Source organism: Carettochelys insculpta, chromosome 3 (assembly GCF_033958435.1).
Source record: "Carettochelys insculpta isolate YL-2023 chromosome 3, ASM3395843v1, whole genome shotgun sequence".
NCBI lineage: Eukaryota > Metazoa > Chordata > Testudines > Carettochelyidae > Carettochelys > Carettochelys insculpta.
In genome coordinates, this window is record NC_134139.1 from 147,947,685 (window position 1) to 148,019,773 (window position 72,089).

Sequence of the window (72,089 nt, forward strand, 5' to 3'; positions counted from 1 at the left end):
ATAAAAAGTTTCCATTCCAGTCACTGAGACATGTGGACAGAACTTAGCCTAGGTCTCTCAGGTTACCCATATATTCGTACCGTGGGCTAGGATATTACTGTGAGAGGGGACAACATAGGGCTAGGGTTACTAAACTCACAGTTAAAAACATTTAACCACATGTACATGCTCATTTTGGGGTGAAGATATTATGTGCTTATGCTGTTTTAATGTTTTACCTTCTCAGGTGCAGTGTCCCTTTGTCATACTGCTGAGAGAAGGACTCCAAGTTCACAATAAGTTTCTCTCCCTTTGTTCCAAACTCCTGTAGCTGGTGGCCACTTGGTGAAGTCATTACTTGAATAAATCTTCCACTGATTTCACCTTTATATTTTGGCTTTCAAAATTGCCTCTCCTTTTGTTCTGAAAGATGATTGCAGGTGCCATTATCTGAATGTAACTGCAGAGAAATAACTAAATAACTGACTGTAGTGAGTCAGTATGGCCTCCTGCAGACCCGGAGGCAGGGGAAGCTATGCAGAGGCCCTGGTGGGCGGGGCCAGAGTCAGGAGACCAGAGGCCCGCCCCTCAGAGGGCGGGGCCAGGGGCTAGAAGAGCCAAAGGCGGGACTCAGGAACCATTCGGGGCTGGGCCTCCGGGCAGGGAGGACGTGCCTGCACGAGCTCCTCGGGGCCAAAGGGAGAGGGCCTGCGGCCGCCCGGCCAGGGCAGGGGAGCAGGCCCCCAGAGGCTCCACACAATCCCTGGTCCGTATGCCCCAAGGAGACTACCCGGACTTCCCGGACCTACCAGGACCTTCCCGGCGGCGGAGACCCCCAACCTTGGAAGAGGCCCCGGGAGCGAGCTGCCCCAGAGTCCCGGCGGATCCTTACAGCACTCAGACCCAGGACCGCCCTGCGTCTCCTGTATTGCCGCCGCCTGACTACCCTAACGACGTTGTTATGGATGATTGGCCGGAGCCCCCAAAGGTGGATGACCCAGAGGAGACCGACCTAGGAGGACCCCTCGACCAGGTGGACTGGGACCTGCCGCCAACAGAGGGTGAGGTAGGAAGTGGCCCGGGGAATGTCGCTCACGAACCAATGGGAGTGTGTTGCGGTCTGGATCCCCACTGCCGGGGTTGCATGTGAGCGACCCCCAGGGCCCCGGGCCGGGTCGCATTGGAGTGGGAGGGCCTGCGACCCCCTACCCCCACTCCTTGACAGGGCCAGCCCCCGCTGAGCCTGTCTGTTTAACCCTTGTGTTGCTGCCCTGCCCCAAACTGAGGGCTGGGCCGGTGTTTAACCCTTGTGTTGCTGCCCCGCCCCAAACTGAGGGCTGGGCCGGTGCTTAACCCTTGTGTTGCTGCCCTGCCCCAAACTGAGGGCTGGGCCGGTGCTTAACTCTTGTGAACTGCTGCCCCGCCCTCGACTGAGGGCCGGGCCCAGAACTTTATTATTAAGTGGGACTGCTGCCCTGCCCTGGACAGAGGGCTGGGCCCAGAACTATACAACTCTTGTGAACTGCTGCCCCGCCCTGGATTGAGGGCTGGGCCCGGAACTATACAACTCTTCTGAACTGCTGCCCCGCCCTAGACGGAGGGCTGGGGGCTTGTATGGTGGTAGCGGTGAGCCGCTGACTGCCTGAACTGAGTACGGGCTAGTGCCCTACCCGCCTTTTTGTTGCGACCCGCCCTAGACCAAGGGGCTGGGCGTCACGGGACGTGTTACACTGACCTAAGAAATAACTCTCTGTTGCTTGAAATATTGGCTCTCTCACCAACAGAAATTCATTCGATGAACAATATTACTTCATTTCTCTTGTTGCTCTAATGTCCTGGGATCAACACTGCAAACAAAGCATAAATAATGTCAATTAGGTGCCTAATTGTTCAATTACATCCTTTTCTCAAAAAGATACCTGTCATTAATGCCTACAATTAATATTGTATGAAAAATTGCATGTGCATTTATTTGTAACTGTAAAATGAAAAAAAAAGTCTGTAAAAGCCATCCTTTATTGGCTTTTTTTTTTGTTTGCTCCATCTCTTCACTTGCTTTCTTTAGGTGTGTTGAATTCTATCAGAAGCTTCTTTAAAACTGTGTTTTGCCCCTTCTTCAAAATATAATTGAAAGAAGAGAGTGAGTGTGTGTGTTTGCCTAACTTTAAGGCACTCTATCTCAGTTCCCAGACCTTCCTAACCCCACCACCTGCTTTTCTCTTCTTTTTTGTTTCTCCTGTTTACCATTTACTTTTTTTGTCAAAACAATTTTTCCAGACTGGAAAGGGGGCACATTAAGCTCCCAAACTACATTATGCCATTATCAGTTGGAATAAAAAATTGTGTTAGTAAATTACCCTTAAGAGAGGGATATCAGAATCATTACATACATTTAGTACATTAGTATTTAAGGGAGCACTCAGTTGCAATCTCTTTAGAAGGATTATGTTTCCCAAATCTCAAAAGACCAGGGAACTGCTATTAAAAGAACAGTTATTTCCCCCTATTTGTTATACCTTCTATTTAGCAGCTAGAGCAGCTCACATGTGAAGCACAGAGATCCTTGTTACACTTACAGGAACATTCACTTTCTAAACGAGATAAATGGTGGCATTAGTAATGCAAAAACTTGCACTATATTATTTAACGATGGACACTTCCAAAGTAAATTTCCTGTCTGACATGACACGCAGCATTTATTGTCAGAGGTTTAAAAACCATGAAAATATGTATTGTAGGACTTTAAAAAATAGCAGCCTATGGGAAAGGAAGGAGCAGATGTTTGCTGCTGAAATTTTCATAGAGAATTAATTGGAATGTTTCACTGCAAATATATATATATTTCCAGTTTAAGTCAAAACTACCCACTGGAAAGCTTTAATTATGTTTAATTTCTAGGTAACACTAACCTATTTAGCAGGGGATGGTAGGGTAGAATCAGTTTTGTGATGCAAAACCTCATCCCGAATGAACTCCTGAGAAAGCAAAAGATGTTCTGTTCAGTCTCCCTCCTACATACAGTCTGTGGCCATATATATGGAGATACACATTTCATAGAACTGGATAGGACCTCAGGAGGTCAAGGCCAGTCCACTGCCCCCTTGGCAGGACCAAGCACCATTCTTTAAAAAGGAAAAAAAAAGGTTACTTGTCCCAGATTCCTAAATAGCCCCCCTCAAGGGCTGAGCTCACAACCATAGGTTTAGTGAACCAATATTCAACCCACAGAGCTATCTCTCCCTGCATAGAGCACATGTAACTGCTACTATAGTGTAGCTGAATTATTATCTCCAGCAACTGCAGCAGCAGATGCTGTAAATTATGATGAATAGCTATGCAATTTTGTTTTACCATTTATTTAAATATCTTCATTATTACCCGCTTCATAGTAGGTATGGTTTCAAGTTATGCACCTGAAGTCGAGAGGCTTGTTTGAGACACTGGTCTTACTATCCTCAGCAGCAAAATTCCCAATTTTACCAGACAGGAAAAACTAGCAGGCAGCCAACAAAGTGGGTCATATAATGACTCCTTTGGTTAAAGAAATATTTTGTGGCTGCTACTTTACTCTCCTATTCCCTCCAACCACTCCCAGCTTTACATCTCTACAGCTACGGAAGCCTCACTAGCCTACAAATGAATATTGCACTGCTGATCAGCCCCTACGCCTCTCTCACTGCACCTTCAGGAGAGTGGACTTGATGACCTCTTGAGGTCCCTTGCAGTTCTGTTCTTCTATGAGTCTACAATTATCCCTCCTTGTAGTGTGGCAGTGGGGCATGGTGGAGGGAGCTTTACATCTTTCTGGGGTATCAAGGGAAAGAAAACATTTGGCCCCTTTACAGATTACACCCTCTTCTCCTTCTTTGTGGGTTCTTAAGGTTGGTTAGCACTAAAGCTGTGAGTCAACCTAAGTTATAAGTATCTGAGAGGTGGCTGAGTTAGTCTGTATCTTCAAAAACTACAAGAAGTCCTGTGGCACCTTATAGACTAATAGATATTTTGGCTAAGTGGCTCTTTGCCCATGAAAGTTTAGGCTCCAAAATATCTGTTAGTCTGTAAGGTTCCACATGACTTCTTGTTGAATTAAGTTATGCTACATTAGTTAAGTTACGTCCCTAGGGTCGACCCAACTTAAGTTGGCTTACAGTGGTGTCTCCACTGTGCTGTGTTCACAGGAGACACCCTCCCACTATCTTAGCTTCCTCTTCTCTGGAAGCGGGAGTACAGAAATTGACGGGTGAGCTGTCTCCCACTGACTTTGTGAGTCTACACCAGGCAGGCTAAGTCAATACCCCTCCATGGATCACAGCAGTGCCAGTGTACCCAGTAGTGTAGACCTGGCCTTAGTCTACAGAAGGGCCTGAGAAGAAGGGCTCTGTGACAAATCGCCAGAAGAGTGAAGCACACAGGTGCCCAGGGTGCAGGGAAGAAAAGCTTCTGTCAGCTAAATTCAGAGTAGAACTAGGTTTGGCCTTGTTGTTGTGGGGCTAATCACCTTTTTGTGTGTACGAAACACAGGCACTGGCTTTGCACTGTGCTGGGAGGTGCTCGACCTCTGGCTCTGCCCCAGGTTGCCACCAATCCTCTCCTTCCCCCAAGGTCCCACCTCAGCTCTGCCTCTTCCCACCTCCTTTCCTGCCCAGGTCTTCCCTCCCCGTTCTTCTCCCAAGCACCCTGCCCTCCCTCCACCCACTTCTTCGCAGCCTCCAGAATGCCATGGAACAGTTCACTGCGGTGAGCAGGAGGCACAGTGAGGGCAGGGGAGGGGCTGATCAGCAGGCCCTCTGGAAACCAAGAGGCACAGTGGAGGGTGCAGCTGGAGGGAAGCTGATGTGGGCTGACAATGTGTGCTCATCGCCCACCATTTTTTTCCCCTGGGGTGCTCTAGTCCTGGAGCACCCACAAAGTTGGGTTTTGTGCTATGCAGGATTTTTTCTCTCATGTCGAGATTGGCTCAGGCAACGTAAGACTATTTTATTTTCACCTCTGCAGCCCACAGGGCAGGTTAGGCTGTATAATTCATTTGTCAAAGCTTCGCGCATACCCAGTTCAGGTAATTGTTCCACAGGGCCCTGTTCCCTCATAAATCAGAACTGGAAATAAAGAAGGTACTGTGAGGGCGTACAGAGGATGGCAGTGGGCTCCCAACAAAGGTGGTGAGACCAGGTTAACAGGGCAGAGATAAATCTCATCACAGGTTCTGATGAAACAGTGTCTCAGAAACTAGTGATTAGTTCAACCTGAAACTACCCTGGGAGCATAGGGAGAGTGACAAACTTCAGATGAACCATAAATATCTTTCCTGGCTTCTTGCCGGCTCACGTGTTGGGCTACTGGATAACTGGGTTCTGGGTTTTCAGCTCCAGGGCACCCCACCATGTGGACTGTACTGAGACTGGAGTTGCAAAGGCTTCCAAACTGCTAGGCCCACCTGGATCTCAGGCCTGCTCTGCTCCTGAAGCTTGGTGAGCCACTGGCCTGAGGACACAGGCAGTCCTGGGAACCAACAAGCCTGGGATTCTGGAAGCTCTGGGTTACCTGTTCCTGGAGCAGATTACATGCTGAGGCTTCCAGGAACACACAGACTCTGGGACAAGAATCATGTCAAGTTCACTCAGTAGCTGCTAGGGCTTCCAAAGGAACAAACTTCATTTCAAATAAGCCACTTTTCTGGGTGTGTTTCCAAAACACATTTTTCATGGAATTTTTGGTTCCTGTGAGTTTTAGAAAAACTTGCATGCAGTCTAAATAGAGACAAAAGCTAATGTCATAATTTCTCACAGAAAAAATTCAAAGTTTTGCACAGCTCTGGGTGGAACCTGATATCAGCCTGCACTAGGTGGTACAGATCGAGGGAGAAAGAATCACCTGCACAGGGTAAGTTGTTACTGAAGTTACAGCCTAATTAATCCAGATCAGTCTCTGATCTCTGCTTTTTCTTTCTGTGATTCCTGGAACAATGGTTTTTGTTTTACCTTATGTAAAATGAAGTAGGTGGTGCCTTTCTTCTCCTTATGATATAGTCCAAAGGCAGAGAAGTGCAGTGAAAGCATGCCATGGCTGATGTGCTCTTTCAATCTCTAGCTAACAATAGTCTCATGACAGGATTTCGTTTTTGTTTTCCTTTCATCTAGGTCAGCTATTTCGCAGGGCTGTAAACCATGCTTCCACAAGTAAAATATGTTCCTCACAGCTGAGCCATCTATTCCAAACCTGTGCACCTGGTCTTTGTCCGGAGCACTCCTAATTGGATCCAACTAAGATCTGCAGGATTTGGCCCCATCAGGAAATGGCTTGCATTTGTTTCATGGAAGAACTCTTTTTCTCTCACATCTAATGTTCTCCTCCCACCTGTTCTTGCAGTAAAATCAAACTAATAAATTTGGGAGATTATATTTCATACCATTGCAACAAACTGATGTCTTAAGACACAGGATTTAAAAAAAAAGGCACTGTCTGTTGAAAGGAAAACATCCGTATTCACACACAAGCGTATTTAATTATTATAAGGGCTATGCTGACAATTGCAATAGCTTCTTGCATAAATGTCTGTCATTTCAGTTTAGTGCCAGCATGAAAAAAAATTCCCTCTTTTGTGCTGATGTCCCAGCCCTGGAGAATAAAAGCAGGCAATGAATGTCTAGGATTCTGTTGCTTTCCACTAGATATAATAACATTCTTTAAAAACTAATTTCTTCTCTTTGCTTTAAGTAGAAAAAAAACAAATATGCAATTTAATAAGTCTTTCACAGAAATGATAATATATGTGCAATATAGAGATTGGAACATCTCATTGACCGTGTCTACAGTAGCCAAAATCTTCGAAATGGCCATGCAAATGGCCATTTCAAAGTTTACTAATGAAGCACTGAAATACATATTCAGCGCCTCATTAGCATGCGGGCAGCTGCGGCACTTCGAAATTGACGCAGCTTGCCGCCGTGTGGCTTGTCCAGACGGGGCTTCTTTTCGAAAGGACCCCGGATAATTCGAAGTCCCCTTATTCCCATCTGCTCATAGGAATAAGAGGACTTCGAAGTAGCCGGAGTCCTTTCGAAAAGGAGCCACGTCTGGACGAACCGCATAGTGGTGAGCTATGTCAATTTTAAAGTGCCGCGGCTGCCCGCATGCGAATGAGGCACTGAATATGTATTTCAGCGCTTCATTAGTAAACTTCAAAATGGCCATTTGCATGGCCATTTTGAAGTTTTTGGCTGGTGTAGATGTAGCCATTGTGAGCCATTCTGGTCAGTCACAAACTATATCATTAGTCAGTTTAAACTCACACATGCTCTAAATGACAGTTGTTAAAGTCCCTTTTCAGTAGAACACAAACTTTCAGGTCTTTAAGAGAACGGTCCACTCCATTAAAGTGCTGGCTGACAGGTTTGTGTATTTGGTGATTTTGTTGTCTGTACTATGTCCATTCATTCTTTGTCAAAGAGTGTTTGCAGTCCTTCCTATGTACAAGGTATGTGGGCATTGTTGGCACGTGATGGTATCTATGATGTTAGTTGAACAGGAGAATGTGCCCATGATTCTGTAATTAATGTGGTTAGGTCCAGTGATGGTATCTCCAGAATAGATATGTGGACAAAGTTGGCAATGGGGCATGTTGCAAGGAAAAGTTCCAGGATTAGTATTATTGTGGTTTAACCTGTGGCTGCTAGTGAGAATCCTCATAAGGTTGAGAGGTTGTCTATAGGAAAGAATAAGCCTGTCCCCCAGGGCCTTCTGGAGCATGGCATAGTGATTTGGGATAGGTTGTAGGTGTTTAATGATGCATTGCAGTGGTTTGAGTTGGGGGCTGTAGGTAACGACAAGTGGTGTTCTGTTATTGGCTTTTTTGGGCCTATTTTGGAGTAGTTGGTTTCTGGCTATTTGTCTGGTCCTGTCAATTTTTTTTTTTTTTTTTACTTCTCCTGGTGGGTAATTTAGATTTATGAATGTTTGGCAAAGCGCTTGCAGTTTTTGGTCTCTGTCAGTAGGATCGGAGCAGATGCAATTGTATCTCAGGGCTTAAATGATGGATTGGACGGCACGTGCAGGATGGAAGCTAGAAGCATTTAGATAAATGTAGCAGTAGTGGGTTTCTGGTAGACAGTGGTATCGATCAGGCCATCAGTGATTTGTACGATAGTGTCCAGGAAATGTATCTCTCGTAGAGTGGTCAAGGCACAAGTTGATGGTGGGGTCCAGAATGTTCAACTCTCTGTAGAATTCTTCTAGATTCTCTTTACCATGGGTCCAAATGACAAAGATGTCATTGATGTATCATAGGTAAAGGAGGGGTAATAAGGGACAAGAGCTGAGGAATCGTTCCACGTCAGTCATAAATATATTAACATATTATGGGGCCATGTCGGTGCCCATAGCAGTGCCACTGATCTGGAGGTGTAAATTGTCCCCAAATTGGAAATAATTGTGGGTGAGAACAAAGTTACAGAGGTGAGGCACCCGATTAGCTGTGGTAATGTCAGGGATAGTATTCCTGTTCTCTTGTAGTCCATCTTCATGTGGAATGTTAGTGTACAGAGCCTCTACATCCATGGTGGCAAGGATGGTGTTATCAGGAAGTTTTCCAATGTTTTTTAATTTCCTCAGGAAGTCAGTGGTATCTCAGAGATAGCTGGGAGTGTTAGTGGCATAGGGTTTGAGGAGGGAGTTTACCTAACTGAATAGTCTGGTAGTAAGGGTGCCAATACCCGAAAAGATAGGGCATCTGGGGTTTCCAGGTTTGTGTATTTTGGGAACTAAATAGAATAATCCAGGTTGGGGCTCAGATGGTGTGTCTGAGTGAACAAGTTCCTGAGTAGAAGCAGGTAGTTCCTTAAGTAGATGGTGTAGTTTTCTTTGGACTTCCAAAGTTGGATCAGAGGAGAAAGGTCTGTAAAATATGGTATTGGAGAGTTGTCTGACTTATTCATGATGACAACAGCACCCCCTTTGTCAGCTGGTTTGAGTATAACGTCTGGGTTATTTTTGAGACTCTGGACAGCATAATGTTCAGCATAGTTGAGATTGTGTCTCATTTGGTGTTTTTTGTGCATAATTTCAGTCTCTCCACAGTTGCAGAAGCACTGAATGTAGAAATCCAGACTTTCACTACGTCCATTGGGGGAAGTCTACATAGAGTTCTTCTTGTTTTGGTGTTGGTAGTCAGAGGTCGAGTGAGTCAGATTGATGTTCATAGGTGTGTTGGAAGAATTCCTTTAGATGGAGACAGTGAAAGAAGGCTTTAAGGTCACCACGTAACTGTGTTAAGTTAATGGAGGATGTGGGGCAGAAAGAAAGACCCCGGGATAAGAGAGACTCTTCTGCTGGGCTGAGTTTGTAGCTGGAAAGGTTAACAATATTGTTCATTGAGCTGTGGTTGTTGTAGTTGTAGTATCCTGAAGTATGAAGTAATTAGATAGTTTGTTGTCCTTCCTTTTTTTGTAGGGAGTAGAAGTGTGTTTTATAGGTTTCTTGAATAGTATAGGTAAAGTCTCATTCTCTGGGATCTTGCATGGATGCCTGATTACTGATGAGAGTTTCAAGTTCAGAGAGTTCATTCTTAATCTTCTTTTGTTTATTGTAAAGGATTTTGACCAAGTGGTTCCTCAGTTTCTTAGAGAGTGTTTGGCATAGATTTTCGCTGTAGCTGGTGTAGTATGTCGATTGTAATGGGTTTTTCGCTGTCAGTCCCTTGGGTACAATGTGCTACATGACTACTTTTTTGTTTTGATATAATACAGACTAACATGACTATCTCTCTATTACTATTCAACTTCTCTGATATATTTATTTTAGTGGAAGTCTTATATTAAAAAGGGGTCTTTACAGTGCCATTAAGCATAATGAGTTCCAAAAAATGGCACTGAGACAAACAGTGGCTATGTTTAGGCAATTAGCAGTAAGTTACTTGTAATTCTTTTTATATACAGTCCATCACTGGGATATAGCTGAAAGGTATTTCTAGATCTCGCACCGTTGTGCTTGCACAGTTTATTTTAAAAGATTTCTTGTGATGCATTATGACCTCAGGATCAAATTTTTTAAATGACTACCTCTGGTCTATTTTATGAATAGGCTATATCAATGGTTCTCAAACAGAACCATGGGGTTTCATGGGGTCCATGAAGATCTCATGGGGTTCAGGAAGCAAGGCCAGCATCAGACTTGCTGGGGTCCAGGGCAGAAAACTGAATTCCTAGTGCCTGGGGCTGAAGCCCTGGCCTCAAGCCCTACCACCTGGAGCTGAAGCAGCAGCCTGAGCAACTCAGCTTCATGGGTTGCCCTGTGGTTTGGGGCTCCAGGTAGTTGTACTGCTTCCTACCTTCTTAGGCTGGTCCTGATTTTTGTGCAGAAAAACAGTTGTGGCAGAAGTGTCCAAGGAAGTCTGTTATTATAACATGTGGAGATCGAAGGGTTCAGAAAAAAAAAAGTTGAACAACCCTAGACAATACAATATCTTAAACATCAAAGGCTTTCAAAAGTGGCTATGTTTTAAATTTTGGGGATGTCCAATATAAAGCGGATGAGTACTCAATTCATTCTGAAAGCAAGTCTCTTTAAAGTTATCTCAAAGCTGACCACCCAAAAGTCAGTGATCTTTTAAAAATCTTGGCCTATATAATTACATAATACCCCTCTTACTGCATAGCACGTAATGCGCTATACCTTAGCCATTTTGCTCCCAGTGTTTATAATGTCCACTCAAAACCCCTCCTTTGATCGCTCCGAAGTTAAGGCAATATGTATGAGGGGTGATGTGATAGAAGCCTTCAACTTCCTGAAGTGGGGCTCTACAGGGACTGGAGAGAGGCTGTTCTCAGTAGTGTCAGATGGCAGAACAAAGAGCAATGGTCTCATGTTAAAGAGCAGAAGTTGTAGGTTGGATATTTGGAAAAACTATTTCACCAGGGGGATGGTGAAGCACTGGAATGCGTTACCTAGAGAGGTGGTGGACTCTCCATCTCTAAAGGTTTTTAAGTCCCGGTTTGACATGGTCCTTGCTGGGGAGATTTAGTTAGGGTTGATCCTGCTTTAGGCAGGGGGTTGTACTCAATGATCTCCTGAGGTCCCTTCCAGCCCTAGGATTCTACTAGGATTATGATTCTATAATTTTCATATCATACAGCTTGCTTGTTCATGAGTGGATGTAAATCAAATTAAATGTATTCATATTTGTACTGTAGCACCTGCCCATCCAAAATCCCCACTATGTTGAGTACTGTGTAATAACCTAGTGATTGAGACAGTTCCTGGGAAGATCTTCAAGGATACTTTCCCTCAAATATCTAAAACAGGCAAAGAATAAAGGAGTGAACAAAGGTACAGAAAGAGGAAGTTACACAGCACGTCAGATGCCAAACTGAGAAATGAACCCAGGCTGGCTTAACACCCAGTCCTCTTTCATGTTTGTTATATCAAACAGCCTTCTAATTTATTGGCAATAGACACAACAGTTTTGCTGTGGTACATTTTTTTTGCATATATTAGACTAGCTGATATTATGCTGTCCTGTAGTGATGTAATAAAACTTTCCTGATGATTCTTATTTATTCTGAAAACCTTAATTTTAAAAATTCTCATTGGCTTAAACGTGAACTTTGTCTGAAAAAGGAGTTCCAGAGTGGACCCTGTAGCAGAGGTAAACAAGAAATGCTGACGGTGATTTGTCTGTTAAAACTTGTTCATTATAGCAACTCCATCAGTTTAGCTGTCACAAGACAGGTGATGTGTTTGATCCCAGAATCAGAACTGAAGAGACATCAGGTCTTGTACCAGGCAGAACACAAATGAAAGTGACCTAGGGAAGTGCTGTTTTTTGAAGCCTGAAGAGACTTGAAGAGAGTGGGGGAGAACTGGCAGACAATACAGCAGAAGAGAGCTTTAAGAAAGCATTTTCAAGAGTAGCATAGTTAAGTAACGAAAGTGCAGAGAGATTTTGTCTATTGAGCTTATCTGCAAACAAGCAGAATAAAGGATAACTAATTCTGAACTATAAATTTATCCTATTTTAAAGGTGTTAGAACACTGCAAAAGTAGTTTGTAAGTAATGAGAAAATAAAGCATAACCAGGACAACTTGGTCATGATTAACACACTTATAAAACCTCTTTTTTAGTCCTGGCTCTGTATTCAGTGTCCTTGTTAGACACTTAGCGGTTACATATTATTTCATTTTCACTACGCTAGCCAATGAGCTGGAAAGTCATCTATACAGGTCGAATCTCTCTTGTCTGGCACTCTCTGGTCTGGCAACATCCATGGTCTGGCATGCTTTTAATTAGCCCTATGGCCACTTATCATCAGTGTGGCTATGGGATTAGCACCATCCCATAAAGTTTGTTTACAGCCACCAGTCCTGGCTTTCAGTGTTCTGTGCTGTTATTTAGCTGTAATTGACCTCTAAGAGTCTAGTAAGCAGTGGAAGTGTTGGGAATGTGCTAGGCAATATTGACCTCCTGTGGTTCAGCAAATTCCCTGGTTTGGCAATCCGTCAGGTCCTGAGAATGCCAGAGTAGCAAGTTTCAACTTGTAGTGGGGTTTTCGCTCCTTTGCTGATTGTCCAGTACTATTGTCCTAACAAACAAAGCTATGTACTGACCTCATTGATGTCACTACAGAAAGACCACTAAAATGAATTTCCTGCCCTCTCTTCAGCTATGTCTGCACTATGAGGAACGTTGAATTTATTAAAGTGGACTTTTTAAGACTAGGTTTTATAAAGTCAAAGTTGAGCATCTGCATCTCCCCACAAAGCTGACTTAGCGCATCCCCACTAAATCGCCAAAGCTCAACTGTGGCAGCAGTGCACTGTGGGACCCTATCCCACGGTTCCTCCACCCCATTACATTCTGGGATTCTTTGCTCATGTTCCAAGGGAAAAAATGCCCCACAAGTTGTGGTGGGTGTGTGATGTCAGCTTCCCACACTGAATTGCCCTCATTCTCCTCTCTTTGGAAACAAACAGCTATTTTTCAGAAGTCCCTTTCCCCCAAGAGAGAAATTGTTTGACTTGTCCACATTACGGACTTTTAAACCAAATGTGTCCTGAGGGCACCCACTTTCATCTTCCCAGACTGCATTGCCCTCATCCCCATCCTGTTAAAAGCAAATGGCCATTTTTCAGAAGGAAAGAAGGAAAAGTAGTGAATCCAAGGAGAAAGAAAACCATGACTGAACCATGTTAACAGGTCGCTCAGTTAGTTCTCCCCCGGAGAAAGAACACCAAACACTGGATCCATGTGAATAGGGAAAGACTTAATATTATTCACAAAGAAGGAAAGTAGGGAATCCCAAGGGAAATAAAGCCAAACAGGTGATGGGCTTCCGAAGCTGAAGCACTCTTAAAAATGTGTTCTGGAAGCATACCACTGACCGTACCATGTCACCAGGTACCTCAGTTGTCCCCTGATGAAAGGATAACTTTCCCCAGGCAGCACATCAGGGGACTGTCAATTCCACATACAATGGTGTATGTGCTCCAGCTGACTGTGCCATGTCAACAAGTCCCTCAGTTTTACCCTGGTGAAAGAACACCTTTCACAAGGCAGGGAACCTTCAAGCCCACTTTTTTGTGATAACAGTGGGTTAAAACCAGACCACATGCACAAAAGTAGGGAGGGAATCATGTCAAAAGGTACCTTAGTGTTCCTCCGGTAACAATGCAGCAGGCAGGCCGGCCACTGCTGAGGCTATTGCTCTCCCAAACCACATGCTTTGGGAAGGGAGAGTTCTGAAGCAGTGGACCTAGGTGGGCCAGCCCAGAAAATTTACGCTGCCCTCTGTGGAGCCAGTCTCCCTGACCCCTGTATTGTGTGCCTGGGTTGGGGGGCCAGCCCCAACAACAGGAGTGACTGGGGGCTGCCCCCCAACAACATAAGCAGGGGACAGCTAAGTCTTCTGTTGACATGGTGCAGTCACCTGGTTTCTAATGAGCCATCCCCCTCCGGAGTGTGTTGCCTTACAGGGGCCAGTCACCCCCCAAATTCTTTACCATGTGGGGGGGGAACCAGCCACCCAGAACTCAGTGAGCCCCAGAAGATATGTAACATAGAAACCTTCACCTTGTGCAGGCCAGGACTTGCTGCTGTCTGGAAGCATGATCCGCACTGCACAGCTAGAATCTGGTGTGGTGGGGCAGGGGCTAGCCATGTGTCATGGTGGGGCGAAGGCTAGCCTGTCAACCTCATGGTGCATGTGGGGGAGACAGGCTACCCTGAATAAATACGCAGCACAGAAAAGAAATTTCTCGGCCTCTCCTAAAAGCACAACCCACACAGCACAGCTGCCATGTGGTATGGTGAGGCGGAGGTTAGCCTGCAAGCCGCATGGCACCTGTTGAGGAGGAGGGCTACTTCGTACAAATGTGCAGCACAGAAAGTAAGTTTCTCCTTCTGTCCTACAAGCACAACCCTCAGAGCCAATTGCCACATGGTGTGGTGGGACAGGGACTAGCCCGGTAGCTGAACTGAAACCTGGCTCTCCTGGCGGCTCCATGCTGGGGATCTCTAAAGTGGCTAGATGCGATCACCACACTGATCATAAAGAAATAAATTCAAAAAGTCAGGCTTCCTGTTTCCTACTTCCTGTACACCTGGAGAGCATGGGAAGTGAAATTAGACAGAACATACACCTGTGGGGCATTGTGGGACAACTCTGGTGGCCAATACAATCAGTTTCAAGTAATGGTCTTTTCTCACTGGTTTTAACCTGATATTTTAAATTCGAACTTGGCGTTACACCAACTCACAAGGTGGATGTAAGAATGTTGATCTTAGTACTCCCTAAAATTGACCTAGTGGTATTTGCTGTGAAGACAGTGAGGCTATGTCTACCTACAAAAATAACTTCGAAGTTGCTTACTTCAAAGTACAACTTTGAAGTAAGCAACTTCAAAGCTGAGTGTCTACATACATCCTACTTCAAAGTTAAACTTCAAAGTAGGGCACAACTCCATTCCTGGGAATGGAGTAAGGACTTCAAAGTTGGGCTCCCTATTATGAAGTTAAATTCAAAGTAAGGGAAAATGTGTGTAGACTGTCTGATGGCTACTTTGATGTAGTGCCTAACTTCAAAGTTAACTTCAAAGTTAGGTCCTAGTGTAGACACACGCTGACATTGTAAAATTGAGCTAACTGCCTTAAAATTGACTTTATGTTGTAGTGTAGACATAGGCTTCCTCTGGAGCGTGCAGGAGTCAGTGCAAGTGGGAGAGGGCTTGAGAACGTATAAATCTGAATGTCAGTATTAAGCTACACTGCAGTGCTATGAGTGGGGAAAAGGAAAGGCACATAGGTATGTAGCAACTGACTGTAACTCTGCTTTGCAGCTTTAAAAAATGTTCAAAATAATATGTGACTAGACCCCTGAGACATACTCTGGCTCTCTATTCTGATCAGAAGGGAAATTTCAAATACCACATATCTGGCAGCCCTTTCCCATTACAGCATGTTGTGCGAGGAGGGCAGAATGATATTCTGATATGCTTAAAATGCATTGTTGCAAGATATACAGTGAATATACTGCTCAGGGGCCAGATTTTGTCAGGCAGTCTGTCCTCCTGGCATTTGCCTCCCTCCCATTCCTATTAATAGGAGTATTGCGCTCGCATCGCAGAGAAAGCAACTATATAGAAAAATATTACCAAGCAGTTAGGAGAGGAGAAAATTTCTCTAATACACAGTGTACCATATGTCCTAGGATTACAGTTACATTGGCTGAAGGTGTGCTGTGCTGCTCCATTGTGACAGACTACTGTAAGGTAAAGAAAAAGAAAAAAATCAGTTCTTCTATAAGTATAATTTTTAATAGTCCCTATATTATTCATGTTATTTCCACAACAAAGGAAAATCTAAAATGGTTGTTATGAAACACAAATTGCTTTTATTTCATATACAAGGAAAATTGCCATCAAAGTGAGCCAGCAGAGGCGCCGTCAGCCCCAGGGTAAATTTCCCTACACATTTCTGTAATGTCATTCCAACCTGACCCCCATTACTCTCATTATTACAGTCTGAGGCTTCTATTGAGCAGAAATGATCAATAATGCTGAAATGTGTTTGGATTGCAGTGTTCTTAAAATGTGTCCAACGTAAGTCAAAAAACTAATTTCCCCTTGAACTCAGATCTCCAGAGATAAAAGACTGGTTGCATTGAACTACTACTGTACTTTCAACTCCTGACTACTAAGAGTGTTTGTTTAGTCTCTGATTTTCTACCTACTATTCATGGCTGTCCATTATAATTTAACCTCTTAAAAGTGTATATAAACCAAGCAAACCTTATTACTATATTGCAGTTTATCCTAAGGATCATCTAATAACTCAGGCTTCATTTGCATCTACAAGTTTCAACATCTTCCTATACAGTTTTAAATTTAACCATCGAAAATACACTTTTATGCCATTTTGTTAGAGCTTTAACTGGAATATTTCTTTATTGCATTGTGTATGTGAGGTAAAAAAAGGATCAGCCTATGCTTTAGATTATTTAGCCAAATGTTAAAGATGTAATTCACAAAGGCTATGTCTACATTAGCACCCCCCTTCCGAAAGGGGGATGCTAATGAGACACTTCAGGATATGCTAATGAGGTGCTGCAATACACCTCATTAACATAATGGTGGCTGCAGCACTCTGAAAGTGCTGCTTTCAATTGCATGCAGCTCATCTACACAGGGTCTTTTTCGAAAGGACCCCACACGCTTCGAAATCTCCTTATTCCTCTTTGGTTAGTGTGCAGGGTCCTTTCGAAAATGACCCCATGTAGATGAGCGGCAGGTGATCGAAAACAGCACATTTGAAATGCCACAGCTGCCATTATGCTAATGAGGTGCATGTTCATTATGCATGTTCATTGCAGCACCTCATTGGCATATCCTGAAGTGCCTCATTATCATCCCTCTTTCGAAAGGGGGGGTGCTTGTGTAGACATAGCCAAATTGAACAACCTGTCTTTATCCCTTATAGCCAGAATTAATCAAACATAAAGCTGCTTAATCAAAAAAATGGCACTCTGCATATAGACATCAACTCACTCTGTGGTTCCTGCCACTAAAAGACTATAAGCGTGAGCTAGTGTGTATAGTAGTTCATGCCAAAGTAAACTGGAGAAATCAGATGAAAACTGTAAAACATTTCAACTTATTTTTAAATAAACCAGTTCAAATGAACCGAAAAGCAAATTGTGTGGGTTTCCAGTGCAATTCTGATTTTCAGTCAAGCATGAAACAAATGGATTGAAACATACAATTATTGGATAATTATATACAGTGATGTGATATTTCTCACTACCGTAGATTCAAAGTTATGATAAATGTGCTGTGGTTGGACACAGTCACAAACACTAATTCTGCAAGCTACTTTATTCAACATGACTTCTACAAGGTTGCGTTTTAAATAAGAAGGACTTCAGTGGCACTGTTTCCAAGACCAGATTTACTCATGGGCATTTCTGTCGGCAAGTCTCCAAGATGCCTGTTTAAGACAATGTGCTGTTTAAAAAATGAGTAGCTTATCAAGAAGCCTATGACTGCATTCCCATAATATTTTCTTGCCAAGTATGAGTGAAGAGAATATTTTTGCCCCAGAAGCTCAACAAAATTCATCCTGAGGGAAATCCCTTGCAAGGTGTGAGAAATTCTGAGCGTCAAGATGATATCTGGCACTTTTTCAGTTTTATTGTTCACTGCTGCTGAAGGACAGCAAATACAGGTTGAACCTGTCTAGTCTTGCATTTTCTGGTCAAGCAACATCTGTGGTCTGGCATGATTTTAGTTAGCCAGATGTCCACTAATCATTGTTGTGGCCAAGTTTCCCATGGTCCTATAATTTTTTTACAGCCACCAGTCCAAGCTCTCACTGTTTTGATCTGTTATTTAGCTCTAATTTATCCCTAATTATCTTCTAAGAACCCAGTAAGCAGTGGACATGTTGGTAACGCTGCTAGACAATGTTGCCCTCCTATGGTTCAGCAAATTCTGTGGTTTGCATATGGTCAGGTCCTGAAGTTACCGGACTAGAGAGGTTCAGCCTGAACAAACTTTTGCGTTACCCCATGAAACTCAAGAATTAGGGTCCAAAATTGCAAGGATTTCACACACAAAATTCCTATTCAAGTAATTAGGAGTTCCACATATAAAGGTTATGTAGGATCAGGCCATTGATGCTAAGAAACCCAATTCTGCAACTCATTGTGGCACGCTTACTAAATTTTAGTTTTGTAAATGGTCAGTTTAGGTCTGAGAACAGTCAAGTTATTACAGGGTTCTCAGACCGGGGATCACAAGCTTATGTCAGAGTCATGAGTACGTGCCCCTCAGCTAGCTAACAAGTTAGCTGTGAAAACTGATATCTGTATGTTAATATAATTTTTCACAGCCTCCCAGCTAGCTAGCAAATTCATGGTGAAGTCTGCATTGGTAAGTCTGCTGTGAAATATGTTATTAATAGGCATACAATAAACATTTTAAATAGTGTTAAATGAAAATATGAGTTCAAGTTATAAGAGGAAATCTACTCAAAGGCTTTCTATGTGAAAGGGGTCACCAGTACAAAAACTTTCAGAACCTCTGGGCTATAATATACTGGTCTGTGACAAACAGTTCTAAGTATATTCTTATACTAAAATGCCTTGGAAGAGCATTTAAAGTAATTTAGTGTGGCTTCTTCTATCTTTTATTCTCCTCTGTATAGGGTTGCCAACTTTCCCAGACTGAAAGGTCTGCATGCCATTTGCGGCAATGGTGTCTTCTCTGATTGAGTTGGCAACCCTGCTTCTGTAACATACAGTATCAAGAATCAGTAAGACGTCTTAATTTAATATTTGTCAAATAACTAATGTATTTTATTAATCAACTCATTAAACTACTTTTACTGTGTTAGATATGCTATCGTAGCCTACTTTTCTTGCGAGCTTTGTAATTGCCTATTCTTATTACTAATTATGTTAGTAGAGATTTTTAATCTCTGGAGTACCATTCCGGTACACTGGGAGCCCTTAACGAAGAGAGAATTAATTGACTGTATTTTATTGTAAATATGCATATAGCACTGTGATTGCATATACCTGGCCTTTGGGACTCTCCATGAGGCCTCCCATTCCTGCTACATCCCCACCGCAAGTAACAGAGCAGGGACAGGAAAGGAGCATTGAAGTTGAGTCTTCCAGGCCTTCCTAGAGAAGCCTCATGGAAGCATCTTATCAGAAGCCAGCACAGACAAAAAGAGATACAGAGGTCTACTTAGTTCCTGGCTGGGGCCAGAGGGGAAGGAGCCTGGCAGGGTGGGTCAGGGTTAAGCTTGTCTCTTCTATGGGCAAAGTAGCTTGAGGGATAGCCAGAATTTATTTCTGACAGTTTTTGCTTAAACTATGTTTGCAGGGAAGAAAAGAGAGGACTTAAGAACCCTTAGCTAAGGGTGAAGCTGAAAGGTTCCAGCTAGGAAGAAGTCCAGAAAAGGAGAAGCAATAAACTGAAATTGAGTAGTATGTGTATTGGGGCTGTGATTGGGAACCTGGAGTGAGTGGGACACAGTGCAGCTAATCTCTAAAAGAAGACAGGGATAATATCAGAGCCTGAACAAGTCTTGAATGTAAGGGGCCCAGAGCTTGTTCTGAAGACCCTAGTAAGATCAGTGGGGTTATTCAGGTATTAGACTCTTGTTTACATTGGAAGGTTTTTCTTTTAATTTTGTGGCCTGGTCAGACAGTCGCAGAAAACCCATTAAGGTTGGCTGACTGGCTGCTTTCATGGAGCATAGGAGTCAAGCAAAGGTTTGCAGTATGATGAGTGCCCCCATTATAAGACTCCATAGGTCTCCTTGGTGAGTCACACAGATATAATAAGATAGGTCCTTGTGAAAAAGCGATGATACTGAGACTAAGGCTCGTGTGAGTATCCCTGTCCAGAAGATTTGCCAATCTTGGTAGAAAACAAAATGAGAAAGGTGGTCTGCTGTGATCTCTGTTTGCAGAGAACAACAGCTGAAGATAAGAAAATATGTTTTAATTGACTGTGTTTTATTCATAACTTGCTCAATGGACTTAATGAAGCTTATGAATGGAGATTTGAAAATGGCTCACTTTTCAGAAGCGTTGCTTGAGGATTTCCAAGTGTGCAGGGTAAAGGGAGAACTAAAAGGGGAAACAGATTTTAGTGGTGACATTGTCACTGATTCTGCATAGATGTACAAAAAGAGGTGCCTCTTCCTCAGCTGTCTGCATAGCAGTACCTGTATAAGAGGCAGCCACTCCCTCAGTCATTGAATCCTTGGAATAAATGAGCAAATTATCACACAGCCAGCACTAGTACATCTTTAACGTTTGCAGAGCCGGGCTATAGATCTGGCTCTATGTGGCACCAGCTGGCTGACTCAACCTGGCATAGGCCAGGCACCCTTTAGAAGTGTGTCAAATTTACCAACTGAGTGTTTACTTCCCTGTTGGGCTTCAGGCATACAGGCTACTCTTGACAACCTTGTAACTTGCTGCATATATCTCCATGGCGTATTAAAGCCACAAGACAGTTCCACATGCATTTCCCTCCAACAGCCATGGTGTCTATAGGCTGCCAAACCACCTTTTAACTGAGGATTTTTTTTTAAATTGTTTTCAGACCTGGATTAACTCCCACTGTGTAAGGTCATTGTAGATCTGTTTACACTAGAGCCGTGGTCCCTTAACTTTTCTGTTCATGCCCCACTTTCCTTGATCTGCACCATGGCCAGAGGCTGTAGCTGGGGATCAGAGCCAGGATTAAATCTGGGAGCCAGGCGCCAACACCACAGCCAGAGCTGTGGCTGGAATCAAAGTGGAGCTTGGTAGCACTTATTCCCCACACTCCCATGTGGTCTGGCCCAGGCCCCAGAGCAACCCTCTGAGTGCTCCTCCTAGCTTGGAATCTAGAGGGGAATGCTCCTCCTCTGAATCTAGAGGGAACATGCAGTGTAATAAATGCATGGTTTGAAAATCAAATGTTTCTAAACTATCCATATTTATTAACTGTCCCATCTAAGTTCTTGGAGGCCCTGTTATCTGTCATATGTTGTTCAGACATGGTATGGGAAACTGGTACCAGAAAAAAAAGTTAAATTATCCTGCTAAAAACATAACACAGCAACTGTTGTCTTGTTAACAATCACTCTTTTTTCTAACTGAGCAAGGAAGCATTTATTCCCTGATGAAGCTATCCAACACACTGCACCTGTTCATACTTTGGTATGAGTGATTCAATCAAAACTCTCCAGGCTTTCCTCTCTCTGAATTGCTGGTCATTTTGGCTAAGGATATAAACACCTTTGTTCATATTATTTAAAGCATAAATGTTGGCTGGAACCCCAGGACTACAAAGGGAAAGAAGGCAAAATATTTTCTCCATTTCTTTCTCTTTTTTCTCCATTACTTACTGGAGCTAATTCTCCCCTGAGGGTTTCATCATTTCAGTTTGAAAGACTGGCCTTAATTTTTCTTATCAAATAACTTGTACCCTCTCTACAAGCTTCTGGGAAAGGATTTCAGAGAATTGACTCATCCTGCCCCTTCCCTGTGTTTTAAGCACTCTAATTAGTTATGCAGGCAGTGCTGATTATTTTCTCCCAAGTGGTCAAGTATTAGTAGTAACTTATGTTTAATTAACCCTGCCTGACCATATTAATTTCTCTTTCAACTAACTCATAAATATAAACAATGCTTATTCTGCTTCTCTTTACAGTTTTGCAAAGTCTAAATTAATTCCAAACATTCTGAGTGGAAGTTGAGGATGTTCATTATCTGGCAGGTGGCACCCACTTCTTTGCAGGATTGAACCCTAGTAGATTTTTCAGTAAATGGATGAAACAAAACTAGCACATCTCAGTAGAGTTTTCTGTGCTGGATCCAAAGTGCACTCAGATCAATGGGTGTCCTTTTTGCTGATTTCAGTGAGATTTGGCTCAGGACCTGAGTTAAGAGTTAGGCAGGCTTGTCTACATTCACCTTCATATTATTTATGCCAGTGGATATATACCTATAGATATAGATATATTTAAATATGCCTATATGGATCCAGAAAGTCAGACAACTAAGACTAGAAAATAAAAACAGTTAAGCCAGGGACATGATATAGCTCAGGGTGCTGCTCACATTCTTACTTTCTCTAGCTGATCCAGTTATGTGCATTCCAAATTTGCTTAGTTTACATACAAATTTTTGGCAAATTCTGGTGTTGAAATCAACTATGACAAAATAGAGGCCTTTGCTATCTATATCTCCATCTCTTAAAATGTTTTAGCAGATTCATTTCCCCTTCAATCGCTATTCTCCTATAAAACGCTCATATAAATGAAAGATTAAATCTCTACCAATTGGCTTTCATTATTACAAAATATTAATGAAAATCTAGAGAGATGGAAACTCTCATTTTTTCCCCATGGACTGAAAGACTAAATTTCTAAAAATAAATTCATTTGCTAGTTTTAATTAACTTTTTCAGGTTTTATGTTGCCTGGACCCTCATTAAAAGCTGACCCCAAATATATTTGGTCTAACAAATGCCCTGAAATCAGCAGAGTGCCTGTATCATATGCAGGCAAATGGTAGCATTATTCTCTAGATTTTAAACTTCATTGCTTTTTAACTCAAATAAGAACTCTGCTAGATAAGCAGCTCTCAACAAAATTGAATTGTAAGCACTTTCTGGTTTAATTCACTTATTCCAAAGGGAGGCTGAGAATTATTTTCTCCCACTTAGGCTGTGTCTACACTAGCAAGTTCTTTAGAAACAAACAGGCCTTTTTCAATAGAACTTGTGGAGCATCTACACACAAAATGTGCTCTTTTGATCTGAAATCAAAAGAACGCAGCAATTTTTGTGGTGACCCTCATCCTGTCCCAGATGAGGAAGAGCACTTTTTACTGAAAGATTCTTTTGGAAAATAATGTCAATGTCTATACTAGCACCCCCCCTTTCGAAGGGGGATGCTAATGAGACACTTTGTGATATGCCAATAAGGTGCTGCAATGAATATGCAGTGCCTTATTAGTGTAATGCCGGCCACAGCACTTGGAAAGTGCCGCTTTTGATCGCGTGCAGCTTGTCTACATGGGGTCCTTTTCAAAAGGACCCCACAGACGTCAAAATTCCCTTATTCCTATAACCAAATAGGAATAAAGGGACTTTGATGTCTGCAGGGTCCTTTTGAAAAGGACCCTGTATAGACAAACCACATGCGATCAAAACAAGAGCCGCGTTTGCCATTGTGCTAATAAGGCACTTCATATTCATTACAGCACCTCATTGGCATATCCTGATGTGTCTCAATAGCATCCCCCTTTCAAAAGGGGGGTGCTAGTGTAGACACGGTTAATGTGTGTCAATGCCCCAGGGGCTCTTGTTTTCTAAAGAGCAGACCTCATTACACCCGATATTTTAATCCCTGAGCCATTCTTTCAAAAGAGTGGGTGGCTGTGTGGACGCTCTCTATCGAAAGAGTGGATCCATTTTTTGATCTGCTTTTTTGTGTGTGGATGAGCTCTTTTGAAAGAGTTGTTTTCAGAAGAGAAGTTCTGGAAGAACTTCTTTCAAAAGAGAGCTGTGGTCTGGACGTAGCCTTAGTGACCAACCCTTATACCTATCGTCCATTTTGCAAGGACCAAAAAGCGTCTGCTGTCTCCCGATGCCTTCCTCATTTATCTCTTGCTTCTCCTGTATACGGTGTGTGCATTTTTGTTTTGGTTTTGTTTTTGTCCAGGTGTCTTCAGAGGACTTCATTACTGGTTAAATTCTGGCATAAGCGCCATCATTTTATTAGTTCTGGCAGGTAATTTCATGATCCAGTTGCAGGACTAGTGTTTGTTAATATTTATAGGAACAACTAACACAAATTGTTTGAAGTATCAGGATAGGCAAATACATCATTATAGTCCCAAGACTGTCCTCATTTATCAACTAAAACCCCTTTTAACATGTGTTTGAGTTAACCATTCAAATAAAATTGATAAAAATGACCATGCCTCTTGCACTCAATTCTATCTGCTAATATGATTAATCTTGGTGTCATACTGTTTCAAAGAAGAATTTCTCTGCTTTCACCTTACCTAGTCTGTGGATGCTAATCACTAGAGCCGCGTCTACACGTGCATGCTATTTCGAAGTAGCAGCGGCAACTTCGAAATAGCACCCGTCACGTCTACACGTGTTGGGCGCTATTTCGAAGTTGAAATCGACGTTAGGTGGCGAGACGTTGAAGTCGCTAACCCCATGAGGGGGTGGGAATAGCACCCTACTTCGACGTTGAACGTCGAAGTAGGGAACGTGTAGACGATCCGCATCCCGCAACATCGAAATAGCAGGGTCCTCCATGGCGGCCATCAGCTGGGGGCGTTGAGAGACGCTCTCTCTCCAGCCCTTGAGGGGCTCTATGGTCACCATGTGCAGCAGCCCATAGCCCAGGGCTTCTGGCTGCTGCTGCTGCAGCTAGGGATCCATGCTGCATGCACAGGGTTTGCAACTAGTTGTCGGCTCTGTGGATCTTGTGCTGTTTAGTGCGTGTGTGTCTGGGAGGGGCCCTTTAAGGGAGCAACTTGCTGTTGAGTCCACCCTGTGACCCTGTCTGCAGCTATGCCTGGCACCCTTATTTCGATGTGTGCTACTTTGGCGTGTAGATGTTCCCTCGCAGCGCCTATTTCGATGTGGTGCTGCCCAACGTCGAAGTTCAACGTTGACGTTGCCAGCCCTGGAGGACGTGTAGACGCTATTCATCGAAATAAGCTATTTCGATGTAGTGTGCACATGTAGACGTAGCCCAGATGTGAAAGAGAAAGGTGGGCTAACCCCACCTTGCTTTATTGGCAATCAATGCCAGGCATGCAGGGAGGAGAAAAAGAAGGCACCTGACCTAGCTTGGGGCTGACTAACAAGAGCTGTGTCTACATGTGCATGCTACTTCGAAGTAGCGGCACTAACTTCGAAATAGCGCCCGTCATGGCTACACGTGTTGGGCGCTATTTCGACGTTGACATCGACATTAGGCGGCGAGACGTCGAAGCCGCTAACCCCATGAGGGGATGGGAATAACGCCCTACTTCGAAGTTGAACGTCGAAGTAGGGCACGTGTAGATGATCCGCGTCCCGCAACATCGAAATAGCAGGGTCCGCCATGGTGGCCATCAGCTGAGGGGTTGAGAGACGCTCTCTCTCCAGCCCCGGCGGGGCTCTATGGTCACCGTGTGCAGCATCCCTTAGCCCAGGGCTTCTGGCTGCTGCTGCTGCAGCTGGGGATCCATGCTGCATGCACAGGGTCTGCAACCAGTTGTCGGCTCTGTGGATCTTGTGTTGTTTAGTGCAACTGGGTCTGGGAGGGGCCCTTTAAGGGAGCGGCTTGCTGTTGAGTCCGCCCTGTGACCTTGTCTGCAGCTGTGCCTGGCACCCTTATTTCGATGTGTGCTACTTTGGCATGTAGACGTTCCCTTGCAGCTCCATATTTCGATGTGGTGCTGCGCAACGTTGATGTTGAACGTTGATGTTGCCAGCCCTGGAGGACGTGTAGACGTTATTCATCGAAATAGCCTATTTTGATGTCTCCACATCGAAATAGGCTACTTCAAAGTAGGCTTCATGTGTAGACGTAGCTAAGGAGAGAGAAGCTTGTCTCAGCAGTCTAAGGAGACAAATCAGAGCCTGTTTGCTCATCAGCCATGAGAGCAAGTCTCCACTGCTATCTCTTTGGGAAAGGAAGGAACCTACTGCGAAACACAAGCTAAAGGGAAATCTGGACTTCTGGGGCCATGCTCCATACTTCAGGATTTGACTAGTGAGTGGTTTGGAGTTCCTCAGCCAGGAGCACAGTGGGGCAGAGAGCCAGCCTCCAATTTTCTTCTGCCTGCTGACTAAGCAGTCCAGCCAGTAAGCTACTCAGCTGCTAGGGACCTGGCCACACTAGTAATTAAACTGAATATGATTATTATAGGTGGTGGTGGAGGGGGTTAGCAGGTGTCAAATACACAAGTAGCTCTCTATTCAAATATTGCATTAGCCATTCAGAGTTAAGACAGTGCAGATTGTGCAGTTTAGGAACAGATGCATTACACTGAGGATGTATGGAATGCTGGAGAAGGGGGGAAGCGTTGACTGGCAAATAGTGATGCCATTATTTATTTTAAAAGAAAAAGTTTTAAATCTCCCACTGTGGCTGCCGTGGGAGCTGGGCTAATCAGCTGGGTCGCACCTGAACCTCTCCTGAGCAGCTGCCCAATCACTCCACTTACAGGGGACAGTACATAGGAGTCACTGCACTTGAGAAGGTCCCCGACCCCAGCTGTCATGGAGTTACAGCATGCTTCCCCAATACAGTTGATGTTTGACGGATGGGTGAGATGTTGGGTGGAATTGTATGCCTAGGAGCTATAGCAGGGTGGGAGTTCCCCGCCTCTACCTCTCAACAGCTCTCTGTCGTGTTCTGACAGGTATTGGATAAACTTTGTGATTTTCAGTTTTTTTAATATGTGCCTAGAGACTAGATGGGTGCAGATGTAAATAAATATGCAAAAATTAAGGCTTCTAAGGGTCTACAAGACAAAGATTCAACAAGAAAAAAAATACCTTAGTGCTTATGTAACCCTTCTGCTGGAAGGAGTTGGCAGCAACCAGGGCCGGGTTCAACATCTAGGGGTTCCTTTCCATCCATCTCACACAGAACCGGCTCAAGCCCCCACCCAGTTGCCTGGGAAATTCACACACCCCTGGGCACCTCAGAGAGGCAATGCTTCCCCACTCACAAGTACAGAGTCTGAGTGTAGAAAGGAAACTTTTAATGAAACAGGCAGAAAAGTCAATTGGCATAAGCTTGAAAAAATACCACACCCAGAGTTCATAACCAACCCTCAAGTAACTGTCCAAGCTCAAATGGCTTGAGCAGTGTCCTTTGCCTCTCAGGCTCATCAGTCCAATATTGTAAGGCTGCAATCCACACACCCAACCTTTCTCCATACCCTGCTTCAAATGCCCCCTTACAACTCTGTCTACTCTGTGCAGGCCCTGTGACATCACCCTGATGCATTCCCTCATTGAGCCTCAGGCAATGCCACTTTTGTGCTGCTTGAGTGTTCTGTTTGCCCTTGCCCCACCAGTCGCTCCTGTTGGCTGCCTACTGCTTCTCCTACCAACCGCCTGCTCCTGCCAGCTGCCTCTCTCACCAGCCGCTCGCTACTGACAGCTGCCTGGCCATGTGCTCTGCTGGCCATTTGCCCGCTGTCTTGTGATTCCAGCTGTCTGTGGCTTCAGCTACCAGTGATTTCAGCTCAAAGAGATTTCAGCTCAGGGCCTAGCCACAGCATCTCAGTATACACCAAGGAGGATTCTCACAAAATAACTATAGACCCAGCTTTAGATCTATCTTTGAACAGTTGGGAGCAAACTAGTCAAACCAGTCTTATAGCTGTATGGCCACAAGACTCCCAGCCCCTCATTCAACCACTATCCCTCCCCCTTTTATCTCACAATGTTTAGATGGAGGGAGGCCTGTGGGATCCATATCTTACACAGCTGTGATGACTGCCCTGTACTCACTCCCATAACAGCTTCAAGCATTGGTGGGACTTCACAATTCTTACACTGGGTGATAGCATAAATTGTGACTTTACAACAACATGTTGTTTACAATAGATGAAATTTCATTGCTTCACCTGCTACCCATCAGGGTTTGTTTACAAGGCGTTACATTGGCATACTTTTGCATTTTCATCCAAATGATCTCTAAAGCACACATTCCCCAAATCCTTCATTAGTATTGAGTTCCTGCTGGCACATTCCTTATGCTTATATGTTTCTTTAGGCACCTGGCAACACAGACATCTGTTGCCTGAAGAGAAATAGATGGATAAATGTTTGCTCATATGTGTAAGGCACAGAATGCTGTCTTTTTTAGAATTCCCCTTCTATGAATTTTAATGGGCTTTTATTAGGGTGACCGTATTTCCGTAGGCCAAATGTGGGACACCTTGAGGTGGGGGGATAACTCTTCTTCTGCTGAGCAAGTGCAGCTCCCTGGCTGCCCCCATGCTATAGGGCACCAGAACAGGGCTGCCACCGCACAGAGTAGCTCCCCGGTTGCAGGGGCGGTTGCCCTGAAGGTGGGTGGGGAGGGTTGCCAGATGACCCATGGTACTGGGCACTGGGAATGGGGCTGCTGCCCTGTGGGGGACATCCTCGGCTGTCTCACACCTCCATGTGTCTGGAAAAGGGCTGCAGGCCAGTGGGTGAGGCTTCCAGCTTCTTCCCATGCCACAGGGAGCCAGAACAGGGCTATGGGCCCAGGGTTGTGGCTCCGAGATGCCCCAAGCTTCAGGGAGCTGGAATGGGGCTGCAGCCCTGCCTGGGTGGGGTCCTCCCTGGTTGGCTGGGTGGCTGCCCAGAGCTCCAGTTCCCATTAAAATCTTAAAAGGGACTGGGGAGACACACTACCGCCACTACCCCAACATACCCTGCTTGCTAACCAATGGCACAGCCCCTCCTGGCTCACTGTCCTGCTGCTGCCTGTACATGTGGCCATTGAGGAATATGGGACAATTAGCTCCTTTGTTAAATTGTCAGAACTCCTTCCTGGTGCCTGAAAGACAGGACTGTCCTGGCCAAAGCAGGACAGATGGTCACCCTAGCTTTGATCAAAATAAAACAAACTGTAACATTCACGTAAGATCTGAGCCGCCAGTGTCTGAACGTTGTGTAAAGTGCCTAGGGTAGAAGAGAGGTAATTTCCATATAAAATCTGAGAAGTGTTTGCAGGTTTGTCTGTTTGGTTTAGCTCCCCATCCCTGTGTGTGACAGAGAGTCTGGGATCTGTCAGTAAATGAGATTTAATATGGAGCAGAATTAGGCCAAGAATGCTTTGCATAAATCTATAATGAGATGTTGAATTGCTTTCACCTGGCATGCCAGAAGCTGTCTGCTTACAGGAGACAGTTAATCAGTTTAAAAGACGTTAATTAGCATCCCTAAACACCTTCTTTGTAACAATAGACACTCATTCTGAAGATCCAGAATGTTTACAGAAACCTATTAGGAACCTGTCAATAAAGACCTATGTGCATGTGGGGAGAAGAGATATTGGGAGACAGTACAGAAAAGCAATTGGGGAATCACATTTGTGAAGAATGTGTAGGCAGATGAGTCAGCCATGTCAAAAGAACTTGATGAGTCAGCCATGTCAAAAGAACCATCTGATAATGGTTTTGAATTGGTAAGGAATTGAATGGCAGAAAGGAGGAGTGTCTGTATTTCTGACCAAAATGGCCAGAGGGGAATGCAGCGTTCTAGGGTCGTAGCAGCCCTTTGTTTTTTCACTGTATCTAAAGCAACGTAAACCTACTTTTGCTGATCTTAGCATACACGCCAAAATTTCTTTTGCTCTAGGGTGGTGCTGATGGGGTTTTCTTTATTTAATCTAATTTTTATAAGATTATATGACTGTAGAATTTTTACATGGATAACTTCATGCAGACCACACCACAAGAGAGCAAGGCCTTTGGCCTCACAGCAGAAAGATAGCCAAGGCAAAGGAAACCTGGAATGTTAGCCACAGATCTGGATCAAAGGGGTCCTATCCAAGAGGGTATGTCACATACAGAGCTGAAAGCATGAGAACACAAGGCCTACAGACTAAGGAAGGGGCATGAGTAGGAAGCGATGCAGGGAACAGTCTGCATGACAACTTTTCTGACATTGGTTGAAATCTTTTGAAACAGGCGTCAAGCTGCATCAAACTGTTCTGTAGCCCGAGGGTAGGACAGAGAAATAAATGTGTTGTAGGAATTGTTGGTCACCCCCGTCAGTAGCTTCTACATCAGATTTCTGTTAGATTACTCACCTATTAAGCAGTAGTTTTTTATTCTGCCAGTCACTTTTACTGAAGATTCACAGCACTTTCCAATTCCTGCTTTCTTAAACACCACTAATCCTTTCCGAGTTTCTCTTAGCATGACTGTCTTCCACTTGATGAGAGGGAATGGGAGGATAAAGGAGTGCAACAAGGAGTGGAGAGTCTAATCGTAAATCTACAGTATTATTGTGATGTCAATGATACAAAAGTATTGCCAGAAATGTGATTCCCTGTTACTGAACCCCAGGTATGTCACTGCAAATACAAGAATTATGTATCAGTCTACTAAGGATTTTATTATCCTTTCAAAACCAAAGAACTCATTAATAACTTAGCATCTGAGTTTTCTTCAATCTGAGAAATGTTTTCTGCTCCCTCTAGAAATAATTTATACTATCAGTTATTGATTAAGCAAGCTCTTCTTTTTTAGTGTGTTAAAGAAATGCTGCTTGAACTGCTTAAACTATGCATTCATCCTCTTCTCAGCATCAGGCCAGGACTTCTTGCTTTTGATCCAGCAACCCATTTAGTTTTGTTTTCTTTACCTTTCTGTACATTGCAGCTTTCTGTGATCCTTCCACACCTTAATTTCTAATTATTAGGAGCTGTCTGCCTTCTCTTCAACTTTTATTTCCTAAACTTGAAATCTCTTAGGTTGTCATTGCTGAAGGTGGACAGTCAGGAAGAATGTAATCAAACCTACGCACAACAGTCCTCTGAACAGCCTTTCATTAGTGACGCATAAAATGCCAGACTGACTATAAGTGATGTGTGAAATATATCATTTCAATATTTTCTGTTCTAGTAGTGGAAAAAATGCAGACAATATCTGTGTTTCTGCTTTCAAACTATGACTAGGTAAATCACATGGCTCTGGGTCATTGACTAGGAGAACCTGCCTCATATGGTAGCATTGATGTCCTCATTTTCTTAATTTTCCTTAAGAGAAATGGCTGCATTTTTGTGGGGGTTTTGTGTGATTGGAGGGATGAGGATGGGAGGGGGAACTCTTTGCATCAGAAAACGGGACAGTGTCTTGTTCCTGGTTATACATACACATCACCCTGAAAGACTGTGCTGTGTTCAGGGGTTCAGTGGTTTTGCTTATGGCCTCCTGATACCAGAAGGAGAATAATCCATCCACCAAAGACTTAACGGGACATTGGTTCTTCCCTTCTAGAAGACAACTCCACACATTTTGGGAGAGGTTCTCTTCCAGCCAGTACTTAATTTTGTGCCAGGCTTAGCTTCTAATCCTCTAGGCTTGACCATTTATAGCTCTGGCACATCCAGGATTGCGCATCAGTTATAAACGTGCAAAAATTGCTTGAGCCCCAGACTTCTTTCATTAGAAATTAAGGTCTGCTTCCAGGGCAGGTTAGATGGAGAGTGGTCTTCTCAGAGGGACCTCTCAGGGCAGAGGATTACATAGCCTGGAAAGGTCCTCCTATGGATCTGAACAAAGAAACAAACAGGACATTTGGGATTCCTTCATTATTAGGTACACAGTTTTGCAATGAGGAGAGTGGTTTATAGTGTGATCCTTCATTGCACATCCCCATCCTCAATATTTGCCCTCTACGCAGCTGGGACCAGATAACTCTTTCTACAAGTATTCACATATGCTCCCCAGTCTCCTCATTCTTCAGGCTGAGGGTATAGGGGATAATTCTGTCATATCAGTTAGTTTTCCCCACTCATCGTCTGTGATAGAACTACCTCTTATCTGTCCCCTTTCTATTTTGCCAGATATGCAATTGGTGTATCCACTGTTCCATATGAACAACATCCTATTTTTGAACTATTCTGCAATGGTTCAGCTTTCTTTTTCCGGTGAGAAGATACCAATAGCTAAGCAACTACTAGCAAATGAGACTAATTCTTTATTTCCTTTTGAGTGATCATTTCCACCCAGAGAATTTCCAAACAATCATTTGGTAGCAAATATTGAGGCACTTGTGATATCAGGCTTGTGACTGTATTCAAATGTGCAATGACTGAAGATGAGGATAGGACAAGAAGCAATGGGCTTAATTGCAGCAAGGTCAGATTCCTAGGGTGGTTGTGGAATCTCCATCACTGGAGATGTCTAAGAACAGGTTAGATAAAAATCTTTCAAGGATTATCTAGATGGTGCTTGTTCCTGCAATGAATGCCAGGGACTGGATTTTCTGAGGTCCCTTCCAGCTGTTGTGTTCTATGAGTCTGTCAACCATGAATGCAGAAAATCCCGTTACACCATAATTTCTCCCCATTCAACATTTATGCCCATTCAGCCTGTCTTTTTCTCTGTTAACCTGACTGGTGTGAGGTACCATTTAAAAAGTATTTTTAAAGAGGCTTCCTTGTATTTCTGCAACAGACTGAGGTTGCTGGCCCTTTGTTCCAGATCAAACCTCATCCCTTTAGGGGTAACTTGCCTATCCATATCCTCTTCCCCAGTGTGTCACACATGGACACCTTTGAACACAACATCTGTCTTCAAACATTAATAGGAAATAAAAAAGGTTGATTTTATAATTGACTTCATGGCATCACTTTTATTATATTTGGCTTTCTGTGTAAAGTAGCATTTCTAGCCAACTGAAGAAGTTTGTGCCTGTCTGTACAGATACCAGGAGAGAGTGGGCCAGTTAAAGTTAGTTTTGATCCCTAGCTAAGATAAAAAAAGTCTCGTTACTGTATAGCTGGCCAACCAGGTGTATTCCATGGCTCTGCCAGTCTTTGAAGCTCTCTGGCTTGCGTTTTGCATTACCTTGATTACTTGCAATGAATGTCACTGAGGAGAGTGGGCTACACTGATGACATCTTCATCATCAGGACCCCTGGGAAGGAGGCTCTTGAAGTGTTCCACTGTGATTTCAACAGTTTCCACACCGCCATTAACCTCAGCTTGGACCAGTCCACACAAGAGACCTATTTTCTGGACACTATAGTGCAAATAAGCAGTGGTAACATAAACACGACCCTATACCGGCAACCCACAGACCTCTATACTTACCTACTTGCCTCCAGCTTCAATCCAGGGTACACCACATGATCCATCGTCTGCAACTAAGTACTACGGTACAGCTGCATTTGCTCCAATCCTTCAGACAGAGGCAAACACCTACAAGACCTTCACTAAGCTGTCCTGACACTACAATACCCTTCTAAGGAAGTGAAGAAACAGGTTGACAGAGCCAGACATGTACCCAGAAGCCACCTGCTACAACACAGGCCTCACAAGGAAGACAAGAGAACACCACTGGCCATCACATAGAGCCCCCAGCTAAAGCCTCTTCAGGGCATCATCAGTGATCTACAACCCATCCTGGACAATGACCCCTCACTCTCACAGACCTTGGGAGGCAGGCCTGCCCTCACTTGCAGACAGCCCACCAACCTGAAACAAATTCTCACCTGCAACTATAGACCACAACACAGTAACTCTAAACCAGGAACCAATCCCTGCAATAAACCTTGGTGCCAACTCTGCTCACGTAGCTACACCAGCAACACCATCACAGGATCTAACCATGTCAACCACACCATCTGGGGCTCATACACCTGCACATCTCCTAATTTAATATGTGTCACCATGTGCCACCTATGCCCCTCTGCCATATACATTGGACAAACTGGACAGTCTCTGTGCAAAAGAATAAATGGGCACAAATCAGATATCATGAAGGGTAACATACAAAAATCTGTAGGAGAACACTGCAGTCTCCCTGTACGCTCAGTAACAGATTTAAAAGTAGTCACCCTGCAACCAGAAGACTTCAAAAACAGACTCCGAAGAGAAACTTCAGAGCTACAGTTCATTTGCAAATTTGACACCATCAGTAAAGGATTGAACAGAGACAGGGAGTGGCTGGCAAATTACAAAAGCAGTTTCTCCTCTCTTGGTGTTCACACCTCCACATCAGCTGCTGGAAGAGGGCCACATCCTCACTAACTGAAAAGACTTCGTCAACTCTGGCCGTCCTCTTGACTGGGACTCCCTTCTTTTCATGAGCTTGTATATTTAAGAGTTGCCTCTGGAATCTCCACTACATTCATCTGATGAAGTAGGTCTTTGCCCATGGAAGCTCATGCTCTAAAAAAATCTGTTAGTCTATAAGGTGCCACAGGACTGCTCTTTGTTTTTGAGGGTACAGACTAACACAGCTACCCCTCTGCTACTTCAGGAGACATCGAAACTGAGCTTATCTCTCATTGGCTACGTCTACACGTGAAGCCTACATCGAAGTAGTCTATTTCGATGTTGCGACATCGAAATAGGCTATTTTGATGAATAGCATCTACACGTCCTCCAGGGCCGGCAACGTCGATGTTCAACTTCGACGTTGCACAGCCCAACATCGAAATAGGCGCAGCGAGGGAACGTCTACACGCCAAAGTAGCACACATCGAAATAGGGCTGCCAGGCACAGCTGCACACAGGGTCACAGGGCGGACTAGCACTTCCGGGGCAACAGCTAGCCGCTCCCTTAAAGGGCCCCTCCCAGACACACTCAGCCTGCACAGCACGCGGTCTGAGGAGCCATAGGCACACAGACCCCGGGCGCCGCAGTCATGGACCCCCAGCAGCAGCAGCAGCAGCAGCAGCAGCAGCTAGAGGTCCACCCAGCCCTCCCGGCAGGAGCAGGGCTTGCCCTGACCCATGCCATGTGGGAGGCAGCTGAGCACCTCCTTGCCCCAGGGGAGGAGATGCCCCCAGGGCAGCAGGGCTCAACCCCTACCCCTGCAGCACCCCGCTCCACCCCCCGCCTCACACGCCGGCGGCTGTGGAGCTACCCCACCAGCACCGACTGGTGGGAGCGGCTGGTGCTTGGGGAGTGGGCCGACGACCACTGGCTCAGGAACTTCAGGATGACCCGGCAGACATTCCTGGAGCTGTGCCAGTGGCTCACCCCCGCACTCAGGCACCAGGACACTGCCATGCGGCGTGCCCTCCCTGTGGAGAAACGGGTCGGCATCGCTGTCTGGAAGCTGGCCACTCCGGACAGCTACCGATCCATGGGACAGCAGTTTGGTGTCGGCAAGGCCACCGTCGGGGCTGTCTTCATGGAGGTAAGCGAACGCACGGGGGGAGGGCAGGGAAGGGCAGGGGGGCCAGAGCAGGGCAGGGCAGGGCAAGGGGGCCAGGGCAGGGGGGCCAGAGCAGGGCAGGGCAGGGCAGGGCAGGGCCACACACACACTGCTCACCCCTCATTGGGGCTGTCCCATGTGCTTTCTCTGCAGGTTGTGCGTGCCATCAACGCCATGCTCCTGCACAGGCTCGTGAGGCTGGGGGACCCAGATGCCACCATCGCCGCCTTTCCCACCCTGGGCTTCCCCAACTGCTTCAGGGCTCTGGATGGGACTCACATCCCCATCCGCGCCCCGCATCACAGTGGCGGACGATACCTGAATTGCAAGGGCTACCATTCTGTCGTCCTGCAGGCCTTGGTGGACAGCCGGGGACGTTTCCAGGACATTTACGTGGGCTGGCCTGGCAGCACCCACGACGCCCGGGTTTTCCGGAACTCGGGCCTGTGCCGCCGGCTGGAGGCGGGGACCTACATCCCCCAGCGGGAGATCCCTCTGGGGGACACCACCATGCCCTTCTGCGTCATCGCAGATACGGCCTACCCCCTCTGACCGTGGCTCATGCACCCCTACACGGGCCATCTCTCCGCTAGCCAGGAGCGCTTCAACGACCGCCTGAACCGTACGCGCCAGGTGGTGGAGCGCTCATTTGGCCGCCTGAAGGGACGCTGGAGATGTCTCCTGACCCGCCTGGATGCGGGCCCCAACAACATCCCCCGATTGTGGGTGCCTGCTGCGCCCTGCACAATTTGGTCGAGAGCAAGGGGGAGACCTTTCTGCAGGGCTGGGCTGCGGAGGCCGGCAGGGCACACGTCCAGCCACCTGCTGCCCGCACTCGGCAGGTGGACCCTGAGGGGACCCGGGTCCGGGAGGCCCTGTGGGCCCACTTCGATGAACAGGCCGCAGGGTGAACTCTGCCCAGGCCCCCTACTGCCCGCCCCTTCCTCCCCCACACTCCTGCCCCAACGCCCACACCATGGAGCACCCCACCGCCCCCCCCCCCCACTTGTCCTGGAGAAATGACAGCATGCAATTGTGGCTCAACGTAAATTTTTTTTTCTTTCCGAACCTTTTTTTTTTTGGATGTAAATAAATATGTGAACCACAAACAGAAAACTAGGTACAAACGTTCAACAAAAGCAATATGTACAAAAATAAAACAATCCAAAGAAACAACTGTGTGCCATAAATAATAAAAAGAAAACCAGGGAGGAGAAAGGGGAGAACTATTTACATGGGGGGGAAGGGGCAAACGGGGGGACCAAAAAAACAGGGTCCAACTATATACAAGGGGGGGGCCACGTCCCGGGCCCCTCGCCCCTATAGCCCAGCACTGGGCGTGGCCGGCCGGGAGCCCCGCCGCGCTCGCAGCCTGGTCCGTGGCTGGGTGGGAGTGGGCTGGACCGGAAGGTATGGGGGCCGGTGAGTGTCAGGTGGCTCCAGGGGTCCCTCGGCGCTCTGGCCCTCGCGGGTGGGTGGCGGGGCGACGGCGGACTAGCCGGCGACGGGCGGAGCAGCTGGTGGTGGGGCTATAGGAGCGGGCAGGGCGGGCGATGGGTCGGCCGGCGCGGCACGGGGGGCCAGGTAGTCCACCAGGCGGTTAAATGTCTGCATATAGGCCCCCCATGCCTGCTGGCTCCAGGCCAGCGCCCGCTCCTGCAGCTGGAGGTGCTGCTCCGCGACCTCCAGCTGCTGACGGAGGATGGCCAGCAGCTGGGGGTCTGTCGCCGGCGGCGGTTGGAGGCGCGGGGTCCGCCGTCTAGCCCGCCGTGGGGCCGGTTGGTCCTCGGCCGAGGGGCTGCCCTGGAGCAATGGTCCCGGAGGGCTCTCCGGGACAACTGACGCCTCGCCGGCACTCTCTTCCGGTCCTTCTGATGGTGCAGGTGCAGGACACAGGAGAGGAGGGGGGGAAGAAGAATGGAGACAGGCGTTAGTGTGCGCCCCGAGCCGGTGCCTTTGTCCCCCCAGCCCTGTGCTGCAGGTTCCCCATCCCCGTCCCCGGGAGATGCTGCTGTGATGGATGGGGTTCAGGGGTCCCCCTGCCCTGCACCCCGTCCCCTGGTGGGAGTGACTCTCACTTCACCCCGCAGGGTCTGACAGCAGGAGAGGTTTCTTAGGCCACAGATGGCCAGTTTCTGCCAGGAGTGACAGCACCAGCTGTCGGAAGAGACAGTCCTTCCAACCCGTCGTGGGGAGAAGACCCCAAGGGGGGCCCCTCTGGGATGCAGCTTTCCCCCTCCTCAGGCTGGCTGCCTACCAGCTCTCCCTTCCCCTAGCCTCTACCTGTGGCCCCTGCCCTCGCCCCCCAATTCCAAGCCAGCTCGGCTCCTCCCTCCTCTTTGTTCAGGTCAGAGGTGTCACCTGCCAGCTGTAGCGCCAGGATCCTCCTTTGGCCCTGGGAGCTCTTCGGCTCTTGTGGCTCATATGTAGCCTGAGTCTCCCTTTTGCACTCCCCCCACTCCATCACATGCTGCTGCTGCGGGGTGTCCCACCCCCTCCTCCCGGGGGCCCCTCGAGGTTCCGCTCCCCCCTGGCCCGGGGATGGGGCATGGCACTGTCATGCGGGGTGGGGGGGGGCAGGGGCTGATAGCTGCAGTGCTGTGAGGGCCATCGCCCTGGTGTCCTTGGGGCCATGACCATGTGAGCATGTGGGGGGCCCTGGACACATATCTCTTACCCCCGCCCCTCAAGCCCAGGGGTGTCCACCAGAGAGGGGTACCTACCTGTGGGTCCGCTCCCACGGTCCGGAGATCCCCGGGGGTCAGAGGCCCTGCTGCTGCTCCGGGATGGCAGGAGGAGGATCTGCAGGCTGGATTCTGCGGAGGAGGAGCCCCCCTCCTCCTCCTCCTCCTCCTCCTCCTCCTGCCGCGATGTCCTGGGGATGGCCTCCGGGGGGGGCCCCCGGGGTGCGGGGCTAGCCTCCGGGGCGGACTCCGGCTGCAGGGCCTGCTGGGGCTCATCAGCCAGGGTGTCAAGGGTGGCCGGAGGGGAGGAGGTGTGCCGGGAGCCCAGGATGTCCCTGAGCTCCCTGTAAAAGGGGCAAGTGACGGGGGCGGCCCCAGATCGGCTGGCCGCATCCCGGGCCCGGGAGTAACCCTGTCGCAGCTCCTTCACCTTACTCCTAACGTAGTCAGGAGTGCGGGCAGGGTGACCCCGGGCAGCCAGGCCGTCGGCCAGCCGAGCGAACGCATCTGCGTTCCGCCTCTTGCTCCCCGTTACCTGGAGCACCTCCTCCTCGCTCCAGAGCCCCAGCAGGTCCCGCAGCTCGGCCTCCATCCAGGAGGGGCCCCGCTGCCGCTTCCCAGCCTGGCTGGCCCTCTGGCTGGGCTGGCTGCCCTGGCTCCCCTTGGGGGGGTCCCCTGGGGGCGCTGGGGTGGCTGCCGTGCGGCCATCACAGCTCTCAGGGGCTGAGGGTGGTGCAGGCTGGCCGCGTGTACAGGCTGCAGCCTGCACGTTCCCTCAGCTTCCTGCAGAGGCAGGGAGGGGGAGGGGACCTTTAAGGGGCCGCTCCACGTGGCCACCAGTGAGCTGAGTGGCTGGAGAGAGCGTCTCTCAACCCCCCAGCTGATGGCCGCCATGGAGGACCCGGCAATTTCGACGTTGCGGGACGCGGATTGTCTACACTGTCCCTACTTCGACGTTGAACGTCGAAGTAGGGCGCTATTTCTATCCCCTCATGGGGTTAGCGACTTCGACGTCTCGCCGCCTTACGTCGAAGTTAACTTCGAAATAGCGCCTGACGCGTGTAGCCGCAACGGGCGCTATTTCGAAGTTAGTGCCGCTACTTCGAAGTAGCGTGCACGTGTAGACACAGCTATTGTATCCCAAAGCTTCAGTGAAGCCTTTTCTAAAGGATAGGTGTAAATTTCTGCCAGGGATGAGGGGTTTTATTAATCTGTAGTATTTTAGTGGTGTCACAATTTTCTTCTTCCATAAAGACCCAGTGTATAGCTAGATTTGAGTGCTACTACCTGCTTTGAGCTTGCTGGCCTGATCGTGCCACAGCCTAGTTGGAACATGTTGCTGATATAGACACCGCTGACTGTGTATTTGCTCTCACTGTTGGCCTCTTCTAATTCCATATAAAAGTGAACATCCTCTGTATCGCAGCTTGAGTTGCATCTGGGATAATCTCAAAAGAGTTTCAAATGAGATCCTTGTCAGAAAAATCTTCACCCCCCACACCCCCAGCACTCCAGCTCCTTTTTCATTTGCTGAAGTAGTGATTTAAATGTTTAAATCATAGGCTGTGTCTACTCACCCCCTCCCTTTTGTAGATGGTGTGAAAATCCATGGGATCAAAATTGCAAATGAGGTGGGGATTTAAATATCCTGTGATTCATCTGCGTATTCCCACGAGATACGGCCTTTAAAGTGGGATCATTTTGAAAGTGAAAATGCCAAATTGAGAATAAGAATTTTGAAGTCAGGGTTTCCTTTTGAAGTGGTGGCATCTACACAGCACTTTCACCTTTGAAATGACCCCACTTCAAAGGCCGCATCTTGTGGTAATATGCAAATGAGGTGCAGGATATTTAAATCCCCTCCTCATTTACAATTTCAATCCCGTGGATTTACATGCCCCACTCCAAAAGGGAGGAGGTTTGTAGACACAGCCGTGGAGGGCTTCTAGGTTGGTTGAGATTTGAATGCCAGGTATTTCATGGAATTTGTTGCCCATTTGTACCCAAATATTTTCCAGAATAGTGACTTTCCAGAGGGTGGCAAATAAATAGCTAACACTTTAGCTTTGGCACAATTTTATATCCAAATGAGAAGTATGGGGAATAATCCCGAAGAACTTGAATGCTAGTGAATAAATACAACTATGACATAGTTATTACCACATAAACTTGGTGAAATAATAATCATGACTGGAATATTGGTATGGAAGAGTACTATTTGCTCAGGCAGTATAGTCATGGGTGAGAAAGGGAGATGTTGCCTTTATATGTAAAATATATATGCCATTGGACTGCTCCAGAATCTCAAGAAGTGGGTCTTTCCTGCAAAAGCCCATTACCTAATAAATAAAATTATTAGTCTTTTGGGTGCTGCAGGACTGCTTGCTTTGTTTTGAGTACATACACTGAGCAAGCTCAGCATGAAAGCTATAGTGACCATGTCCTCCAAGGTGAAGTGGCATGTTGAAGGACCCTGAGGATTCTTCCACACCCAGGAAGATGATAGTTCAAGATGTCCCTAAAAAGCTCAGGAGCCCACATGGCCAATTACTTGGCACAAAGTGCTTGGACTCCTCGGGCTTGGGCAACACTAGAAAATTATGTTAGTTTAGCCATGTCAGTCAGGAGTGTGGGAAAAATCCACATCCCTGGGCAGCATAGTTAGGTTGGCTTCAGTTCTTGTGTTGACAGTGCTGGGTCAGTGTACCTAGTCGCCACTTCTCAATGGCTACATGTACACTACAGCCATTTGTCGACAGGCCTTACTGTTGGAAGATCTCTTCTGACAAAACCTCTGTTGACAGAGAGTGCCCACGCATGAAAGCACCTTGCTCTGTTGATAGAGCAGCTACACACTCCAGCTGTGTTCTTGACAGACCAGATCCTGGCAAAGCAGAAGACAGGCTCACATGTGTGGCAAGCCCTTCCCAGAGCCCTGGCCCAGCACAACCTTAAAGTCCCACTCACCGGACCCATGTTCCCTGCCGATAGTGAGGCTTGCATACCTCTTGGAGGGACAGCAAAGCTAGTGCTGGGCTCCCATGCTTGCTGAGAGTTCCGTCTGTCCAGTGAGCAATGCTGCCAAAGTAGCCCCCGGGCATGTGCTGGCAGCACACAGAGGTTCTGCAGCTTCTGCTGAACCTTATCACAGCTCTTCTCCTCCTTCTCCTCCCGAGGGGTGAGCCTGACACCACTGACAAGGAGTACACCAGTGGAGCCCACCCCCTCAGGTGCTCAGGTGTGTCTGGAGATATACTACCCGTGCTGACTGGTGGGACTGGCTTGTCCCAAGGCAGTGGGACGACCAGCAGTTGCTTCAGAACTACCGCATGAGGAAGGAGACCTTCCTGGAGCTCTGCACCTGGCTTGCCCTTGCCCTCTGTTGACAGGACAGTCACCTGCAGCCCACCATCCCGGTGGAGAAGAGGGTCAGTATCACCCTATGGAAGCTCACCACCCCGAACACTACCACTCCATGGGGAACCAGTTTGGCATGGGCAGGTCCACCGCTGGTGCCTGCACAGGGGGAGTGGGTGTGGCCTGCCCAAGGGGGACCAGAGGATGTGAGAGGGCCAGGGGGGTGAGGGAGCATTTTCCCTGGGGGCCATACTATCCCACCCCTGCACAGACCTGCCACTGAGGTCCGCCTCCAGAGGGGAAAAGGAGGGGGACTAGGAACCCCTCAGGGCCAAGGGCTTAATTCTCCCACTTCCTCACTTGATCCTGTTGTGAAGGGTTGTCTGTTTGGCTGCCATTGATGCAGCCATGGCTAGATTTGATGCCCTGGGGTTCCCCAACTGTTTCAGGGCCATGAAAGGGACCCACATTCCCATCTGTTCCATAGACTACAGTGCAGCATGATTCATCAAGAAGTGGTATCACTCCACCATGCTGCAGACCCTGGTCGCACCAGGGACACTTCATACAAATCTGTGTTGGGTGGGCAGGCTGGGCACATGACATCTGCATGTTCCACAACTCCAGCCTGTTCCAGAACATAAAAGCAAGCAGTTTTGTCTCCCCACCAGGAGCTGGCCATCAGGGCCATGGACATGCCACTCTGCATTGTGGGGGATGCCGCCTACCCCCTGCAGCCCTGGTTCATGCGGCCCTACATCAGATACCTGGACCCTGCCCAGGAACTCTTTAAAGTGTGCGTCAATCGGGCATGAAACCAGGTGGAGTGCACCTTCAGGTATCTGAAGGCACATTTTTGGTGTCTCCTGACCCCGCTGGACGTGGCTGAGCACAAAGTCCCCTAGATAGTGGAGGCATGCTGCACCTTCCACAGCTTTGTGGAGGGAAAAGATGTGGCCTTCCTCCTGGTGTGGGGGCCAGCCCCCACTGGCCATGCTTGTGAACAGTCAGGCATGGCCCTCACCTGCCAGGCCCATCAGGATGGGCTGTGGATCTGAGAGGCCCTGAGGGAGAGATTCTCCCAGGGACCCCAATAACCCCTCCTCAGGGCACCTCCATTGAGGGCCAAGTGCCTACAGCCCCACCCCATCCACTCCTGTCACCCACTTACCCCTCCTCAGCCCCTCCCCAATAACGAAAGGCTAGAAGTGTGGTGTGAAAATAAAATCTTTAGTAACCAAAATGGAAAAACATGCAAAAAATTATTTCAAATGAAAACTATTTCCAAACTGCTGGTTTACATGGGGTGGGGGGGTTGGGAAGCGGGTGGGAGCATCTGAACTTGGAGAGGGGCTTAAGACAGGGGGTAGCAGGCCTCAGTCCAGGCAAGGAGAGGGGGCTGCGAGCCTGCGGGAGAGCCGGACCCCAAGCAATGTTGGCCACAGGATCCCCTCCTGCCACAGGTTTGAAGTCCCTATTGGGGCTGTGTTGTGGCCATGATCATGGGAGGTATGGGCAGCGAGGGGCTGCGTTGGGAGTTGGGCTCAGCGGGGGTTCGTCTTGGTGAGGAGAGCCTGCAGGGTGGAGGGGCGAGGTCAATAGGGGCATGGCCTGAGGAATGGCCCTCAGGCAGAACCCACCAGGCGAGGTCCAGGACAGCTGGGGGGGCAAGTCAGCATGGGCAGGGGTGACCAGGCGTTGTCTTGGATGGCTGTCACTCCCAGCCCTGTGCCCACCTTACTTCATCAGCCTGTAGCTGCCACTCCATGAGGACAGCGATCTGCCAGAGGCCTCCTGGTCCTCCTCGGCCCAGTGACAAGCCCCCCAGCCATGGGCCCACCCTGCCACAGAGGGGTGCTGATGCGTCCCAGCGCCGGTGGTCCCTGCAGCACACCTGGCTCCGGCTCTGGCTCTGGCTCCTCCCTGGGGCTGGCTGGCCCTGTTGGGGATTACCATCCCTTTTTCTCATTCCTAAAAGTTGAGTCTAAACTCCACCTCAGGAGTGTTTGTGGCCATAATGGTGGTTTACTAAGTTTATGCATGTGCTGCTAATGTCGTGTCTTCCATATACTTTTTCTGTCGCCCTGCCTATCCCCAAACTACCTAGTCATCTAATATGGCTTCTCAAAACATCACTCGTTGGGAGTGCTCTGAAGCCCACTGCCTAAATCACCCAGTCCATGTAAAGAGAGTATGGAACTTTTGTAAAGAACAAAAATATTCCTTGTCTCCAAGAAATACCTTTGATCACAATAAAGGCTATGTGCAAATAAGGAAAGAAGGAAGAGCTAATATTTCTCCATTGGTCTATAGTGTTAAAGAGCTGGCCATGTGTCTTGTCCACTGCAGTATGAATTTGCCTCCCACAACTGTTAAATGTACACAGTGGTATTATCTTCTCTCCAGTCATCTGGGACTAAATAGCATTCACTTATTGCAGAGGTCTGGTGGCCAAGGCATGGAACTGTAGTTCAGGAAGATGGGAACCAGTTCTCAGCTCTTCTCCAGGCTGCCTGAAGTGGAACCTTGTGCAAGCCATTAGCTGTGTCTACACGTGCACGCTACTTCGAAGTAGCGGCACTAACTTCGAAATAGTGCCCGTCGCGGCTACACGTGTCGGGCGCTATTTCGAAGTTAACTTCGACGTTAGGCGGCGAGACGTCGAAGTCCCTAACCTCATGAGGGGATCGGAATAGCGCCCTACTTCGACGTTCAACGTCGAAGTAGGGACTGTGTAGACGATCTGCGTCCTGCAACGTCGAAATTGCCGGGTCCTCCATGGCAGCCATCAGCTGGGGGGTTGAGAGATGCTCTCTCACCAGCCCCTGCGGGGCTCTATGGTCACTGTGTGCAGCAGCCCTTAGCCCAGGGCTTCTGGCTGCTGCTGCGGCAGCTGGGGATCCATGCTGCATGCACAGGGTCTGCAACCAGTTGTCGGCTCTGTGTATCTTGTGTTGTTTAGTACAACTGTGTCTGGGAGGGGCCCTTTGAGGGAGCGGCTTGCTGTTGAGTCTGCCCTGTGACCCTGTCTGCAGCTGTGCCTGGCACCCTTATTTCGATGTGTGCTACTTTGGCGTGTAGACGTTCCCTCGCAGCGCCTATTTCGATGTGGTGCTGCGCAACGTCGAAGTTGAACATCGACGTTGCCAGCCCTGGAGGATGTGTAGACGTTATTCTTCGAAATAGCCTATTTCGATGTTGCTACATCGAAATAATCTATTTTGATGTAGGCTTCACGTGTAGACGTAGCCATTGTGTGTTTCCATGCCACCATATCCCATCTGTAAAGCAGAGATATTCGCATTTCTTACTATTTCTCTATGCCCAAGTGGGTTTTTAGCTCTTGTCAGAGGGAGGATCAGTGAATAGCACTCAACATAGTAGGACCTGCATATGGTTGGTGGCCTCTGTGCTACTGCAGCACATATTAGAGTAAATGAAAGATTGTTGTATCGTGCTGTTTTGGATAAGCTAGCTATACAGAAGGGTCTGTTTTAAAATCTGCACTAATCAAGTGTCATTTTCTGATTGTAGAGAGACAACTGAGTGACTCGTCCTCTTCACAGTAGTAATGTTTAGCACTTTCTTCTGCCAGAGTGATACGTATTTACTCTCTCCACTATATCCACTTTTTTTAATCGTGAGCAAATCTTCATTACTCTAAGGAGGATTTATGTATCACATCTATGAATTATTCCACCCATGGTAGAGGACTTTTCTTGGGATTGGGTGAGACCACCAACTATAATATGAATGAGCGTAGTTCAAGTGGAAACTCATAAACTTACTAGTTTAATTTCCTCCACTAACTGCATAGTGTTTGCCTAAAGGCTTTGATTATGCCTTAATTGACTAAACAGTATGAGGATTACTTCTGATTTGCTAATATCAGTTTTGGATCATAGATTAGTCAGAAGTAGTTTTGAATCCTCGTGGTCCCAGGTCCTGAAGTCTGAATCCAAATTTTGCAGATGCTTTCTGGAGGTTCACATAGAACATGTTAGCATGCCTTATATTTTGTAACATCTCTTGTGTTATTGAGCAGACAAGAAAATCCAACTTTGAAAGAGTGCAATATATTCCTTTGTGTTCTAGAGTTAACCATACAAAATCTGCCTCTACATATAATATAACTGATTGCATAATTGGTGCCATTATTTAATGTTCCCCTTTTGCAGTGAATGTTTGGGAAGATGTTGATTTTAAAGGATTTTTTTAAATGAACACACTGAAAAGCCTCAGGCTTCTTTGCCATAGGCCTACATAGGTGGTACAGTGCTGAAAGTAAAGGCTTTCGTACAAAAAAAAATGTTTTAACAGGAACTGCCTTTGGGATCCTCTTTGAAGTCAATGAAGCCAAAAGCTACTAAAGCTTGACAGCTTCTCTGCTCACTAGTGATGGGATGTCTCCCCCAGAGCAGAGTGAAGGCTTGTTGGCTGGGTAATGTGCAGAAGGTTGCACTGCCACAGGCTGTGAATTTGTAAAGGGCTCGTTGACTGTAAGTACAGCTTATCTTATGAGCATTAAGTTTTGGGAGATATTTTGCCATCTCCCCATGTTAGCCTTTGTAATATAGGAGGGTGACAGAGGAATCAGCCTCTTGATTCAGGGTGTTACCTGAATCTTCTCCATAAATTGTAAATCACAACAGCTGTATATGGTGGCCAATGTTCCCTCTAATCTTACCCACCCATGTGCAGAATAAATATTGTATGTGCACCAAGATATGCAAATGCACCACCATTAGAAACAACAATCCTAGCTGTGGGTGCTCTGCTAATCAGATGGGCTGCATTTGAATCTCTCCTGGGCTGCCACACAGGACCACAGCCTACAGGGGAACACAGATGGTGGTTGTCATGAGTCAGGCAATTACAAAGTATGACTCCCAATAATTTGTAGAAATACCTATGTAGTATTAACTCAGGACACCCTTTTCTGGCTTGGAGCTCTGCCTGGGTGAGCTTTGTAAGCACTGCAAAGGCCTGCTAATTCTAGCTGGGCTCTGAACAGGCATAAAAGCTCTGGTCACGGGGAACACTATTCAGAAACAAAAAAGTCTTGCTCCAGTTGACTATGTGTCCATGTGCGCTTCTTCCAGAAGTGGCATGCTAATGAGCTATCCGGACAATGCTAATGAGGCATGAATTCAAATTTTCCACACCTCATTAGAATGTTGGCACATGGTTCGGGGTCCAGAAGAAGCTCACCCGGACTCTGAAGTACATGTGCAGAGGTGTGGCCAGTGGGGATCTTTCGGAAGGAAACCCTCCTTCCAGAAGCCCCTTCTTCCCCAAAATTTTGGGGAAAAAGGGGCTTCTGGAAGGAGAGTTTCCTTCCGGAAGATCCCCATGGTCTGCGTGTCTGTACGTGTACTTCGGAGTCTGGAAGAGCTTCTTCCGGACACCAAACCATGTGTCAATGTGCTAATAAGGCTTGGAAAATTTGCGTCCATGTCTCACTAGCACCTTCCAGATAGCTCATTAGCATGCCGCTTCCAGTTTTCTTAGGCAAAACTTTTTCGCTAGGAGGGTGGGGAAGCATTGGAATGGTCTGCCCAGGGAAGTAGTGGAGTCTCCATCCCTGGAGGTGTTTAAGTCTCGGCTCGACAAAGCCCTGGCGGGCTGATCTGATGGGTTTTGTCCTGCTTAGAGCAGGGGACTGGACTGGATGGCTTTTTTAGGTCTCTTCCAGTTCTATTGTTCTATTATTCTTTGGAGACACAGCCGTTGACATTTATGGATGTCCTACCACTGACTTCAATGGATGCAGGGTTTCATTCTGTATCTTTATAGAATCAAATGAGGAATATTTCACAGCAGAATTTTATCTGCTCTTCTGCCTTACTTCAGCAGAAAATCAGTAACATATATTTCCTTGGTGATGGAGACTTCAGCAGCTCTTCTTTATTCCTTGTCATTACCATCACATTAAGAGTTTCTCCAGAGGGAGGAACAAGTAATTTCTTTTTAAGGATGGACTGCATCAATGTAAACACTGTAGAATGTTACTGTAGGAACCAATGCTTTGAATGTGACAATACCATTCAGAAGGACACTTGAATGTGCTACATTGAAAGATCCTGGTGCTTACTTCATGGAAATCAGAAAATAGCACTTGGGTCCTCTGCATTAAGGAGAAAGGGGGTATTGCTTTGTAAGGAGAATATTTCTAAGATGTTGAGCATTAAATTTGATAAAATGGCTATGGGCAAATAGTGGAGTAGCAGAAAAACCTACAGTTCCGGAATCTCTTGCTAAGGGATGTACAGGTGCTGAAACGGAAAAGGTTAATGTTTTTTCTGCATGTTTGCATGGACGCAGCTATTTGGGAGAAGGGAGGGCAATTGGCAGACATGGGACACATAAGACTGAGAACCTACTGGTGCATATAGAAATTTGCCCTTCATGTTAAGTATGCCTCTGGCAGTGCATGCTGCTTACAAGAGCATTAGGCTCCACTCTGGTGCTGGTGCTTGGTAAAGGGAGGTTCACAGCCGTAGTCACTGCAGAACCACAAATGGGTGATCCTCTAAAGAAGGCAACCAATGACCCTAACCAATTTGCATTGCAAGACTACACCTACAAGATGAGGAAGAAGGTAGGAGACTGTCAGCATAAGAGTTTCTTATCTTGGTAATTCTGTTACAGGATGCAGTTGCAGAAGACCCCTGGGGATGTTCCGCAGAATGGTGATCATGCCACTGCCACCCACCTTCTTGCTTTTGGGGGCTCTGCCATCCCTCTGCCCTCCTGAGCTAGTGCCTCTGATTTCTCCCCACCCCCAGCAAAGGTAGGCAGTTGTAGTAACCGCGCCCTCTGCAGAGCCGTGCAGGCATTGTTTAGTCACGGCTCTTGGTGGAAGCAGCACACAGGAAATCAAAACCCCAGACAGATTTGTGTCTGTCTGTGCAGAAGATTTGCACAGGGAGGGCTCATTAGGTAAGCCCCCCTTTATCAATGAAAGGGAGATACATACAGTGACAGTCCTCCCCAACAATTTACACTGGGTTTGATCATAAACAAGAGATTTTATCAATCAAAACAGTAGGATTTAAGTGGTTATAGATAATGAAAAACAGATTTACCAAATCAAGTAAGAGAGGAAATGGGTAGGTGATTCTATTCCCTTCAAAATCTAGTTACTTGTCAGATCTTACCCTAAGTCATGGCTTTTATATCAGGTGAAATCTCCAGGTCAGAAATGATCTTATTTTGACTTGGATGGCTGGTAGAGTTCTCTGTTTTCCTTATGTATGTCAGGCAATTTCCAAGGTAGGCTCAAGACAAATATGGAGCAGGCTGGAGACAAAAGGTGGAGAAACCACTGGGTCCTTTTATACCTTTCCTCTGTGGAGGGAATTCCACTGTTCTCTTTGTGTAACAGTATACTCCAAGATGGACCCTGTCACGTGCAGGTCACCTGTCCAAGCCCTTTTTTGGCATTCATCCGTTACCGGTCTGCCAGATTACACGTTCCCAGACAAGCTTCTCAGAAGTGATTGACGTCCATTAAGCTGTCTAAGTACTGCTATCTTCTCCCAAGCCATAACATCACAATAGCCACATCTCCTGCTGAGGTCTTCAGAGACCAACATTTGGAGCACAAATATGCAAGCAATACTTATAACTTCAATTACAAAAAAATTATACATACACAAAAATAGGATTTACAGATCCAGCAGGTTATAACATTGAAAATGACAGATCATATGTTTTGTTCAAAACATTTCTGAGTTATACCTGTTTATATTCTTAAACCATTCTCCAAAAAGCAGGTTGGGGTGGGAGGGGTCCATCACAAATCATACGCCTGTTGTTGCAAAGATAGCAAATCTATCCTCCTTGTCTCTTCATGCCTCAGAACACATGTAAGGTGTGCATGGACCCAGGGCAATAGCATGCCTTGCTATAGATGAGCAGTTGCACAGCTGATGGACAATACTCACAATTACTTAATGTTTGTACAATGCATGAGATTTTAAGTACTGTGTAAGTGTTAATTTTGTATAAAGATACAGAGCTAAGTGGAACCAAAGTTGAAATATTTATACATTTTCTATAACTTGGCCTTACAGCTTGCATTACAGAGTATAAGCTATAATGTAAGTATATAGTTAATAGCCACTGATATCTTCTGCATGACAGTAAATTTCTGAACACTTATTCCATTCTTTTAAATAGGCATTTTAGGGTACTCAACATAGTTGCAGAGTTTAGGAGTGATTCTCAGGATGCAGCCCAAAACCATATTTATTGCCCTTGTGTCCTGTTTCTTTTGACAGGCTTGTCTGGCTACATCTTATATTGTGCATTATGATTTTGTCATGTCTATGAAAACTTGCACCATCAACAAAAATGTGACAGCAAAGTTTAGTTTTCTTTTACAGATCTGGCAAACATAACAGATTCCAACAGAAAGTACAAATAATACATTTATGTAAGTCTATCTGCTTTTGCATGACTTGCTGTACATAAAGGCACAATTATCATACCAACTAGTCATGTCTCTATTATTATCATTAGTAGCAGTTATTTATTACTGAGATGATTGTAGTACCTGCTGTGTGGCAGGCACTTTTCAAACATTGAAACAGACTGAAACTATAAAAGACAAAAACCCAAGGTGAAGCACAAATAAGTGGTTTTCTTGTAAACACAGATGACAGGTAAAGAATGTGTAAATGTTCAATGGCATGTTTAGCAGGCAAATAAAAACTGCATTTGAATTCTAGAAATGTAAATTTCACTGTAAATATTCCTGTCTTCTTAAAATTGATATAATTTGATAAGCAATTTGATACCTTTACTAACACTTGGTCACATTTTTGTTTTCCAGAACTTGCATAGTGTGTGTTGTATCAAAACTTTAGTGGTTGTAGCAATGTTCTCATCCGATGTAGGTTTTGATAATCTTGCACAGAGATCCAAAAGTATATGGGGGAAAAATGATTCTTAGCTAGGCTATAGACTTCCCTTGTAATAGAATTAAACTTATGAAAAGCATCTGTGAGTTCTCTGTATATGCTATCTGAGGGTTTGCACGCCCCCGTCCCTCAGAGTCCACCAAGATCTTGTGCTCGCTGTACATTATTTACTGAATAGTTATTTACTCCTCCTACCCCGGAGTGTGGCGTTACATTCAAGGCCCGTCACAGCCCTAATGCAAATTCAGTCTGCTGTGCATATAAGGAACTAAAGGTTTTTAAGTATTATCCATTGTGTTTTATGAAGATAAATAAGAATAGTAGTTTATGACCTAGTGCTGCTGCTCAGGGAAAGTTTCCATTGAGATTAGGTGGTGTTTTACCTGAGTAGGGACTGCAAGATCATGTAAATCACTGTAGAAGAAATAACATTTTCAAGGTGACTTGAGGTATCCGCGGGGATATATTTTCAGAGACGTAGGAGTAGTAGTTATTAGAGGGAGATATCAATCTCTGCTGGGTATGTGATGTCCTTTTCTCCCTGCTAATTCACTCAGTACATATTAATTTATTTAATACACAATCACACTTGCTTGTTATTTGAGAAAGAGATTAGCCGCACAACACCATCTAACGGATTGAGAGAAGTGCTGAAGAAATAGCAATGTACTCCCAAAGTTCAGTACATCTATTTATCAGGAAGTTCTGGGCATCCTAGGGTGTCTTGATGCAGAGGAAAGCATTTTGATGAGTTCGTAGCCACAGTACAGTTTCCTTTGATGGAAGGCAGCACTACTAGGCTGCGTCTACACGTGCACGCTACTTCGAAGTAGCGGCAGTAACTTCGAAATAGCGCCCGTCACGTCTACACGTGTTGGGCGCTATTTCGAAGTTGAAATCGACGTTAGGCGGCGAGACGTCGAAGTCGCTAACCCCATGAGGGGATGGGAATAGCGCCCTACTTCGACGTTCAACATCGAAGTAGGGACGTGTAGACGATCCGCGTCCCGCAACATCGAAATAGCGGGGTCCTCCATGGCGGCCATCAGCTGGGGGGTTGAGAGATACTCTCTCTCCAGCCCCTGCGGGGCTCTGTGGTCACCGTGGGCAGCAGCCCTTAGCCCAGGGCTTCTGGCTGCTGCTGCTGCAGCTGGGGGTCCGTGCTGCATATACAGGGTCTGCAACTAGTTGTTGGCTCTGTGTATCTTGCACTGTTTAATGAAAGTGTGTCTGGGAGGGGCCCTTTAAGGGAGCGACTTGCTGTTGAGTCCGCCCCGTGACCCTGTCTGCAGCTGTGCCTGGCTCCCTTATTTCGATGTGTGCTACTTTGCCGTGTAGACGTTCCCTCGCTGTGCCTATTTCGATGTTGGGCTGAGCAACGTCGAAGTTGAACATCGACGTTGCCAGCCCTGGAGGACGTGTAGACGTTATTCATCGAAATAGCCTATTTCGATGTCGCAACATCGAAATAAGCTATTTCGAAGTTGGGTGCACGTGTAGACGTAGCCCTAATGTCCAGTCTCCACCTGGGGAAGCCAGGCCATAGTTCAGGAGTACTATTGGATTCCTCACTGATGCTAGGCTCTGACCATAGAAAGCATTACTTGTGGGTGCTGCTATCATCTAGTCTAGTTGAGTAGGAGGCACCAGCTCACCCTGGCACATGATGACTTGGCTTCTGTTATTCGTGTCTTGATCATCTCTCAGCTGAACTATAGCAATATAATATGTGGGGCATCAAGCCTTAAGCACTTAAACTACAGCTAGAACAGAACACTGCAACTTATCTCCTCAGCAACGCAGGCTACCACCTGTCCATCAGACCTGTTCTCCGCTGTCTATTGTAGCTTCCTAAAAAACTTGTAATCAGGTTTACAATCTTCTTATTTACCTTCAATGTGCTCCAGAGCCCTTCAAGGTGAAGATTGTGATCAACAATTTCCCTCCTCTGTCCTGATGGAATTACCTCCGTTAAAGATAAAGGGCATCAGTGTAGGAGACAGGATCTTCTCAGGGGCCAGTCTGTGCAGTGAACTCTTTAAGGACCACAGCAAACCTCCCCACCTTCCACGCCACATGCCAAGTGCATGTCTTCAAACTGGTCTTCTCCAATATGAACCTCTTCACAATGAGACATGCCAATGCGGACACTTCTCTCTCTCATGGACGAAAAATAACATATGGAACAAATGTTAATCAAATAATTCAAATACAGTATTGGAAGATGTAATGAACATGCTTGCTAAATCCAAATTAGAGCATGACCAGGCCACGTGTAGTTTTTTTTCCAGGCACCCAGCTCCTTCCCTTTCAGTTTGCATAACAAGTATAACTAGGTTTTTGTACGTACCAATACTCAGGTGAAAGTTTTTCTGAACATGAACACATGATCAAGTGTATGCATCCCTATGGGCTCAGCAGGCTACTTGGTATCTATTTGCGGTATGTTAGGGAGCAGGGGGAGACCAGTGTGAGAGAGAGTTCCAACAGCTTGACTGTGATTATTCCACCTAAAGGTTAGTGAAGACAAAGTGGAGTGCAGGAGGGGGAAATATTGAGCATCAGAGACATTTCCCTTGGTGCTTGTTTTTTGCCATCCCCAAACTATGCAGTGTGGCTGAGAAGTGTCCAGTTACAGATGCTCTCTGCTGCCACCTGCATATGGCTTGGGCACCTACAGGGCAATGACAGGAAGGGAACCCGGTATTGCATCAGCAGAGAGAGATGGGCAGCAACAAGAACTTCTGATCAACTCATGCTGGGGAGCAGTCATGTAACAGGCAGAAAAAAAATGCTTGGGACCAAAAGAAAACCTGCCAATTAATCTGATTTAAATCTGTTCTCTCTCAGGAGGGAAGGCAGACAAGTAGCAATTTTTAAATGTGGGATCCATACACTTAGATTTCCTTTGTGTGAAAGAGGATGGAGGTAAAGATTTAAAATATTCTAAAACTTTCTAGACTTGCCTGTCTTTTTGTTCCGTTTCAGTTTAAAAAGCACTTTCAACCCTCTCTCCAAGAGAACCAATGTGCCCACAATTTCTTCAGGCACTCTTCCTGTGTAATAAAACCTAGCGCAGTCAGGGTGTGAGGTGTGTGATCAGGATTAGGCAATGTTTTAGCCGTTTTAAAGGCAATGAATTTGTTATATAGTTTTTCAGTGTTCTCTCTTTCAATGAGTAATCGAGCGATTTCATGCTGCTTTTGGCAGTTTGGTGTTTTTCCAGTGCGTCCCCACAACTTGTTTTAGCTTATAGTGACATTTATTTGCATGGCCTAAGCATGTTCCTGTTGCTAAAGAACTGGCTCAGCAATACATCTAAGATCAGCAAATGTCTTCAAGTTAGAGATTTAAGCATGTGCTAAAAATATGAGTTTTATGGGACTATGCAGTAGGAGTTGGGACCACTCTGTGAGGTGCCGTAGATTTTAAGATCCAGCCATACAGCTACTACTAATGCCCAGTCTCCCTAGAATCTTTCCCATTTTTAACTAACATGGTTAATACTAAAAAAAATGATGCTTCATATAAGTGTCAGTTTAGTTCATCATATCATCAAGTTTGGATTCCAGAACAGCAGTCCCAGCCTGAAGTGAGCCAAATTCATTCGTCTTTGGATAAATTTGTCTAAGAATTTGGGCATTGTCTCTAAGACTTGCAGTAGGAAGGATCATAGTAAGTTACACAGGGAGATAAAAGAGGCTTTAAGAAATTTATAATGTCTGTCAAAGATATTTTGTCCTTTCATTAGGTGTAATTTATGTGCTTATGAGCACTTAATCACTAATACTGTGAGCAAAACTGATACTGTGAGCAAAAATGTATGTATATAAAATTATTAATTTAGTTTCCCACCACTAACTCTCTGGTTTGGTGTGCTCCTCTCATTTTTTTAAATCAAAGCCATATGTGGTTTACATGCATGAATACCTGATCAATCTTTTCTTTAAGATTATAATTTATAAATAGGTTACCACACTTAAAATACCCAGACAGTGGGTTTTGGGCTGAAATTTTCCTGTGCAGGTAAGTTTCATTTCCCTGACAACAGGATTTGACCAAGTAACAGGGCTCTTAGTCCCAGTGTGGTCACCTGCCCCACTGCAATGGATGTTGGCCTTCAGAGGCTGTAAAAGGTGACTGAGGTGTTGATGTGCCTATAACTCCTTTGAAAAACAGACCCTCACAATAAAACTTACCGTGATTTACAAAGAAGTGCATGACTCAGGCACATCTTTCTCTTCACGGAAAACCCTGGTGGACTTGAACGAAGAATAGATTCCCGTTAACCCATGAACTATTATTTTTGTTTTTTCTTATGTGTAAGAGGGTGAGAGCAAGGCCAGGCAGTGCAGGGGTTAAAAAGGGCTTGTTGGCCCAATCAGCCCAGCCCCGGTTCACCAGCAAACAGTGTCAGGCCTGGAGGAGTATAAAGGGAGGGAAGCCAGCCCAGTTGAGGGCTGAGCAGCCAAGAGGCAGGCGGTGGCTCTGAGGCAGCAGGGTTCGAGCCAGAGCTGGCACCTGGTTGGCCGCCAGAGGGCACAGCCCAGGACCCTTCCCCAGGCACTGAGGGGAGTGGGGAGCCCCCCCCCCCCCCCCGAACCCCTCTCCTGCCAAAGGGGGAACTAGATTCCAGGGGCCATGCCCCAAACTTAACCCATAGACTCTCGGGTGGGACTGAAGACCCACCCAACAGGCCCTGGCCAGGGGACCTAGCCACTAGGCCACCCAGCTCCAGGTAGGAACCACTCACACTATGTAATTCTCAAAACAGAAGGAGAGGTTTTAAACCACATTCTCCATATCTGCTAGGAGAATTCTATGTTTGTAATATTTATGGTAAATATTTAAAAAGGATGATAAGTCACAAGGTAATCTTTCCGGATTGCATTATAGTTTAGCAGCTGTTATTCATACAATAAAATAAGAACAGAAAAGTGGATTTTGCCTTATCACATTCCCTTATTTTCTATGTTGTGCAACACAATTCCATTGTAGCTAGTTTGTTCTCTAATACAAAAAAAATAAAATAAACCCCAGCAAGATAATGACTAATAAAAACACCCCTTTGCTATCCAGCAGACTAAAAGAGGCAGACTAAGGCAAAAAAGCATCCTTTCAATATTGGAAGTTCAGTCCAACTAAGGAAAATAGGAGCATAAGTTCTGGTAAGTTCAGAGTAAAAGTATTATGAGGCAGGCTAAAATAGAATTTGGCAGTAACCAAGGACTCAAACTAACAGCAATGTTTTAAAATATCTCAAGCAGGAAGCCTTCCAAACAATTTCTAAAGCCACTGGATGATTGAGGTGCAAAAAGAACAGTTGAGGAAGACGAAGCAGATATGGAGAAGCTATTTTTTTTTTCTCACCAGCTTTGAATTCAGAGGCTATGAGGACATCCCCCCATGTGGGCTATTCTTTCTAGGTGATATATATGAGGAACTGTCCCAGAATGACACTTCAGTCAAGGTGTGTATTGAACGAGTTGACAAATTAAACCATAGTATGTCATCCGAACCAGCGGGTATTAATTCTAGAGTTCTGAAGTTACTCACCAATCAAATAGTAGAAAGTAAGAGCTGTGGTGTGTAACCTGCTACTGAAATCCATATCTGTACCAAATGGAGGATAACTAATAGAACACCAATTTTTTAAGAAGAATTGAGATGTAATCCTGATACAGGTGAGCAAGCCTGACTGACAATAGCAGACAAATTAGCTGAAACCATAGTAAAAATAAAAATTATCAGACAGCCAGATAACCATATTGGCTGTGTCTACACTACAAAAATAGCTTCAAAATTGTAGGGAAGTAGTAAGCAACTTCGAAGATGAACATCTACACACACCCTACTTCAAAGTTAAACTTCAAAGTAGGACACTACTTCATTCCAGGCATGGAGTATGGACTTTGAAGATGGGCTCCCTAGGGCTCTCCACGCTGTTTGCACACTTCATCCCTGTGGCTGTGACCATTTAACTAGCTTTCTCAGTTTTCTGGGTGTTCCCTTGTTCAGAAGTTGATGGCTGCTGTGCGGGGTTTCTTTGATGTTCTTCCCCTGCCTCCCTCCCAAAAGGATATTAACTTCGAAGGGAAAAATGTGTGTAGACTCTCTGCTGGCTATTTCGATGTAGTACCTAACTTCGAAGTTAACTCCGAGTGTAGACTCACCCAGAATGTTGGGAAGAGTCAACAAAGCTTTTGTAAAGGGATACCCATGTATTAGAATTCCTTGGGTAGCACCAAGTATGCAGACAAGGGTGATCCACTTCATACAGTGTATTTGGACTTTCAGAAAGCCTTTGACAAATTTCTATACCAAAGGCTCTTATGCAAAGTAAGTCATCACGGGAACAGAGAGATGGTCTTCCTTTGGAGCTGTAACTGGTTAAAAGATAGGAAACAAAGGGTTGGACCAAATGGTCTATAATCACAGAAATTAGAAGTAAGTTGCAGCGTTCTCCAAGGATTTATACTGGAACAAACACAGGTCAACTTATTCATAGAGGACCTGGGAAAAAGGGTAAACAAGGAAGTGGAAAAATTTGCAGATGACACAAAATTACTCAGATAAGTCCAGTGCTCACAGTAAAGAATTATAAAATGATCACACAAATTAGGTGAGCACTTAATAAATGGCAGATGAAAATGAATATTAATAAATGACAGGTAATTCACATTAGAAAATATAATCCCAACTATACATATGGAATGGAGAGTCAATTAATTGTTACCACTCTGAGTTGTGGTAGATTGTTCTCTGAAGAATCTGTTCCAGTGCCGCAGAATGTTGAACCATTAGGAAAAGCACAAATAAGAAAATGTCCTGATGCCTCTGTATAAATCCATGCTACAGGTTGAACATCTCTCATCCAGCGCGCTCAGGACCTGACCAGTACCAGATGAGAGACTTTTCTGGACAACAGGATGTCAATATTGTCTTTCACATTACCGATACTTTCACTGCTTACTGGGCTCTCAGGAGACATCTAGGGGTAAATTACAGCTAAATAACAGCACAGAAGACTGAGAACTGGAACTGGTAGCTGTAAACAAACTTTACTAGACCATGGGAAGCTTAGCCACACCTCTAATAAGTAGTCATGTGGCTAACTGAAATCATGCCTGGTTTTGGATGTTGCCAGACGTGAGAGTTCCATATTAGAGAGGTTCCACCTGCATGTCAATACTCTGGTATGAACAGTGGTTGCAGTTCTGATCGTCCCATCTCAAAAAATATAAATTAGAACTGAAAAAGGAAAAGCAAAAGATAACAGACATGGTTAGGGGTATAGATCATCTTCCATATGAAGAGAGATTTTAAAAACTGGATTTAGAAAGCAGATGATGAAGGGGGAATGTAACAGAAGTTTATTAAGTCATGAATGGTGTGGAGCAGCCATGTCAAACTCACACTTGGGGGTCACATGTGGCCCTCTAGACTTTTTTTTGCAGCCCGTGACTAGATGTTAATAAAATACCTAAGTGTGGCTCACCCAGTCAGACACCCTTCTGTGGTACGCATGAGTAGCAGGGGGTGGGACAAACACCAACCCCACCTCCTTGGGCTGTCCATGTCAGGCGCATGTGTATTAAAACCTCAGTGAGCCAAGGGCATTTTAATACATGTGCACCAGACGTGGCCAGCCACAGGAGCTGGGACTGGTGTTTGTCCTATCCCCTGCTGCTCGTGCGTGCCAGAAACGGGTGTGTGACCATTCTAAGGAGAGGGAGGGTGAAATCCATGTTGGCTGAGGCAGAGAGGAGCACCTGCCTGGGGCAGCTGCAGGTAGGGAACCATGTAGGGAGGAGCAAGGGGCAACCAAGAAGCACAAGGCAGAATAATAGGGGGAGAGGATAAGGGGGTGCAGTGAAACCCACGTGGGCCCAGGCAAAGATGGGTACCTTCTTGGGACAGTGGCAGGTCGGGAGCCATGAGGTAGGTGGGGACCAAGGGGTAGCCAAGGAGCACAAGGCAGAGTAATATGGAGAAGGTGGTACAATGCATGCCGCATGGGACTTAGGGGGAGTGCTCCGGGGTCAGTGCAAGCCATAAGGGGCCTGGGGTCAGTGCAATCGGGGGCAATGTAAGCCACAAAGTGCCTGGAGTAGGTCCATGAAGGGGGAAGCATTGCAAGCCTCAAGAGGCCTGGGGTAGTTGCTTTGGGGTTTGCACTGCAATGGGTGGCAGTGCAATGAGGGCACTGTAATGGGGAGCAGTGCAGCACTCAAGGGGTCTGAGGGTGTGCAATGGAGGCTGCACTCCAGTGGGGGGAATACAAGCCCCTCAGACACCGCTTCTTTAAATTAACTCTTGCTGTTGTTCCTTCCAGCCACAAATCTCAAAGCCCGTTCATTCATTCATTCATTTGGGTAACTCACGACTTTCCTGTGTGGCAGGGCATCCTCGATTTTACAGGTGATGAAACTGGCAGTCTAGAAAGTGCAGAACTAGCCATAGAACGCAGGTGTGCTGACACCTGGCTTTGCATGTTCCCTGCAAGACCGTCTGTCCCTTCTTTCCTTGACATGTTTGGACATTTCTCCCAGGTCTGCTTTTATCATCAGTGTTTTCCATCGCTTTCTTCCCTCACTGCTCGGTTTGTCTTTTCTACAGCTTTTTGTGCTATGAAACTATTGAAAAACTGGTGTCACAAAGTGATGTCAGCTCCCCAGAAAGAATAGTGGTATCAGATCAAGCATCAGCTGAGAACTCCTCTGGCATTACCACAGCCTTACCATGGAGTCACAGACAATCCTGTGGGTTACTCTGGTTTATCCTACCACCCAGGTAAGCTTGCTTCTGTGAAAAATAATCTCCTCGAAAAATCTCAACAATAGTGAGGCTACTCCCAGTCCCAAAGCACCAGCTAATTATCCCAAGTCAATTGTCCCTTACATCTCACACCCAAGACAAGGCTTGCAGCCACTCCTAAAATGAATTAGCTAAAGCTGTATTAATTAAGAAAAAGAAATGCTTTATTTTTAAGGTTAAGTGAGGTAAATACACACATGCACATGAATTTCAATCTTAAAAAACCAAAAGATAATAGAAGCTGCTATAATACATTATCTAGAGCTAGTCCATGCAAAGCAGTTGGAGATCTTTTACTCATTCTCAGAAATTTAGACCTCTGTGGTGCTTGGACTGCACAAACAAATAGGGTGATAATTCATGACATGATCACAACCTATAAATACAGTTGTCCCCTGAGTTATGAGAGGGTTGCATTCCTGCGCACCCTCACATAACTCGAATTTCATGTAAGTCAGGGAGGGAGATGTGAACCAGGTGGCAGCCTGGCTCCTGGCACCCCTGGGCTTGTGTGAGCCAGACATGGCTTCTCCCCAGCTCCCCCAGCTGGGGGAAGCTATGGATAAGCCACTCCACTACAGCTGTCTGTAGTGTACAGCTGTCAGAGAGCTCCCCCGGCGGGGGGAGCCGGGTGGGCAGAGAGCTGCTGTGGCACTGTTTCTCCAAACTGCTTAGCTTATCACTGTAAGCCTATGTCAACACTTGCCCCCTTCTTTGAAATTTTGGGGAGTAAGGGCACTTTGAAGTAGTGCGGGCACTTTGAAGTGCCTGCGGCTACATGGAATGCCAGCGCTTTGAAGTTTCCAACTTCGAATTTGCTGCAGGGAGAATTAGCCTAATGAAGTGCTGCAAATTCATTGGATTACTTCAGTAGTGTTTTCTGATCAGGCTGATTACCGTGCCCTCTTCGCAGAAGGAGGCAAGTGGAGACATGGCTGAAGACATATTATCCAGTCCTTTAATCAGTGTCATGGCTCCTTTCTGAACACTGTCCAATTTATCAGCATTCTTCTGGAATATATGGACACCAGAACAAGAGACAGTGTTCCAAAAGCAGTCACACTACACCCAAATTCAGAAGTAAAATAATCTGTTTACTCCTACAAGAGATTCTGCTGTTTATGCAGTCTACAGTCACATTAGTTATTCTAGACTCAGACCCATGCTGGGGGTTCATGTTCAGCTAATTATCCACCATAATCCAAATCTTTTTTTCAGCGTCACTGCTTGCCAGGAGGGAGTCCCCCACCCTGTAAGTTTTGTCTACATTCCTAAATGTATTCATTTACATTTTGCCATGTTAAAATGCATGTTGTTTGCTTGAATGGAGTTTCTCAAATAATCCAGATAGCACTGAATCAATGAATTCACCTCATATTATTTATGGCTCCCTCAATTATTATATCAGCAAATTTTATTAGTGATGATTTCTTTTTTTATGTTTTCTTCCATGTCAATCAAAATGTTGACGAGGGTAGGGCCACGATTCAGTCCTGAAGGACTCCACTAAAGATACATCTGCTTGATGATTCCTCATTTACATTATATTTTGAGCTCTATCAGTTAGCCATTTTTAAATCCACTCAATATGTGTCATGGTAATTTTATATTGTTCTAGTTTATTAATCAAAATGTCATGCAACAGCAAGTCAAACATCTTCCTGAAGTCTATTATATTAATACTATTTCTTGTGTCAACCAAACATACACTCTCATCAAGAAAGAGATGTCAAGTTCCTTTGACAGGATCTATTTTCCATAAATCTATCTTGATTTGCATTAATTGCATAATCATCTAATTCTTAAATCCCATATCATCAGCTCCATTATCTTGCCAGGGATCTGTGTCAAGCTAACAAGCTTATATTTACTTGGCTCGTTCTATTTACTCCTTTTAAAACTAGCACAATAAAAGTTTTCTTCCAATCTTCTGGAACTTCCCTCTTGCTTCAAAACTTATGGAAAATTACCATTGATGGTCCAGCAAGCTCCTCAGTTACCACCTTAAAAAAATTATAAATGTAGGTTTTCTGGATCTATGTATTATAAAATGTCTAACCTTTATAGCATCTGTTTAACATGCTCCAGAGATACTTGTGGAATAGAAAGAGCGTTATAGTACGAAAATACTACAGAAACCGTTTTTCCCTAAGGCTGCATCTACACGGCAGTCCCCTTTCAAAAAGGGAATGCAAATGAGGCACACCAGAAATGCAAATGAAACACCAATTTACATGTCTTGCACTTCATTTGCATAATCAGATTTTGAAAGAAAGTCTTGCAAAAGAATAAATCACAGTGTAGATGGGGTTCTTTCAAAATAAAAACCCATCTTCCAAAGCACCCTTCCTCCTGAAAAAATACTAGGAAGAAGGATGCTTTCGAAAATTGGGTTTTATTTTGAAAGAGAGCCATCTACACAGTTGTTTTTCTTTTGAAAGACTCTCTTTGGAAAATGTGATTATGCAAATGCACTGCAAGGTAGCTAAATCAGTGCTTCATTTGTATTTCCGATTTGCCTCATTTGCATTCCCCTTTTGAAAAGGGCCTGTAATGTAGATGTAGCCTAAATGTAGAACAGAAATATACAGGATATATTTACACTAGGGGAAAACTTCGAAATGACCATGCTAAGGGCCAAATCAGAGAATAATAAAAGGTGCCCCCAACCTGTAACCCTGGGGTGTGCACCCTTGTGGTACATACCTGAAGGTCCGCTGCTGTGGCTGGGGGACACCCATCAGGCGGACGCCCTCCTGGAGCTCTGGGAGGGGAGGTCAATGAAGAGCTCCCCCTCATTGTAGCCCTCCTCGGCAGTCCCAGGGGCTGGCTCCTCGGGAGCCCCTGGGGTGCGGGGCTGACCTCTGGGCCAGACCCCTGGTTTGAGGCCTGCTGGGGGTCCTCGGCAGTGGAGTCAAGGATGCCCAGGGGGAGGAGGTGTACCAGGGGCCCAGGATTTCTCTGAGCTCCCTGTAATAAGGACAAGCAGTGGGGTGGGCCCCAGACTGGCTGGCCATGTCCAAGGCCTGGGTGTAACCCTGCTGCAGATCCTTGGCTTTACTCCTGACATGGTCAGGAGTGCGGACAGGGTGACCCCGGGCGACCAGGCCCTCGGCCAGTCAGGTAAATGCTTCTGCATTCCACCGCTTGCTCCCTGTTACCTGTAGCACCTCCTCCTCATCCCAGAGCCCTAGCAGATCTCAGAGCTCGGTGTCAGTCCAGGAGGAGCACCGCCACCTCTTCTCCCAACCTCCTGGCTGGATGCCTGGGAGCCCTTGGTCCCCTTAGTGGGGGGGAGTACTGAGGGTGCTCAGGGGGCTGGCTGGCTGCCATGGGTGGTGGGAGGGCAGCTTGGGGCCTATTGAGGGTGTGCAGGACGAGCATGCATGGGTGCTGCTGCCTGCACGCTCTCAGCTTCCTGCTACAGGAAATCCAGGTCCGTGGTGCTTTAAGGGCCACTGCACGCAGTGATCATAGAGCCCTGCAGGGGTTGGACAGCACATTTCAACCCTACAGCTGAGTGCCACCATGGAGGACCCCGCTATTTTGAAGTAGCGGGATGCGGATCGTCTACACACACCCTACTTCGACATTGAATGTTGAAGTAGGGCGCTATTCCCATCTTCTGATGGGGATAGTGGTTTTGACATCTCGCCGCCTAACATCGATTTTAACTTCGAAGTAGCACATGGCATGTGTAGATGTGACGTGTGCTACTTTGAAGATGGGCTGACTACTTCAAAATAGTCGACTGGTGTAGATGCAGCTTAGATGTTCTAAACTTAAGCCCAATTATTGTTGACATTTACTTGTTGCTTATCTGATGCATAGATGAAGATGCATAATCTTTGCCTTTTATTTTAAAGAAAAAATTGAAATAGTTATCTTAATATTATTTAAAAATCAAAACTTTTAAAATTCTAATGTGGCACTTTCAGTCTGACAGGAGAAAGTCCTGGCAAACTAAGCTGCATATCTGAAAAGATAAAGTCTTTGCCAAGTTAAATTAAGCTGGTTTATTAAATGGATTATTTTCATTGGAGTTCAGAGAGGAAAGAAAAGATATTTCATGACTCTTACTAGTGGTGGAGTCTCTATTTTGAAATATTAAGAACCTACTTTGTAGCTTTATTGTATGAATCTGTTTACTAAGGCAGTGGATGCATAACTTTGCTTGTGGAAACTAGAAACATCTGTGTGTTAGATGCTGATACCCTTACTCATGCTGAACTGCAAATCAGAATTTAGCTGTGTTTCTACCAATCACTTGGCAAGTGTGTGTGTAAACTGCATAGTTAGATGTCAGATAATCACACTTCTATGTATACATGCTAGGAATTGTTCATGCAAATGGCTATACCTGAACAATGGGTGAAAAATGTGGTCCTAATATTTATTGTCATGATTCTCAGATGGTGTTTTCTTACCAAGTAAATGACATAAATTTGAGCTTAGGTGTGGATTTATCCTCCAGTGCCCACAGCTCTGGCAAAGAGTTGAAGCACCAAGAGTAAAATCATTTCAGTCCTCTATGGCTGCACAAAAGGGATAAGAGTTTTGATAAAAAATAAGGAAATAACAGATAAAAAAGGATAAGAATTCTACAGCTTTTAATTTCCTTTCAGGTTTTTTCTTGTCGAAACTGTTGCTAAATTTAATATTCTAAAAAAAAGGCAAGCGGATGGCAATTTTTCTCATCTTTGTTTCTTGAATTATTTAAAACTAAGCTGGAAAAAGCCCCCAAGAAGACATGGGGAAGGAATAACCTCCTTTTGTTGCAGAGAGGGACAGGGAGACTAGGTTTTCCTTTGTTGTTTCTAAAGGACTTGTTTTCCTCTCACAATGGTGTCAATAAGGAGTAGTTCTGTTGAGCTTAATGGAGAATTCACTTAATTTAACACTGGTGTGAGATGCAATTTGGGGTAATGTGTCTCTGAATCTGTTGAAAGTAATTATAAACACAGTGCTGATCTGGGGAGCAGGTGTTCTCCAGGCAGGAAGCAGATGCCAGTGGCTAGAGTGCTAGAGTGCCTGTCCAATTTTCTGCTCCTTCACAGGCTGCATCGACACAGTCCCCCTCCCTTCTGGAAGGGGCATGATAATAAGCAAGGGGAAAGATTCAAATGAGGCTCACACCTTATCTGTATAGTCCCACGAGATTTCACTTCTGGAAGAGCATCTTCTGGAAGCTACAGAGCTGTGTGGATGGGGCCCTTCCAAAAGGAGCCCAGCCATCCAAAACCCCCCTTATTCCTGAGGATTCCTCCTGGCAGGGCCCTGTCTATATGGCTCTGTAGCTTCCAAAAGGGGTTCTTCTGAAAGTGATATCTCACAGGACTATGCAAATGAGGTGTGATATATTTAAATTTGCACCTCATTTGAATATTCCCCTTTGCTCATTACCATGCCCCTTCCAGAAGGGAGGGGCTGTATAGACACAGCCACAAACTGCCTTTATGACCTTGAGCAAGTCACTCAGTCTCTCTGTGACTCAGCTACCCCTTTGCGTGGGAATATTGAGTTGGAGTAATGGGGAGACATACAACTACCCAGGAGAATGGGGAAATGGGTGAGGCACTGAGAAAGAGGCTGTGCAGCCATAGTCTGTGCAGGAAACAGCCTTATTTGTTGTGTGATTTGATGGAAGAGAGACAATGTTCACGTTGTAGATAAATGAAATAAAATGCTGCATTAGAGAATAATTGCATTTAGAGACTAACTGAATACTGACTTACAGGATGTACCTCCCTCATCTGGCACTCTGGGAATGTGAGTGGCCTGGATGAGGGGATTTGCCAGACAAGGGGAAGTCAGACCGGCTGCCTGGTGGGGGTGGTACCCACTCCTGCAGGGTTCTTCCCCCCAGGGCTCCCTCCACACAGAAGGGGTCCCTGTGGTTGCAGAGCTGCTGGTGGGGCTCAGTGCCCAGACGGATCCCTCCACAGGCTGCTGGGTTCCCCCATGCAGGGGTCCCCAGGGCTGCCAGCAGGGCTCCATACCCCAGCCAGCTTTCAGCTGCAGGGCTACCGGGGTTCTCTTGGCCCCAGCCAGATCCCCAAGGCTGGGGCTCTGCACTTCAGCCAGCTTCCCACTGCAGGACTGCCAGAACAATCTGGGATCACCCGGCTGCTCTCTGGTCCATCAACATCCATTGTCCTGCCACGTGAGGGATGTTGCCCAACAAGAGAGTGAACAGCAAGGGAGTGTCAACCTGTACACACAAAAATGAGAGAGTATTTATATTGTAGCTGTACTGTGTGCCCCTCTGAAAAACAGAACTAAGATGTGATGATCATTCTAAATACGTAGAGGTCAAATCTCCTCAGTTTCAGCTGAAACTAGATAATACCTTGTCAAGTATCAGAGGGGTAGCCGTGTTAGTCTGGATCTGTAGCAGCAATGAAGGGTCCTGTGGCACCTTATAGACTAACAGAAAAGTTTAGAGCATGAGCTTTCGTGAGTTAACTCACTTCTTCAGAGCATCTGAAGAAGTGAGTTAACTCACGAAAGCTCATGCTCTAAACTTTTCTAGATAATACCTTGTGTGTCAGTGATTATCACTGGTGCATTTCAGGCAGAAGTTCATTTTCTCTGTGAGCGTCAGCTAATGACACACAGATGTATGCTTTAGACCTAGCTTCATTTACAAACTATGGGCCGAGCTTTACACTGGTGGAGTTGATGCCACGGACAACAGGAGTTACGCCTAAGTAAGGACTTCAAGACTGGGCTGTGTCCTTGCGCACTGATTTCAGGATCAAGGCCTATGTCCTATTTTTTTTTTAAACAGACATTCAGAAACTTATGAAACGCTTATGAAAAAAGAGCCGGAAGGACAAATGCGATGGCCAGTGCTCCAAAAACCTGGGTTGTTTTTAAAGGGCCATCTTTTGCTTTGCAAAGCAGATTTGTTACTCTAACCTTGTGAAATATACCAGTGGAGAGGTAATTCTAACTTCAGGTTACAGCACACAGCATGTGGGAAGTGTCACAAAGGGAGAGGGGCCAACTTTCGACTTGCCCCTGCCTTGCTGCTTCCTCTTGCCTTTGTTGCACTCTTTCTACACTTACTCACTTATTTTCACCAGGCTGGATCAGGCGGCTAGGGGGTGGGAGAGGGTGAGGGTTCCAGCTGGGGCTTCAAGCCAGGGATGAGGGGTTTGAGGTGTAGGAAGGGGCTCAGGGGTGGGACTGAGGTGTTTGGAAGGTGGAAGGGAGATCAGGCCTGGAGCAGCAGGTTGGGGCGGTGGGTGGTGGGGCAGGGAGTGAGAGCTCTGGCTGGGGACACAGGCTGTGGTGTGTGGCTGGGGATGAGGGGTTTGGTGTGCAGGAGGATGCTCCGAGCAGGGACTGAAGAGTTTAATGGGCAGGAGTGGGATCAAAGCTAGGGCAGGCAAGTGGTATATGGGGGGGGCCTTAGAGAAGCAGGTTCTGGGTGGTGTTTACTTCAAGCACCTTCCAGAAACAGCAGCACGTGTCCCCTGCAGCTCCTACGCAGGGATGCATCTCGGCAGCTCCTGCACTGCCCCATCCACAAGTACTACCCCAACAGCTCTTATTGGCCACAATGCCTCGTCAATGGGGCAGTGCTTGGGATGGGGCCATGTGTGGAGGCCTCTAGCTGCCCCTAACCATAGGACCGGGAGAGGACTCCTGCAAGTGCCAGACAGTCAACACCACGGTCAGCAGTGCTGACCAGAGCCACCAGGATCCCTTTTTGCCCAGGTGTTCTAGCTGAAAACCTGACACCTGGTCACCCTAGCAATGAACAAAGCATTGAGGGTATATTAAAAATAAAGTGTAAAGAGAACATCTTAAAATGACTCTGTGAAATTGACTCCCCAGTCTCTGTTTCATAATTGTATAGTCCTAGGTATGATGTTTGGGGGGAAAAATACTTCAAAGTAATTGTTTTCTATAAAAAATATTCACTATTGAGTTCAGTAGCTTTGTCTCTCTGAATAGCACCATCTTATCACCCAGGATCTGTAGGATTTTTGTTGGCTTTCTTTGCTTAAATGATAGGTTAGAGGGTTGGAGAGCACTGCAGTAATAGATTTTGCTGCTCATTGTTGTTTGCTCATTTTAAAGTTGCCTCAATTGGTGGGGCACTGGAAAGTGCTTTAAGCTGTGTTGTAACTTAACAATGACACTTGCAAAGAGGCTTGTATGTCTGGAACATGCACTGTAATGAAACTGCAGCAGCTGTCATCTCCCTAGAAGTCACATACTTAGCAGAATGAGAACGCCATAGCGGTTTCAAAAGCCCAAAGCTCTAGTTACCCCTCTGATTAACTATGATTAACCTTGCATACTTAGTGTTCAGATGGCACTTTGCAAATACAGCATACATCAGAGAGGTAGCCGTGTTAGTCTGTACCCACAAAAACAACGAGAAGTCCTATGGCACCATGTAGACTAACCAATCATTCGAAGCATAAGCATTTATGGGCGAAGACCCTCCCAGACATGCATGTGTTGAAATGGGTCTTCGCCCATGAACGCTAATGAGCCAGCTGGTCGTTTAGTCTATAAGGTGCCACAGGACTTCTCTTTTTTAAACACAGAATAGTTAGGCTGCAAAATTACCCTGTGAAATAAATAGGTAAAAACCATGTTTTTGTTTTTATTGCCACAAAAACTAAGGCCACGTCAAAGCAAACTTGTTGTTTGTGACAAGTTGGGGTGTAAATCCATCCTGCTTTACCCTGTTGGGTCTGCCTGGACGCTCCTCGCAGTTTTAAGGTCAAGAGCCATCCAATCCAAATGGCATGTTAACATAAGGGCAAAAGGGGCAGTTGCCTCAGGACCCCCGGCATGAGGAGCCCCAAGGCACCATTACTCCATTTTGTTTAAACAATTCACTTTAATGCACAAAAGAAATGTCATGTCATTTTTATTTTAAAATGAATTTAAGTGAAATTTTATTATGCATCAGTAATAATAAGCATGAATAGATTTTAAAGCATAAATAATAGCATTGTATTTATCTTTTAATATATAGGGGGAAGCTTGTGACCATGTTGTCTCAGAGCCCCATCTGCTCTTAATTGGTCCCTGGACAGCCCTGTTCCAAGGTTAGTCCCCTTTAAGAATAGCCATGCTGAGTCATGTAGGTTACATCATTCAAAACAGCCTAAGTGACTTAAAAGACTAAATGCCATCTCTCTTCTTAGCACAGATAGGCTCAACACACCATAGGTGGCATGTGACTAGAATTCATCACTAAATTTGGTCTGGTAGTTGGATCATTAGCTTCCCCAGCCCAGATGCTGATGAGGAATCTGATATAAATGTGGATCCATGCCTCACTAAGTCCCACTGACTTTTAAAGGCATAAAATGTGGACAAGGATGATCCAGTAGATATAGTGCTCCTTGTCAGAAAACCTTGGACAAAGTCCCTCACGAAAGGCTCAGAAGCAAAGTAAATAGTCTTGGAATAAGAGGAAAGGTCCTCTTATGGATCAGTAACTGGTTTAGAGAGAGCAAAGAGGGGGCAGGAATATGGTCAGTTCTCTGAATAGAGAGAGCTAAATGGTGCTTTCCCCTAGGACTCAGTACTGGGACCTGTGGTGTTCAACATATTTGGCAATGATGTGGAAGAAGGAGTAAACAGTGATGTGGCAAAACTAACAGACAATGCAAAATTACTCAAGGCAATTAAGTCCAAAGCAGACAGCAAAGAGTTACAAAGGAATCTCACAACACAGGGTGACCTGGCAACAAAATGACAGATGAAATTCAGTGATGATAAATGCAAAGTAAGGCACAATTTTAAAACATAATCCCAACTGTGTATGCAAAATGATAGGGTCTAATTTAGCCGTTACCATTCAGGAAAGCGATTTTGGAGCCGTGAAAAGTTCTAGGAAAACATCTGTTCAATGTGCAGTGGCAATCAAAAAAGCTAACAGAACTTTAGAACCCATTAGGAAATGGATAGATAAAATGAAAATGTCATAATGCCACTACATATATCCGTGTCATGCCTACATCTTGAACGCAGAGTGCGGTTCTCGTCACTCCATTTCAAAAAACATTAAAAATGTTAAAGGTACAGAGAAGGGCAACAAAAGTGATTAATGAATGGAATAACCTCCTTAGGCAGAGTGATTAGAAAAACTGGGATTTTTTAGCTTGGTGATTGCCTGTTCCACTCGTTCCCTCTGAAGCATCTGTTATTGACCACTGTTGGAATGGACATGGGGTAGATGGGTCACTGGTCTGAACAAAGTGGGAACTGAGGAGTTGGGGAAGAAGAAGAGGGCAGCCAAAGGGATGCCAGACCATGGATGTTTCTGGATGAGGGAAGTCCAGATTATGGAGACCCAAACTGTACATAAAATACTACCACAATATGATGTACTTAATTAGGACAGGTTCATTACTGGAACATCTGTCAGGAGATTGCTTTCACTTACTGATTGTAACTGATAAATGGAGTTTGGGAAACCTGGATCAAGAGTGGCCAGTTTCCAGGGCTCTCAGTCAAGAGACCCACTTTTAATATGAATGCTGCATCATTGTTAGGTCTTTGCATAGATATGTAATCTGGAGCTTATACACTATGAACAGAACCTGCAAGTCCTGCACCAGTGAAGTAATTGACTTCAATGGGAACTCACCTGAGAAAAGAAGGAGGGGGCAAACGAATAGAGCTCTGGAATCTGGCCCAGTATTCATAGCAGTGTGATTAAGCATATTCCTTCTAGAATGCTTGAAGGAGATACCTAACAGAACATATAACTTAATTTTAAACTTATTAATATTTAATTGTATTTTAAGTACCACTGTTACTTCTGCGCATCATCATGATGCTGTTACAAGGAAGGATTATAAAAAACTGATGAATCAGCTAGATGGAGAGAAGTTGGGGGGAAGAGAAAAAAGAAACCTTCTGCAAGTGTGTATTAAGTTAAGAGGGATGCCTGCCATTACTGCGAATATCAAAGCTGGGGAAACCCCTGACAGATATTTATCTAACCTGCTTTTAAATATCTCCAATGATGGAAATTCTACAACTCCCTAGGCAATTTATTTCAGAGCTTAGCCACCCCGACAGGAAGTTGTTTGGTTTTGCTTTGTTTCTTATGTACATGCTAAACCTCCCTTGCTGCAATTTAAGCCCATTGTTTTTTCTCCTACCTTCAGAAGTAAAAGAGAATAATTTTTTCCCTCCCCCTTGTAACAACCTTTTGGGTACTTGAAAGCTGCTATCATATCTACTCTGTCTTCCCTTTCCAACCTAAAACTAAACAAACCTAATTCTTTCAATCATCTCTTATAGCTCATGTTTTCTAGACCTTTGATCATTTTTGTTGCTTTTCTCTGGACCTCCTCCAATTTGTCCACATCTTTCTTTAAATGTGGTACCCATAAGTGGACACAATATTCCAGCTGAGGCCTAATCAGTGCAGAGTAGAGGGGAAGAATATCTTCTCATGTCTTGCTTATGACACTCCTGTTAACGCATCCCAGAATGACGTTTGTTCTTTTTGCAACAGTAGCACACTGTTGACTCATATTTGGCTTGTGGTCCCCTATGACTCATAGATCCCTTTCTGCAGTGCACACCACCGATCTAGAAGGGAATACTTGTATATGGCCCTGATTCAAGCAGCATTTAAGTGTGCATTTAACTTTAGACACTTCTTTTAAGTCCACTGGACATCACTTTCCACTCCCAATGACTGGCTTCTCCAAGAAGAGTAAATCAAGACATTTTGGTATGTGCTAGTCAATTGGTGATTTGGAGAGCAGTCCTCACAGAAACAGAGATAATGTATAGTCTGCTAAAAGAGTCCTCTTTCTGCTGCCTTCTGTGACAGAGTGTGGGGACTGAGTAGGCGAGTCTGTACTCTGAATGGTAATTGGTGCCACAGGAGAAGCTGAGTGGGATAATGATCTAGTCAGGCTAGTGGAATTATGGTGGGATGAAAATCCAGCTGGCCCAGAGCTGATAAAAGAGACAGAGGAAAGAAGTGTTGGGAAAATAGGGCTAGCTGAGTTTAATAATATGGAGGGGCTGAGTTAGGAGATCTCCAATCCCTGCTGAGAAGGCCTAAAGTTCAGCAACTGTTGTAAATAGGTGGGAGCCTGGGGGACTGTGATGAAATGGGTGCAGGATACTTGAAATAAATTTTCATTGAGTGCAAAAAAAACCAAGAAGTCCTGTGATAACTTACAGACTAATCAATATTTTGGAGCATAAGCTTTTGTGGGCAAAGACCTGCTTCATCAGATGCATGTAGAGGAGATTCCAGGAGGGTCTAATTATACAGGCTCATGAAAAGGAGGGAGGCCCAGTCAAGAGGAGGGCCAGAGTTGATTAGGTCAATTCAGTCAGGGAGGAGGTGGCCCACTTATTAACTGCTGAAAGTGGGCCACCTCCTCCCTGACTGAATTGACCTCATCAACCCTGGCCTTCCTCTTGATTGGGCCTCTCTCCTTTTCATAAGCCTGTATAATTAGACCCTCTGGAATCTCCACTACATGCATCTGACAAAGCAGGTCTTTGCCCACGAAAGCTTATGCTCCAAAATATCTGTTAGTCTATAAGGTAACACAGGACTTCTCACTGGTTTTGGAGATATAGTCTAACACAGCTATCTTTCTGGTGCTTTTCACTGAGTGCACACCCCATGCTATTTCTGGAAGGAAAAGGTCAAGGGCAAAGTCCAGTCCTTGTGACAACTTCATCAGACTGAAATGATCAAACTTCTGATCCATCCACTCCCAAAGACACCTAATGCTAATGAGCGTGGGTGAGAATATTAAAAAGGAACAGCCAAGCCTCGTCATCAAACACAGCAGTTACACAGTTCTTGGTCCTCCAGAATTGCCAGTGAGAACCAGAATGCATTGCAACAGGAAGCTTAATAAATGTCAATACTTCCTTATATGTGGAGTTTTCTAATAGCTATGCACATCACAGGCCTTTATGTTATATGCTCATACTGCATGACGTTAGAAGTGAGTGAATCACTCTACAACAAAGAAGTAAAAAAAGAACAGGGAGGCTCCCCCGGATTACCAGAGTGGTGTTTGGGGAAAGAGGAAAATAAGGCAGGAGGTCTGTGAAAGCAGCAGCAGGTGGCAAAGCGCTGTCTCAGTGCAGCAATGAAACTCATTAGCACGAATAGATTTGTTAGAGAAGATTGATTTTGTCACTTCAAGTAGCTGGACTTGCTGGATCTGTAGATTTAATGATTCTGGATGGATTTGGCTTGCAAGCAACAGCACATTCCAGGTAAATGCTGCAGTATTTGACCATGGGTGATGCCGATGATGGTATGATATAGACCTTCAACTCACCAATGATGTAGAAAAGAATAATCCCAAGTGGAAGAAGCTTTTGCCACTAATTTCTGAAAAGACAAACTGTCATACAGTTGAAACTCTCTCA